Below are 72,089 nucleotides of genomic sequence, written 5' to 3' on the forward strand. Positions count from 1 at the left end.
ACCACTGGACACGTTTCTGACTTTATAAAAGTACACCCCGCTTTTTAAAAAAGAGTTGGAATAAATTAAAGATGAAAGTGTTGATTCTCACTGGTTGGTCCTTCAGGAGGGTGGGGGAGGGTGGCCGCCATTTACCTGCAAGGACGATTGAGGGAGCGCGAGCAGCTCCAGCTCAAGGTGTTGCGCTCTGCCACCTGCCACAGGCGGTGGGCGTCACGTGCTCTCCTCCCGCTGACGTGGAGGCGGGTGACGTCACTCACGGCGCCCGGCTGGCTGGCGGCTCAGGGCTGATTTACCAGTTTGTGGCGCTGCCCATCCTCTCGTCATGGACGCCCCGAATCAAGGTACGGTCGCCCTCACCCTTCCGCGCCCCTTGTTCCCCCCCCCACCCTTGGCGCACCGTGGCGGATTTCGGGGCATTGCTGTTTTCGGGCGCGCTTGGGGTTCGAGCCGGAAATTAAGGAGGGATTCGGGCCTGAATCACAGGAAGAGGGTTAGGCCAAGGCTAAACACTGGAAGACCAGCCAAGCTCATGGTGTTCCAAAACTTTCGTTGACGTTGGCAACTAATGATTTACCATCACTTTTTTGGGTCATTCTGGATGAACCACTTGGTTTTGAAGTTTTTTTTGGGGGGGGGAGGTTGAAGTTTTGGGGGGGAGGTTGAAGTTTTGGGGGGGAGGTTGAAGTTTTGGGGGGGGAGGTTGAAGTTTTGGGGGGGGAGGTTGAAGTTTTGGGGGGGGAGGTTGAAGTTTTGGGGGGGAGGTTGAAGTTTTGGAGGGGAGGTTGAAGTTTTGGAGGGGAGGTTGAAGTTTTGGAGGGGAGGTTGAAGTTTTGGAGGGGAGGTTGAAGTTTTGGGGGGGGAGGTTGAAGTTTTGGGGGGGGAGGTTGAAGTTTTGGGGGGAGGTTGAAGTTTTGGGGGGGGTTGAGGTTTTTTTGGAGGGGGGGTTGAGGTTTTTTTGGGGGGGGTTGAGGTTTTTTTGGGGGGGGTTGAGGTTTTTTTTGGGGGGGGTTGAGGTTTTTTTGGGGGGGGGTTGAGGTTTTTTTTGGGGGGGTTGAGGATTTTTTGGGGGGGGTTGAGGATTTTTTGGGGGGGGTTGAGGATTTTTTGGGGGGGGTTGAGGTTTTTTTGGGGGGGGGTTGAGGTTTTTTTGGGGGGGGGTTGAGGTTTTTTTGGGGGGGGGTTGAGGTTTTTTGGGGGGGGTTGAAGTTTTTTGGGGGGGTGGGTTGAAGTTTTTTTGGGAGGGGGTTGAATTTTTTTTTCCCCCTTCAGACCTGGTTGGGTCTGCCTGTATTAGTTTGGCTACCTTACAGAGTTTTGTCCTTTATTTGTATTATTTTGGTAGGTGAGAGTGTTTTATTTGCCCAAGAAGTAAAACTGAAAGTTACACACCTAAAGCAAACAGTTTAAAGTGGATGTTGTTTACATGCACTTTTTAAAAAAAAATTACACAAACAGCACGGTGACGGGCCATTTTGATCCAGCAGCCCGTACTGCCTAATTTGCATCCCATTAACCTGCACCACCCCCCCCCCCATACATTTTGGAGGAAACTGGAGCCCCCAGGGACAACCTACGGGGAGAAATTACAAACTCCTAATAAGACAGTGCGGGATTCGAAGTCTGTTACTGACGTTGCACTCAATTAGTATTGTGTGATCTCACAGTACAATATCATCTAAAATTCAATCTATGCTTGTCTCTTACAAAAGTTTTGAAAATGGCTTTACACAGAAATCTTTTTGCAAAATGGATATGGTTAATTGCTTTACTTGCCAAAGTTATTAATCATCTGAGAATATAGTAAATTCCTAATTTTTTTTCACGACAGTTTTATGTTATAGATACAGTATTTGGAGTATTTATGTTGGGTGTTGATTAAATGTTTGCGTCCATTTGCAGTTGAAAAATAGTGGCTGGGATCATACATTCACTGTAATTGTTTGGACAAGATATTATGTAGCTTTAAGATTGGCCACTAACGTTAGATTTGTGTGCTTGTATCTGCTTGAATGCTATATTGTGGACTTTTTAAAAGGAGAGAAAATTATTTTGACATTTGAGTTGTGGGTGTGGTTGGTAATTGGTGAGGTGGTGGTGAGCCATCAATTTCACAATATTACTGGGTCAGGAGTTGATTGATTTTAACCGAATAGTAATGAAGGAATGGTGATATTATGAAGTTGGGATGCCATTGATAGACTTGTTTTTCAAAAACCTTAATGGAATCTAAAATGTGATGACATTACTGTATTAAAATTTCATTTCGGCATTTTAACATATCATCTTCTCACAGTTTGGTTCATCAGCTGTAGTAATGTTCAAATAGCAGTGATTTTATTTTTGTATAACCAAAAAGCTGTGACAACACTGAATATTATTTACACTTTAAGCTGTGAAAAGGAAATTCCCCGATTGGAAGCAATGTAATGTCGTTCTTGGAAATAGTGTTTCTAATTCAGTGCAGTGACTGAAAACACTTTCATATTTTTCCCATATTTGTACTTTTCTGCTGCATTTTGCTGGGATTTATGACCTTCTAATCTCTTGTCATTGTTCAGATGGTATTCTGGCCAATCAGCGGAAGCAGAATTGCTTGACCTTAATGAGTTTCATTTGAGCTCATTTTTTTTGACATTCGTGCACCTGTTTTCTGTGTAGATTAATGATGGATTTAGGATGTGAAAACCTTATGTCTGATTTTTGTCTTTTCTGGACCAAGGTTGTTGGTGCAAGTTGAAGAAGTCCAATGTTTATACTTGGGGCTTTTGGTTTTATGGCTCAATTCAGCCTAGGTGATTGTTAATTCATTTTGAGTTGTGCAAATAAACCTTGTGAACCAAGTGTGATGCTCAACTGTTGTAGTAAAATCTGTAGAAATGTCTATATTTGTTTAAGGTTCTTAAAGTTGGAATAACTCTGGGAATACATAAAATATGAAATTTCAATTTTTTTTGCATTAAATGCACTGGAAGATCATTCTTGTGTGTCCTATTCATGCATGAAAAATAATGTGCAAACTCATTTCATTATCATTGATGGGGAAGCTTTTGCTCTTGATTTAGCTTTTTTTTATTGGATATTATTAAATCCTTTAAAACACAACATTGCTGCAACAGGCCCCTCTTCTCCTCCCACCGGCTATTCAATATGATCATTGCTTTGTCCCATACTTCAACCCTTTTGTGTGTCATTCAACACATCAGAAACCCTTTTTTCTCTTTCAAAAGTCTACCTGCACCTCCTTAAATATTTTCAATCATCTGGTCTTCACAGTCCACTGTAATACAGAATTTGAGAGATTCACCACTCTGTTGTAGGAATTTTTATGCAATGTGATTGAAAATAACTGTTCCCTTGCAACTATCTCCCCACATTCAACCTCTCTCGCAGTAATTGAATCGTCTTGACATTTACCAGGTTGTGCCTCTTTTGGAACTTGGATGTTTCAAACCCTTTTTCTTCTAAACTTCAAATAGTAAAGGACTTTTTTTTCAATTGTTAGTGAGAGGCAACAGTCCCACCCAGGGGTTTGCCTAGTGAATGTCTTCTGAACCTTGCCCAATGCTTGTATATCTCCTTTCTTGAATAAGAGAATTTTAAAAACTGTTCAAAGTACTCCAAATGCAGTCTCACCAATGCTCTGTACAATCTTACAAGTATTTCTCTCCTTCCAATAAAGGCCTCTAAGCAATTTGCCTTAATTATCTGCTGCACATTAATGATAACTTTGTTTCATAATGAGCATTTGTCCAATAATAATAATTAATAATTAAAAATTCTTATTTGGGAGGAATACAATCTTTTCTCTCAGTTTGTATTTAGTCTTTCACTCAGAACCCATGCTATTTACATCTTTGCAGGATTATCTCTTGATAAACATTTTGTTACCAGCTTCTCTCTCATGTTTGTACCAAGCTGCTCTCAAGCTCTTTACACCATTTGTGCTTGGGTTCACAGTTAGTCTTAGTGTTGGTTGTTTACTCGTTTGTTTGTTTGATTACCTGTGACAGATATCAACCTTAACTCTCCCAACAAAGGTCTGCCTGAAAACATGACTGATGTACCTGTGGATACTCCTGCAGGTGGGGATGGAGTTGGTGTACTATCTGAAGTCGAAGCAGAGGAGCTCAAAAATGATCTCAGCAAGGTAAAGTTTGAATGTTGGAGAAAATTCCATGTTGTGGTGTAGCATAAGCTGGAATGCCCAGGTGTAATATTGAGCAGCTTTCGTGCTGAGATTTATAAATTAATTTGCTATGTTTTGGTAAGTAGAGTACAACTCCAATTCTCTGAAATCCTCTTTATTCAAAATTTTTAAAAAATTTTGGATAAATGAGGATATCTAAAACAAATAGAAATCCTCTTTTTTTAAAAAAAAAGGCTGAATTGACCTCAGAGCTTGGGGGAAAAAAATTTACTGGACACGAAATTAGAATGACAATTGTCCTTGTTTCAGGTGACTCCCCTCTCACATTCTATTTCTTTCTTATCTTCCCCTATTGACTTTTTTGTCCAACACTCCCTCTCAAGCTGTGTGCCACTGTCTCCCAGCTGCAAAAGGTTATAAAAATCCCTTGTCCAGGTGTCAAGGAGAGCAGCCTCCTGGGCAGGAGGGAGACCTTGGGCTCAGTTGCATTCTCTTACTCCTTGGCACAGCAGAGCTCCCCAACGCAGACTCCAAACCTGCCTCTTGGCCTACTCCTGGACACTGAGCTCTCTAGTGTGTGGTCAGCCAAGCAGAGGAGGATTTGGAGTCTGGGGTCGGGTGCTCCAGTGACCTGGGTGATAGCACCATGCCAACTTGCCTGTGAATGTTCCACTAGCCTGAGAAGCCTCCTCAGGGATCAACGGCAGCAGTTGGGAGGTCTCTGTGATCAGTGGTGGCCAGCATTTTTTTGGTGAGAATTAAATTAAACATTATTTTAATGCTTAAAAGGCGTACCCTTGTTGGTTGATGTCTAAACATCGAATCAAGTGATTTGCTGTTGTTACGGGGCTGTTTTTTTTAAAAAAAATTATAGTTTTCCAAAAAAATTATTTATCTGACATAGTCCTGTGGTCCCAACCATTTTGGATAATCAGAGTTGGACTGTCGCTAAATATGAAAAGAATTAAATCACACAGATATAGTCACTCACTAATTTAACCCTTAATCTTTCAATAATGTTCACTGTAGTTAAATTACAATTCTCCAAAGCGTTTCAAAATATTAAATGCTTTCTAAAGCATTCTGCTAAAGAAAATATTTTGTTCTATTTCTTTTTGTTGAATGAAAAAATAGGTTATTTTTGTTATTAATAGGTCATAGTGCTACAATGTCTTGCAATGGAATTTTGAATTGGGAAAATTGCGTAGTTGTAAATGAGTTTCCCACATCACCCCACCCAACCCAGTGGAATTTCTTCATCTTGGAAACCTAGCAGCTTTTTTTGTTTGCCTTCCTTAATGACTTCAAAGTTGAAGTCGAAATTTGTTTTGCACAATTACGAAAATAGAATGTGCGACAGTTTTGTTTCTAATCTCCAGTTGCTAACAATTCAGCAATTTTTTTTCTCCCAAATAAATGACAATAGTATCACTTGTATTTCTCTCTTTTTAGTGCAGCGTCTTGGATTCAGTTACAATGAGCTTAAAGAGAACAATGTTTACAACTGTGGAATGTCAGAGCAACACCCTCACAAATTTTAAGTTCAATAAACTTGTTTCACAGTATCAACGAATCTGAGTCATGGACTTGCACAAGAGAGGTTATCTGTGAAAACAAAATTGGAGGAAAATATAGTTTTAAATTGAGTGCGTGACCCCTGTTTGATGGTCATGCAGTTAAATGGAGTTCACCCTAACAAAAATTAAAAATCACTACCTAGAAATATGAGATACTGAATAAAATGCCAAATTTGTAAATATCTTAAAAAGTGTCTATAAGAAAGACACTATTAAAATTTTCTTTTTTTCCTTTATTATTAAAACTGTTAAGTAAAGGGGGGTTTAAACTGCAGATTATGATCATATCACAGAATAACATGATCATATCAGAAATATAAAATGTCTTATATAAGGGAATTTTACAGGTATTTATATAACTTTTGTATTCAATATTGGTTTTGGACAAAGTACAAGTTATTTAATAATAATTAATGGAATTTGTTGTCCTGAATGAAATAAATTGTGTAATAATTATGGCTATGCTTCTAATTTAAAATTGATGTGGTATTTATATGATTTGTTATCATCAGTATACCTTGTGTAAAGGGTTTTAAACTCAATAAAAATATTTTAAAAAGCAAGAAATTTGAGATATGGAAGAAAATACATTTTGAAATTTAATTTAGACATCCAACATGATAACAGGCCATGAGCCTGTGCCACCCAAATACCCCAACCTCCTTACGTTTTGATGGTTGGAGGAAATAGGAGCGCACAGAAGAAACTCATGCAGACTCGAGGAAAACACACAAATTCCTTGCAGACAGCACTGGATTCTAATCAGAGACACTGGGACTGAAACTGGATTGTCTTAGCTGTGCAGCCCCACTCTTGTAAATTGTAGGAAAAAATTAATACAAAATTAATTTTTCTCATCTTGCATTTCTTGATGTTTGCAGATGAGATGGCTTTGTGTTCCTGAAAATTATGATTAAAGACTATTTTCTAGGAATGCATCTTCTTCCCATAACAGAGTTATAATATTTCAGAATGCTTTGAATGTTTTCTTTTAAGCAACCTTCAAGTTATGCATAAATAGAAATATTTGAATGGTTAAATTGCTATTTAGGGCAACTATATTTTAAATGACCAATGGCTTTACATGGGACTGGGCTGAGGAAGCATTGGTTAAAACTTTTCCAATTGGTTTAACTTGTTTTTCTACACCTTGTTAAGAGCAGCTACCATACATTTTGGTATATAAGACCTAAAAACCATGCCAAAAGCTGGTAGTCTTATCGGCCAGATACAAAAATGTGACTTAATTCCACTTAATTCAATTGGTTCCATAAACCCACTCAGGCCCAACCCTACAACAAATTTTTAAGCTACTGGTATATTAGAAATAATTTTTTATTGTAAGAAAAACTCATCTAAAATCCTTCAAAATCACCATCTGAGGAAAAGAACTTGGCAAGCACATCCGGAATCTCACTGTTTACACATACGGGTCCCAGTCTGAATCTGATGTATTTTTCTTAAAACATTTTCATTCTTTCTCCACTCTCACCATCTTCTCAGTTATGTCAAATGACCTCGCTGCACCACAGTTGGTAGATTCCTTGGCTACTTCAGTTACTTAAAACTTGCTTCATACTTCATTTATTTTGCTGCTGGCTTCATGGTGATACCCACTCTAGGGCGCGTCGAAAGAACCAAAGATTTGTTGATCCAAACCAAGGCTTTTTTTAACTAAAAGACTGGAGGATATCACAAGTAGGTCGACCAGTCCAGAATGACCTGCCAGTAGGTGTGGCTACACTCTCAGCCAATCACAGTCATCCTACACTACAATGTGTACATGTGATAGAATCTATACTATCACACCCATCTTCTAGCCATGCCCAACAGCTCAGTCAACACTTTTTTGGAGGGGAAGAGTTATCTTGTATTCCCGATTATATGATAAAACCATGAAATTCAGACTGAAATTGGGGACCCATCTTACCTGAAGGTCATCTTGTATGCCGAAATATTCGGTATTTGCTGTACAGGAGATGAAAATTAGCAAGTGATTTATTGCTGGCAGAATGGTGTGGTTGCAATGAGATGGCAAGGGGAGATTTTTGATCATTTGGTTTATTTTTCTGTTCCACTTCCTAAATATTTGAAATACATTTGTTTCTTTTTAAAATGTAAAGACCTGTAAAGCTTAAAAATCACTCTGCTTTTAATAACAAAACTTCAGAATGGGTGTTGCTGGCTGTTTAAAGCTTTGAGGGATGGGTCTTTGCATGCATGTTTCTGTATTTTCCATTAATACTGCTACAATGCCAGTAGCTCCAATACAAGATCAAATTTAAGTGCAGATATGAGATTTTGTCCTAATTTAGTGAAAATATCCAAGGATCTTTGCCATGACATATGCAAGGTCTTGGATGATTAGTGTTTTTGTGCAATACATAAATAAAACTTTCTGGGACTTGTGAAATGACATGAATCTTTTTACACTGGGGATGGCTTATGCATGTACTTCAGAACCACAGGATGCATGTTAATTTTAATGTGTGGTGATTTTTGTTCCTAATTCAAATGGTGGTGTCAATTGATTTATAAAAAAAATGCCCTCTGATACTCGCTGCATTTTGTAAATCAGTGAGGGTGACCTTTCCATTGATCTTGAGTGCATGCTTCAGGGAGGAGAATAATTCTGAGTTCAAGTCCTGGTTTTTACCAATTGATCATCCAAGCATGCCTGGTGTGACCAAAGCTTGTATGTTTGTCAAGAATCCACCTCCATCAGAAAATCATCTTCCATTAACTGTTCAAGTCAGTACATGAAGGAAATGCATAGTTGTTTGTGCCTTGTGAATGTAGTTACAACTTGATAGGGTGGAGACAGGAAGGAACATAATGCGAAACAGTTTCCTTGGTTAGTGACAGGATGGATGTAGAACAGCAGTTATTTTTTTTTCTTCTGTTTTGATCCCCTGGGTTATTCCACTAAATCACTGTAGAAAAACTGCAGATTAATTTTTACTGGGGAGGATTGTGAATTGAGTTTTTATCCTAATTAATGATTTCTTTCTAATAAACTTTCCACAAATGGGGTTATGTGTGCTCTTGGGAATGGGATTTTCAGAATGAAAACCTTCTGTAGATGTTTGAGGCAGTAACATTTGTTGTAAGTTTGCTTGAGAAAATGTCTTTTGAAGTCCATCGTCAGTTTTTAATATGTTGATGGACTAGTTGTATTTTATTATTTGATGATTGACTTGTAAGCGAGAATCTTCGGTAAAAGTGTCTGCACTGTACAGATTTGTGTCGTGTTTGGGTGTTGATTTCTGTCAAAAAATGTGCATGTCCTGCATTTCTTTAATTTTGAATACTATTTTAATTTTGTTGTCAAACATGTATCAAAAAAAATTACCTAAATACATAAATTGAAATGAGAAAAATCAATGGTACATTGGAGATGTGTATTTTTTCAAAAATATTTTCTAAAAAAAAATATTTTATTGGAAATTCTTTTTAATATTGGAATTGCTTTAAGTTATTTCCAAAACTACCTCTGTAAATTCCCTTCAGTGAATGGAATTGCACCAAGTGTTGCATCCTGTTCTAAGTTGTGTAATGATATGTGGGGGGGGCGGGGGGGAAACATTAAATGGGCATTTTCCTTGTTGGCAAGATGTAGCAAGTAATGTGCCACAGTGTTTGGTGTTGGATTTCAATCTTTTGTATGATTTGTGTAGTCCATTTGGATGAAGTTAACATTGGAATGGGTGTTATGTTTTTTGATAATAAGTTGTGAACAGCACATCAAAGGTTATAAATTGATGCATGTAACTGATTGACAAAGATCTGGCAAATGAAGCACATTGTGGGAAACTATGAAATTGTCTTTGGAAGAAAAAGTCAGACATATTATCTAAACACAGATTGTAGAACTCGAGGTTGCAGAGGGATTGGAGTGTTTTGGAACCTGATTGACAAAACATCAGTGTGTATCTACTGCAGCTAATCAGGAAAGCTTGTAGCACTTGATCATTTATTGAGAAGCAAATTGAAAACAAAACTAGGGAGGGTATGCCTCGGTTAGAAGGGGCACTGATGATACCACATCTGGAGTATTATGTACAGTAATGGACTGCTTATTTAAAAGATGTTAGTCTTGGAAGCAGTTCACATTGTTTCTGGAATGATTAGTCTGCGTTAAGAGGTAAGGTTGGGCAAGTTAGAATAATTGCTGGAGTTCATTAAACTAAGAGGACTTGACAAACATGAAATCCTGAAGGATCTTAAGGGGTGTTGGTTCGGTGCGGACTAGAAGGGCGTAATGGCCTGTTTCCGTGCTGTAATTGTTACGTGATGTTGAATGCAGAAAGGAAGTTTCATCTTGTGGGTGAACATTGAGCTGTGGAAAATGGCACATCTAAATTGGTCACCCATTTAAGATGGAGCTGCAGCAACTTTTGTGTTTAAGATCACTTTCTAGTGGAAGCAAAGTATGTGACTAATTTTCTGAGATTCTTGATGAGCAATGGGGTGGTTAGTGTGGGTATCAATGTTGATTTGGAGTTGAGGGGAACACAATGTATTCCTTACTTCAATCAGAAACTCCCAAGCGGGAGTTATATAAATCAAAACAGATGGGATTGGAGTTGAATTTTTTATTGGTGATTTTAAAAACTGGTCCATTTTATGTCCGAACAGCATGACCAATGCAATCTAAGATCTAGATTGGTGCAATATAACTTCTTGCATCAGCTAAAGCTTACCCACAGAAATTACATAAATTCTATTATTGGATATGTGTCTTAGGGAATGAAGAAATGGAAACCTTTTTACGTTCCACCTAGTCATGCTCTAAAGTGAAACCTTTTTGGGAAAATTTAAGAATTTTATTAAACAAGGTTATTGGGAAACAATTGCCACAAAGTCCAGAATTGTTTCTCCTAGGAAATATTGTGGGCATAAGACTTAAAATAAGGCTGTCCAACTACCAATTAGAATTTTTTTAAATTGCTTTGGCAGTGACCAGGAAATGTATTGAGGTTACTTGGAAGTCTGATTCCCCTCTGGATATATCCCGATGGAATGCAGAAATGCATAGTTGTGTTCCCCTGGAGAAAATTACATAATCTAAAGAAGTACAACATGTTTTTATACTTGTAGAACGCAGAGTTGAATATATAGGGATACTTGTTCACTTCCTGAATTCTATGTCCTTGCTCTTTTCCCTATTTGAGATCTTGGCAAGAAAAGGAATTGGATCCTCTGAAGGGGATCCTGGATCCTGACAGTTCTTCCTCTTTCCCACTTTTCTGCTAATTCATCTTTTTTCTTTTTTCTATTTCAGGGTTTTGTTTGGAGGGAGAGGGATGAAATTGTACAAGGCATTGGTGAGGCCAAATTTGGAGTACTGTGTACAGTTTTGGTCACCAAATTATAGGAAAGATATAAACAAAATCGAGAGTGCAGAGAAGGTTCACGAGAATGTTGACAGGATTTCAAGGTTTGAGTTACAGGGAAAGGTTGTGCAGACTGGGGCTTTTTTCTCTGGAGCGTAGAAGATTGAGAGGGGACTTGATAGAGGAGTTTAAGATTTTAAAAGGGACAGACAGAGTAAACGTGGATAGGCTTTTTCAATTAAGAGTGGGGGAGATTCAAACTAGAGGGCATGGTTTAAGATTGAAGGGGGAAAATTATAAGGGGAACATGAGGGGAAATTTTACGCAAAGGGTGGTAGGGATGTGGAATGAGCTTCCGGCAGACGTGGTCGAGGCAGGATCATTGGTTACATTTAAGGAAAGACTGGATAGTTACTTGGATAGGAGAAGACTGGAGGGGTATGGACCGGGTGCTGGTCAGTGAGACTAGGAGGGTGGGGATTTGTTACGGCATGGACTAGTAGGTCCGAACTGTTCTGTGCTGTGTGGTTATATGGTTTATATGGATGGGGCTGTTTGGAGATATGGACAACTTGTACCATTGATTTTTCTCATTTCAATTTATGTATATAGGTAATGTTTATTTTTTGATACAAGTTTGACCACAAAATTAAAATAAAGTGTTCAAAATTAAAGAAATGCAGGACATGCACATATTTTGACAGAAATCAACACCCAAACACTACAAAGACATTACAGACTTAAAAATTACTTGATTTTAATAAATGTAAAGTTGTAGCGGGCTGAGCTATCGATGTTGTGAACCATCGCTGGTGCAGCTCAGCAGCGAACGTGTGGAGCCATGGGCACTTACCTGAGTAATGGACCGTGTACGCACGGTATTGTGTGCCAAGTAACGGCACATCGGATTGATATGCCTCTTGGAGGGAGTAGGCCTCCACTGTGTACTTTAAACCCGCCAGCCCTGTGGATTGGCGGAAAACACTTAGTGACATCACCACCCCGTCACGTGGAGCCCATGATGGGAGGGATATGAAAGAAGCATGGCAAACTCAAACTTATGACTAGCCCTGTGTTTGCGTATTGATTTAGTAGCTCTACTGAAATAGTCGCTACAAAGTTTTAACATTTTTAAAAAACGTTGATTTGGAGTTCTCCGATCAGCTATGATCTTATTAAATGGAACAACAGATTCATGGGGCAGTGACCAAATCCTGCTCCTAATTTGTGTGCTGAATTTGTTTTGTCACCAGTTTTTCATGTTTAAGTTCAAGTAAAGTTTATTCAATAAACTTGTCATTGCACAATAGGACATGAATTGTTTCAATACATTTTCCAGCAGATGGCAACAATAATGTGAATTTTTGTGGGCATTTGTTGCACAGGTTGAAGATGAAATAGCAACACTTCGACAGGTTCTTGCCGCCAAGGAAAAGCATGCTTCAGAGATCAAAAGAAAGTTAGGGTTGACTCCTTTCAATGAACTCAAGCAGAATCTCACGAAAAGCTGGCAAGATGTGCAAGCATCCAATGCGTAAGTTTTTAGAACATTAGAATTTTTCCCTCCCTCATTATTGGGCATGTACTGAAAATTATTTTGTTAACAGAATAACTATGAATTTACCATGTATATCATAACTTGGCAGTTACTTTAAGATCAAATGTTTTTGGGACACTTAGCATTTATTACATGCTAAATAATGTAAGGTTTGAGAAAATAAGGCAGCAAAGAATTTTAGTTTTGTCAGTGATTTGACCTTGGTTGCAGTTGATATTTGACTATCCGATCCATTTTTCTAGAGTGAGATTTTAGAACATTTTCCTAGAGTGAGATTTGGGGGCACTCTTCTCGGGCGAGATTTGGGGGCACTCTTCTCGGGCGAGATTTGGGGGCACTCTTCTCGGGCGAGATTTGGGGGCACTCTTCTCGGGCGAGATTTGGGGGCACTCTTCTCGGGCGAGATTTGGGGGCACTCTTCTCGGGCGAGATTTGGGGGCACTCTTCTCGGGCGAGATTTGGGGGCACTCTTCTCGGGCGAGATTTGGGGGCACTCTTCTCGGGCGAGATTTGGGGGCACTCTTCTCGGGCGAGATTTGGGGGCACTCTTCTCGGGCGAGATTTGGGGGCACTCTTCTCGGGCGAGATTTGGGGGCACTCTTCTCGGGCGAGATTTGGGGGCACTCTTCTCGGGCGAGATTTGGGGGCACTCTTCTCGGGCGAGATTTGGGGGCACTCTTCTCGGGCGAGATTTGGGGGCACTCTTCTCGGGCGAGATTTGGGGGCACTCTTCTCGGGCGAGATTTGGGGGCACTCTTCTCGGGCGAGATTTGGGGGCACTCTTCTCGGGCGAGATTTGGGGGCACTCTTCTCGGGCGAGATTTGGGGGCACTCTTCTCGGGCGAGATTTGGGGGCACTCTTCTCGGGCGAGATTTGGGGGCACTCTTCTCGGGCGAGATTTGGGGGCACTCTTCTCGGGCGAGATTTGGGGGCACTCTTCTCGGGCGAGATTTGGGGGCACTCTTCTCGGGCGAGATTTGGGGGCACTCTTCTCGGGCGAGATTTGGGGGCACTCTTCTCGGGCGAGATTTGGGGGCACTCTTCTCGGGCGAGATTTGGGGGCACTCTTCTCGGGCGAGATTTGGGGGCACTCTTCTCGGGCGAGATTTGGGGGCACTCTTCTCGGGCGAGATTTGGGGGCACTCTTCTCGGGCGAGATTTGGGGGCACTCTTCTCGGCCGAGATTTGGGGGCACTCTTCTCGGGCGAGATTTGGGGGCACTCTTCTCGGGCGAGATTTGGGGGCACTCTTCTCGGGCGAGATTTGGGGGCACTCTTCTCGGGCGAGATTTGGGGGCACTCTTCTCGGGCGAGATTTGGGGGCACTCTTCTCGGGCGAGATTTGGGGGCACTCTTCTCGGGCGAGATTTGGGGGCACTCTTCTCGGGCGAGATTTGGGGGCACTCTTCTCGGGCGAGATTTGGGGGCACTCTTCTCGGGCGAGATTTGGGGGCACTCTTCTCGGGCGAGATTTGGGGGCACTCTTCTCGGGCGAGATTTGGGGGCACTCTTCTCGGGCGAGATTTGGGGGCACTCTTCTCGGGCGAGATTTGGGGGCACTCTTCTCGGGCGAGATTTGGGGGCACTCTTCTCGGGCGAGATTTGGGGGCACTCTTCTCGGGCGAGATTTGGGGGCACTCTTCTCGGGCGAGATTTGGGGGCACTCTTCTCGGGCGAGATTTGGGGGCACTCTTCTCGGGCGAGATTTGGGGGCACTCTTCTCGGGCGAGATTTGGGGGCACTCTTCTCGGGCGAGATTTGGGGGCACTCTTCTCGGGCGAGATTTGGGGGCACTCTTCTCGGGCGAGATTTGGGGGCACTCTTCTCGGGCGAGATTTGGGGGCACTCTTCTCGGGCGAGATTTGGGGGCACTCTTCTCGGGCGAGATTTGGGGGCACTCTTCTCGGGCGAGATTTGGGGGCACTCTTCTCGGGCGAGATTTGGGGGCACTCTTCTCGGGCGAGATTTGGGGGCACTCTTCTCGGGCGAGATTTGGGGGCACTCTTCTCGGGCGAGATTTGGGGGCACTCTTCTCGGGCGAGATTTGGGGGCACTCTTCTCGGGCGAGATTTGGGGGCACTCTTCTCGGGCGAGATTTGGGGGCACTCTTCTCGGGCGAGATTTGGGGGCACTCTTCTCGGGCGAGATTTGGGGGCACTCTTCTCGGGCGAGATTTGGGGGCACTCTTCTCGGGCGAGATTTGGGGGCACTCTTCTCGGGCGAGATTTGGGGGCACTCTTCTCGGGCGAGATTTGGGGGCACTCTTCTCGGGCGAGATTTGGGGGCACTCTTCTCGGGCGAGATTTGGGGGCACTCTTCTCGGAATTCAGAGGAAAATAACAAAGTTAAGATGTAGTTAAAAAGATATCTGACAACAGCTACTGAAATTTGTGTGCAGGTGAAGAAGCTTAATGTGAATCCCGCACTTACAGCAGCCAAGGTGTGCAGATTATTCATCTTGCTCTCGACAATAGTTGCTTTAAAGATAAACTATTGTCATTGTTTCTTATTTTTTTTAAAATCAAAGCAAATTGTTATGGTTTGCCAAATTAGTTGTGGGTACGTTTTCAAAGCACTGCAATACTATTCTTTTCTGCTTAACAATTTCAGGTTCTTAAGTGACTGTGAATTGTGTCCTTTTTTTAAATTGTGCTTTTAAAATTATTCTTGATCTTTGTTTTTTCCCAGTTGCTTTGGATTTTAAAAATTTACTTTGAGTGTTGTTCAGCATAATTTGCTGCTTAGCCACCCTTAATATAGTTATTAAAAACCAGAAATCTTTTGAACAGATTGCAGTCATAGTCATGGAGCCATACGACACAGAACAGCATCTTTTGAAGATCATAATTGTACCTACTTTGATAGCTTGTTCGAGGGGGTGGGGAAGAAGTGAGCCCTTCTGGTACTTCTATCTCCTCTGCCCTCTATTTCAAAAACCATCTTCTCTGGAAAAGATTGTTTGCATTCTCTTTAGCCATGATTTTCTCCACATTAATGAATATTTTTTTTTAAAAACTCTCCTACCTCCTGTGGCTCCACACAAAAATGAGACCAATTTCTCTGACTTTCCACCCATTTACTCTCAATATAGCTGAAGAATATTTGGGAATTTTCTTGCCTATTGCCTGCCAGATCCATCTCATAATAGCCTATTTCTGCATTTAGATTTTCAGCCTATAAAGGCAGCCCTGCCATTTAATCACGAGCTGATCCATTTTCCCTCTCGGCCCCACTGCCCAGTCTTCTCTCCATAACCTTTGATGCTCTGGCTAATTAAGAACCTATCAATCTCTGCTTTAAATACACCCAATGACCTGGCTTTCACAACCACCTATGGCAACAAATTCCACAGATTTTCCATCCTCTGGCTGAAAGAATTTCCTCTGCCATTCTTTTCTAAGAGATCTTTCAATTCTGAAGTTACGCTCTCTTGTCTAAGATTCTCCTACCAAAGGAACCAACCTTTCTACATCTACTCTGTCCATGCCTTTTCAACATTCTAAATGTTTTGATGAGTGCCCCTCCTCTTCTTCCCCCCCCCCCAACAAATTGCAATGAGCTGTCAAATGCTCTTCATGTGATAACCCTTTCATTCCTAGCATCATCTTTGTGAACCTCTTCTGAACTCTCTTGTTACATCAGTACATCCTTTTTTTAATTTAAATTTTGAGTAAAGTTCCCCAAACCTGGGTAAATTACAAGTTATAAAACATAAGCTTATCCATAAAATAGAAACAAATATGGCATCAAAAATATCAATATAACAACCTTGCGCTTATTTAGACCTCTAATAACAGAAAAAAGACTGTCATTCATTAATATGCTTCACCACAACATCCACCACTATTTTCCCCCAGAAACCTAGATATTTGCCCCATTTTTGTGTACAGATGTCCAATTTATCCATCTTTTTTAGACCTGCGTTCAAATACTGCCACTTTTGCCATATTTGAGGCCCACTCCTTCCCCCTCAAAAAAAATTCTTCCAACCTCTAAGTATAATTTGTCTTCCTACCATTATACTTGTCTGAATCCAATTTTGAAAGTATTTATCCCCAAATAACCCAAGTATGTCTCCCAAGATAAAGTCTGAAGCAAAAAGGAATTTGAACATCTGAAACTTCAATATACTTATGTATCATAGTACAGAATTCTTGAATTCTCGGACAAGACCAAAGCGCATGTACTAAGTCCCCTTTATCCACCTCACAGCACCAGCATTCAGGGTTATCTTTCAACCCTTATCTCTATAACCTTGCTGGAGTCCAATAAAAAACTGTGCAGAATCTTCAACTGAATTGGGCGCACTCTCTGGTCTCTTGATATTATTTTGATATTTTTAAAATTTTATCCCATTCCAGCACATTTAATGAAGAGTCCAAAGTTGCTCACAATACTCTTAGTGAGGTCTCACCAGAGCCTTGTAAAGTGTCAACATCACATCCCAGCTCATGTACTCTATTCCTCTTGAAATGAATGCCATCACTGCATTTCATCACCATTGATTCAACATACACGTTTAGCTTCTGGGAATCCTGCATGAGGACTGCCAGATCCCTTTGTATCTGGCCATTTTCAATTATCTCCTCATTTAAAAAAAAAAAATTGTCACCTTGTTTTTATTTTTTCTACTCAAGTGTATGAATATACACTTTCTGACATAATTGCTATTTCTCTGCCCACTTTCTGAATCTAAGTTCTTCTGCAACCTTCCTGTTTCCTCAGCACTACCTGCTCTTCCACCTACCCTTGTATAATTTGCAAACTTTGCCACAAACCATTCTTCCCATAATCTAAATCGTTAATGCACAACCTAAAAGCAGTCCCAATACTGCCCCCTGTGGAGCAGCCTGAGCAACTGGCAGCCAACCAGAATATGATCCATGTATTCAGGCTCTCTGCTTCCTGCGCCAGTCAGCCAAATCTCTCTGCATGCTAGTAATTTTCTTGTAGAAGTAAAACAGGAAATTTGACAAACACCATGGTTGAAGTAAAAACACAATGCTAGAGAAACTCAGCAGGTCAAACTGTCTTGTATAGCAAAAATAAAAAAAAATACAGGTTACTGACGTTTTGGGCTTGAGCCCTTCAAGGTATGAAAAAATGTCAGCAGGTGTCTGAATGAAAAGGTTAATGGGGAGGAGCATGGCAGTAAAAGCAGGAGGTAATGGGTGGAGAAGGGAGGATATAGCAGTAAGCAAGGAGAGGAGGAATGGCTAGGTGAATAGAGAGAAGGGGATGGAGAGCTGAGGGAAAGAAGACAGGGGGAAGTGAGAGCAGGTTAGCAGAAATCAGAAAAGTTGATGTTAATTCCTTAGGCTGGAGAGTTCCCAGGAGGAGAAAATCGGGTGTTTTTCCTTTAATTTATGGGTGGTCTTGGTGGGATGATACAAGACCATTGATAGATAAGGGAGTGGAACACAGACTGAAATAGGTGGCCACTGGGAGGTCTCTGTCTCTGGTACAGAGCGAAGGTACTTAGTGAAGTTATCTCCTGATCTACACCCAGTCTTTATGATGTAGAGAAAGCCACAAAGGGAGAACTGGATGCAGTCAATCAATCTGGCATATACACAAGTGAAATCCCACTCCCGTACAAGCTGAGCACTTTCACTCTGTCTGCATCAGGGACCTTCCAGTGGCTAACCATTTCAGTTCTACGTCCCACTTCCATAATCAGATGTCAGTCCTTGGTCTCGTGTGCCATCCCGTCAAACCACTCATAAATTGGAGGAACAAAACATGATTTTTTTCCAATGCTATTTCTACTGGGCTGTTTTTTTAAAAAAAGACTGGTTCTCCGAGAAAGCAGTTTATCTAAAATGGGACCAGTCTCAATCATTTTGGATAATCGGAGTTGTACTGTACTTGACAATCAAATTGAACATCTTAACCATTGATGTCAAGCTAATTTAAAAAAAAAAGTCCTTTCTGCTTCCCCTCTCCATTCTTGAATAGTGGGGTGACATTTGCTATCTTCCAGTCCTCAAAGACAATACCAGAATCTAATGATGACCAATGCTTCCACAATCTGTCATTCCTCTTTGGAAACTGAGGGTGCAATCCATCTGGTCTGGGAGACTGATTTTCCCCCTTCAACCATTCAGTGGACTGATTGCCTTTGATATCTGGCACACTGTTAATGTTCTCTTTTTGGCATTCTGATTTTTCTCCACTACTTCTGCACCTCTTGTACTCACCAAGGGATTTGCTGGACTGCAAAAGTCTGACATGCACCTTTTTCCGGTCAAGAGCTTCATGCTGGCATTCATTTAAGACCATTGTAATTATAAATGCTTGCAGTTTCTTTCATGTTAATGAGCAGTTTGCATTTAAGGTTTGAGTGCAAGTTTTGTCCAAACTTAGTTTACATTTAAAGAAACTGTCCACACAATATTTGTGGAATATTTGAATTGTTGATTTTTTAACTTGGATTTTATTTGTGTGCAGTGCTTTTTGAATGCTTTTGCTTCTGCAATATTGGAAGAAATTTCTGTAGAACTTGAGATCTTTTAGTGTGTGAATATAATGGAGAAATTATTAGTACTTGATGTCTGCAAAAAAATTTTTAAAAATGCGCTGTTCATTATTTTTGAAGAAACCATTGTAATGGTGAAAGGATTAATTAAATTCAGTCACTCTTCCTTTCCCTCTGTTGCTTCTGCATCCCTTAAGTATTCAAGCAAGAACAATTTTGAACCATTTAAGACAAATTGCATCTTCAAAATGCTGAAATTACCCATTTCATTATTTCCTCTAATTTGTTTCTCTTATTTTGAAGTGCTAGTGGGTTAATTTGGTCACAATAATTGAAACCGTATGATATGGTCAAATTTTTATGTTGTTCCAAAATCTATTCTGTTCGATTATTCAAGAAACTACAGCATTACATCAATGTTTGCTACAGAAATTCTACTGAATTATTTTGTTTTGAATCCCACCAAAAATGAAGATGGGAACTCTGAATAAAAGGCTCTGAACCCTAAAGTTAATTATACTAATCTTCCTTCACCTGTTTATTTCATGGTTAAATTGCATTCGCTGAACAAAGAATTTGTTAAGAACAAGAGCTCTATTTGCTTTTAGGATAAATTTATTGAATTATTTGGAAGCAGGATTGGACAAGCAATTTAGCATTCTGAAGTTGGCACTTGAATTTATGGCAATAATGCTTTAATTTTGGGATAATTTTCACAAAAAGCACTTAAATCTGAAGAATTCTGCTTAGCATTGGTATTTGGTTCAAATTGCAAATTTATAGAATTAGTATTGATGAGACATTAATTTTGACAGATTTTTTGAATTACAATGTTGCTGCAGTTCAGTTTTATTTTCACTAACGAAGCATTCTGTAATTTTCCCAAATAAAAACTGAAGAGAAAATTGAAGCAGCAGCAGGCTTAAATTAGTGAATCACACTCATTTTCTCAGACCATTTTTGAAGAAACTTGTCATCATGCTTGGTTGGTGTGTAAATAGAATTGCACCTGCCCTGGAAAAATACTATGGAAGCTTTTTGCATTCCCAGTAGAATTTTCAATCTTTATTGAAACGTGTGCAGGCAATGAGCTCAACAAAGGCATCAGTTGTTTGTTGCTTTCTCTGCTTTGCCCTAAATTATCGGCCAAGTCATTTATTGCCACAGCATTGTTCTACAATAGTGTACTCAATGCTGAATGTATGCATGATTTTCCTTTGTATTTTTCATGTACATTCACAATATTTGCAAATTTTGCATCTTGTTGCCCAATTCTCTTGGGGCTGATTCGAGACCTTGGCATATATGTACAATATATTGACAATAAATGATGTAACAGGAAAGTGGCCTTGAGGCAATAGTGTTAAGACAGTCATTGAATTGTGCTGAACAGAAGTAGATTCTTAGGACTGCCATGCCCATGCAAACCATCTTTGCTCATCTTCTCTTTGTCCATTTTCCTACATTAGGACCTTCTAAGTATTAACTGTTTAAGTGCCCATCCAAATGTTTGTTAAACTTGTTTGATTCCACTTGCCTTTTGGCAGTGCATTCCAGATTCAAACCACACTTGATTTAAAAAAAAAATTTCTCCGGGGCCCTTTAAAACATTTGTTTCATCTTCAATATCAAACTTGTTTTTGATGCTCCTACCAAAGATAAAAATTTTGGCCATATCCCCTATTTATACCTTGCCAAGGTTTAATTGTATAATTGTATATTCTTCATCACATCTGCCCCCCCACACCTCCTTGGCTCCAAGAAAAACAAGGTAACTTATCCATTTTTTCACCATAATAAAGGCCTGCCAATCAAGAACACAAGAGGGTGAATGTCTTGTACTCTGTCTAAGTGTGGCCTAACAAGTTTCACTAAGTTGTAACATCGAATCCAAGCTTTTGTCTTCACACTTGTAACCTCTATGTTGTAAGCCTCTTTACAACACTAACCTGAGTTGCCACTTTAATGAAAGCAAGTTCATTAACTTTGTACTGTACCATTTATAGCCTCCTATTTGTCTTCCCAGAATGCATTGTACAGCAAAATCCCTGGTATCCAGTACCTAAGGGTGTTGCAGTTGCTGAATAGGTGTATGTTCTTGTTTTCTTAAGACACACTTGCAATGTCTAACTTGTACAACAACACAAAGAATAAATGGTTTAAAAGTCAGAGCAAAATGTAATTTGAAAAAAAATTACTGTACTCCTTAATTATGTAAAGTTCACTTTAATCAGGTAATTCCAATATCTTACAAAATTTAAATTTGAGACCTGATCGGTGATTCAGAACCAGCATTGCATGCACCGTGCCGCCATCATCATTTTCTTCCCCCCCCCCCCCCAAATTTACAGATAAAACCTTACTATTACACTGAATATGAAAATAAAGATAGACTTGCTAGCTAGGGAGGTCTTTCAGAGAGATGCCCCAATAGCGAGCAGCATCTGCTAGCTCTTCATCCTGGGCCATGCCATTTTATTCCAACCCAACTTTATTCAAATTGAGCCCCACCCACAGCAGCTATCAAGATGCTCCACTGGCTGAATGTTTATTCCCATCTTTACCCCCAAGGGGTTATGTATTGCCTTGGAGAACATTTATTTTTATAATTTTAAACTTTTATTTATTATTAATTGTAAAATATATTTAATTATTTCCTTTTTGTTGCTTCAATTCTGGATAGCTAAGATTTTGCTGTATTTTAATTTGGATTCAATTCCATCTGCCAACACTATGATCAATTTTCTAGTTTATCTACCATATATATTCATGTAATCGTCTATCCCTTGTAAATGTAGAAGTGGGCCCATCCTATTTTTGGCTCAGCAACCCCCCCCCTTCCCCTACCCCTGCACCCATCTGAGCTCCCAACACTCTAACCATGAACCCTCTCCCTGACTGCCGACTCCTGACACCCCAACTGCAGATCCTCACCTTGGCTGCTTGCCCATTGGAGCTCACGATGCCCCAAACATGGACTGACCACCTGGTCCTGGCCATCCAAGCTCCTGACGCCTTGAACAACACGGGTACCTTCACCATGATCAAAAATAGTATTCATGAAAAAGTTGACCCTTCCCTAAATTTGACCTGAAAATTTTGTCCTCAAAGCTACTATTACACATTTATATGGTGCATTCAGCTGTTGTCTTAAAAGAACATCTTTGCTATCCACAATGCCAATTTTTGTCATCCACCAACTTGCTTATCATACTTCCCACATTCACTTGCAAGCCATTAAAATGCATCACAAACACTGATCCTAGTACTAATCCCAATCGTGTATGCATCCTACCACTACCCATAAGCAAATTTTTGGATTCATTTAGCCAGTTCACCTTGTGCCTTGACATTTTCAACCAGCCATTTGAAGAACCTTGTAGTAGAATTTTATTTTTATTGCCCTGTTGCTAACTTGATTGTCAGTAAAGCCCCCAGACTGAAACCAACAGCAAATTATTTCTTCAGTTTTTTTTTTCTCTCCAAGTGCTTTGATTCTTAATTGTCAAATAAAATTGAATTTATTTTGAAATGGTTGGCATATCCATGAATGTAATTAATGTATTGATCTGGGCATCTTGTTTTCACTAAGCCAGATTGTCTGAAATGATATTTGTATAATACTTGAGGTGTTGCATGTAATTGTTCCAATTTAAAGATGTAACTTTATGAATCTCATGGGAGGTAATTAACAAAGCAGTTTGTATTTGGACTTTTTTTGATGTAGAACATCACAACAAGTGAACTATTTTGGCAGGCTGTTCTGCTCTCAGTTCCAAACAGCAGTGCATCAAATCATTTTTTTGTACAGTTAGGTACTCATTGTTTTTATGTGACCAAACTAAATCACCAGTTTGACTTGGAAAAGTTAAGTTTGTAAATTAATATGCATCAGGTACAAAATTGATTATAATTCTGAAATTTGAACAAAGGCAATAAGAGTAAGATCCTGATGTGAACTTGTCTGTCAAACTGGTAATGACAAAGTGTTCATATTGAAGTTTATTGAACTTTAGTATGGAGTAAGAATAAAACTTGTATCTGATATGATTTAAAGAGCATCTCGGAGGATAGATAGCAAGTTTAGTAAGATGATTACAGAACCTTGGGATTTGCTTTGAGATGATGCATCATACCAAGGTTTTTAACAACCTTGTTCAAGGTCAAACAATTGCATGGTGAAGGCTGGAGATTAGTTGGAGATGTCTGCTCTTTTGGTACTGGGTATTGAACAAACTAATGTATGAAAGAGGCTAGAGGGAACAGAAGAAGTAATGAGGTACATTGTTGCAAAGTGGTACACATGGAAACTTGATTTTCTTGGAATGATGTAGACCTCGTACAGAAAAGCGCAGGAGAAACTTAGCGGGTTGGTCACCATTCCCCATCAATGTTACAAATCAAGCAGGTGCTTGAATTAAAAGGGAGGGGGAGGGACACGGGCTGAGAAGTGGGGAGGGAGAGCAAAGGGCTAAGAAGGATATTTTGTTAATAGAGCGTGAGGGCAAGGGAAAGACTGGAGGAGGATTAAATGAAAAATGGAGAAATTAATATTGATGCTGATTAGATGGAAACTGAAGAGACGATACAAGGTGATGTTCTTCCAATTTTGCAGGTAGTCTCAACTTGACAGCACACGAGGCCATGGACCAACATGTCAGTGTTGCAATGGTGTGTGGAATTGGTGGTTGGCAATGAGAAGGTTCTTGCTGTTGCAGCAGACAGACCAAAACTGCTCAATGAAATAATCTCCCAGTCTGCATCCAGTCTTCCCGATGTAGAACATGCTGAATCGGAAGCACTGGATGCAAACTCTACAAGTGAAGTGTTGATTTTCTTGGAAGGACTGTTTGGGGCTTTAAATAGTGGTGAGGGAGGAGGTTTAAGTACATCACTTCTTGCAGCCATAAGGGGGAAATTGGGAAGGGAATGAGAGTTCTAGAAGTGGGGAGAGGAAGAGGTCTTGTGGTGAGGTCCTGTTGTAGGTGGTGGCAATTGTAGAAAATATTATGTTGGATGTGGAGGCTGGTGGCATAGGACAAGGTGAGCCCTGTCCTTGTGGCATCTGGGGAAGGGGTTAGGGCCAGTGTGTGGGAAGTAGAGATGTGAGTGAGGGTTGAATTAATGGCAGTAGAGGGGAAGCCACTTTTAATCCTGAAGGAGGAGGGCATCCAACTTTTGGATATATGGAGGAAACAACACCCAAAGGAAAAGGAATATTCATATTATTCGGGTAGACACAAAACATACTCAAGGATAGACCTATTCCTGTTTTCAGCCCACATTCAAGGGAGAGTTAGGAAAATGGAATATAAAGCTAGACTATTATCGGATCACTCACCCCTGTTATTGGCAATAGAGCTAGAGGACATCCCACCAAGAATGTATAGATGGAGATTAACTCCATGCTACTTAAAAGACAGGATTTTAGAGAATTAATTGAACGACAAATTAAAATGTACTTTGAAATAAATACGGAATCAATGAAAGATAAGTTTATACTATGGGATGCAATGAAAGCGTTCATCAGAGGGCAAATAATAAGCTATGTAACTAAGATGAAGAAGGACTACAATCGGGAAACAGAGCAGTTGGGAAGGGAATTAACAAATACAGAAAAAGAATTAGCAATAAAGGAAGATACAACTAAAAGAAGAGAATTGGCAGACAAAAAAATAAAATATGAAACACTACAAACATATAAGGTGGAGAAGAACATAATGAAGACAAAACAAATATTATGAACTAGGAGAAGAAACGCACAAAATTCTAGCGTGGCAGCTTAAGAAGAACAAACTAAAAGAGCGGTATTGGCATTAAGGAAAAAGGACAAACAAATTACATATAATCCAACAGAGATCAATGAAAACTTCAGGGAATTCTACGAGCAACTATATCAAACTGAAAATGAAGGGAAAGAAGACAAAATAGATGAATTTCTAACTAAAACTGAACTACCAAAATTACAGAGGATCAAAATAAATTAATAAAACTATTTGAAATAAAAGAATTACAGGACATATTAAAAAAACTACCGAACAACAAAACACCAGGCGAGGATGGATTCCCAATAGAATTCTATAAAACATTTAAAGACTTATTAAATCCTCCCCTCCTGGAAGTAATCAGCCAGATTGATAAAACACAAAACATACCAGATTCATGCAAAACAGCAATAATTACAGTAATACCAAAGACAGGGAAAGATCCACTAGCACCAGCATCATATAGACCAATATCTCTACTTAACACAGATTATAAGATAATAGCTAAACTATTAGCAAACATATTGGCCGACTATGTATCAAAAATAGTAAATCTAGACCAAACTGTATTTATTTTTAAAAAAATGAACAATGGACAATATCTGTAAATTTATTAACTTAATTCATGCAGTAGAAGGAAATAAAACTCCAACAGTAACGGTTGCTTTAGATGCAGAGAAGGCCTTTGACAGAGTAGAATGGAATTATTTATTCAAAGTACTACAAAAATTCAGCCCACCAGAGAAATATATTAATTGGATTAAAGCATTATATAAGGGGCCATTGGCGAAAGTGACAGTAAATGGATATATATCAAAACAATTTAACTTAAGCAGATCAACAAGGCAGGGATGTCCACTATCTCCCTCACTGTTCGCGTTAGCTATAGAACCACTAGCAGAACTGATAAGAACAGAAAACAAAATAAAAGAGAAGGAATATAAAATCAGTCTATTTGCAGATGACGTTATAATATACTTAACCAGAAATATCAATAAAAGAATTACATAGGAAATTGAGGGAATATGGAGAAGTGTCGGGGTACAAGATCAACGCAAATAAAAGTGAAGCAATGCCAATGAATAATGCGGATTTCACAAAGTTTAAGAAAGAATCACCATTTAGATGGCAAACACAAGCAATGCGATACCTAGGTATACAACTAAATAAAAATCTCGGCCATCTATATAAACTAAATTATCATCCATTAATGAAAAAATTACAAGATGACTTAGAGCATTGGAAAGACTTACCACTAACACTGATAGGAAGGATAAACTGTATTAAAATGTACATTTTCCCAAGGATACAATACCTATTTCAGTCATTACCAATTCACCTAACAGAAATTCTTCAAGGAGCTAAAAATAATAATGAAATTCTTATGGAAATGGGGGAAACAGAGGATAGCACTAAATAAATTAACAGAATGGTACAAACAAGAAGGCTTACAACTACCAAACTTTAAGAATTATTATAGAGCCGCACAATTAAGATACCTATCAGATTTTTATTAAACAAGGGAAAAACCAGATTGGACCAGATTAGAATTAGATAAAATAGGGGAGAAGATACCTGAACATATACTATATAAATGGGATGAAAAATTGGTGCAACGTAGGAATTCACCGGTATTGCATCATCTGCTCAACATTTGGAAGAAGATTCACGTAGAAAGGAATAAAACAAATTACCAACTACCAAAACTAATATTGACACAAAATCAACTAATCCCTTTCACAATAGATAACCTTTCCTTCAGAGAATGGGAGAGAAAAGGGATCAAAAGAATAGAAAATTGTTTTTTGGGAAATAAATGATTATCCTTTGAACAAATGAAGGATAAATATAATATAACTCACGATACAATGTTTGCATACCACCAACTGAAAACCTACTTGAAGGACAAATTGGGAAACAGTCTGAGGTTACCAGAAGGAAGCAATTTTGAATATGTGATTACAGACACAATGATAATTAAAAAATTTATAACAAACTTGTACATCAAACTGCAAGAAAAGGAGAACGAGGAAACAAACGGTAAACCTAAATAAAAATGGGAACAAGATCTAAACATAAAGATAAAGAATGAAACATGGGAGAAGCTATGCTCCGGAACTATGAGAAATACAATAAACACGAGGTTATGCATGATACAATATAACTGGATACACAGGCGATACATCACACCTCAAAAACTGTAAAAAGCAAATTCATGCAATTTGGACATGTGAGAAAGTGAAAAAATTTTGGGAAGATCTAAACCAGATATTAAATAAAATCACAAAAAGCAATATACTAAAAAACCCAGAGATCTTCCTCCTCAGTAATATAAGAAATAAAGAATTTGGACTTGATTTGGATGGAGCACAAAAAAGATTTGTTAGGATAGCCCTAGCTGTAGTAAAAAAATGTATTATGTCAACCTGGAAATTAGAAGACAACTTGAGAATACAACAATGGTACATAGAAATGAATAAATGTATTCCATTAGAAAAAATAACATCACAATATTCGAACAAATATGGGAGCCAATCATGAAATACAATAGAGAAATCCTACCATGGACTTCCACCACCTAAAATGACAGAAGGAGAAGATAACGAAAAGAACTGACTCAGTAAAATTTCTTGTTTATTTTTATTAAGTGACAACATTGTTTAACGGGTTTAATGTATCTTATAGATTGAACTTCAAATAAATGGGAAAGGGGGTGAGGGAGGGGGGAAAAGGGGGAGAAAATGACACTATATATTCAAGAGAAAATGTACCATGTATCTTGGTCAATATGGTTTATAGTGTGAAAAATAAAAAATTTAAAAAAAAAAGGAGGAGGGCATCTTGGATGTCCTGAAATAGAAGGCAAATCTGCAGATAATTTGTCTCCTGAAATGGAGATTGAGAGATTGAGAAAGGGGAGATGGTTGACAAACCTGGACCAAGTGAATTTGAGGTCAGAGTGGAAATGAGCAGCAAAGTGGATTAAATTGATGAGCTATCATGAGTTCAGAAGGCAGCACCAATGTGTCATCAATGTAATGGAAATCAGACCTGGCATCAAAGAAAGGCAGTCTGGAGGTTACATCAGGGTTCTGTCATTGAGACTCTCCATAAGGTGATTGCTCAGTGTCAGAAATGTCTGTTTTCTATGTACAATGCTCTTTGTACTTGCTATAACTTCATTTCCTTGAACAGTTGATGTAATGCTGCCTACATTTTAATGGCATGTATACTGTATCTAGTCAACAATGAAATAACACCATGTTAAAAGGAGAGACTGGATAGCCAAAGGACTTTTTTTTTCCCTGGAGCAAAGGAAGCTGAGTGTCCTTGCATAAAAATTGAGGGGCATAGTTAAGATGAATTGTTGATCTTTTTCAGGGTAGATAAACTGAGGGCATAAGTTTAAGGTGAGAAGATAAAAGATTGAAAAGGGAGCTGAGGAGCAGCTTTTTCCACAGATGGTACTTGTATGAAATGAGCTACATGGAAGTTGTCAAGATGAGTATAATTATGGCATTTAAAAGACATAGACATCTCTGCATAGAGAAAGTTTTTGGTGCCGTATGAAGGCAAATGGGTCCAGCTCATTTGGAAAACCTGGTTGGCGTAGATGAATTGTGCTGAAGGATATATTTTTGTGCTCTATGTTTGAATGACTTTGTGCATTTATGTACGATCAGGTTCAATCTTGACATTGGGTCTTGTGTTTGAGTCAACAAATTCCTCCAGTGACTATGTGGGTTTTTGTCTGCATTCCAAAGATGTGTAGGTTGGCAAGTTAAATGGCTGATACAACTTTCCCTTAGTAGAAAAGTTTCCGAATCTGGAGAAGCGTTGATTAGAATGAAGGAGAATAAAATGAGTCAGCCTAAGATTGGTATATAAATGGTTGATGATCATAGACTCAATAGGATGAAGGATGTGCTTGCTCTCTCTGATTCCATAAAAATTATTATCACCAGCTTGGAAAATGCTTTCAAGTGTATGGGAGAATTTGTGTAAAGTCAGATTACTGGAAGATGGGTCACTTTGTAACCGAGGAGCACCTGTCATTAAATTTGTTGTCAACCATAACTTTTCAAGCCTCTACCCTTTGCTCTGAAGTGGAATGGAGGATTGTTCTGGTGAATAGATAAGATTGAACCCAGATCACTGGAACTGAGACAGCAGGTCTACAAACTGCCACTTGCTGCTCAGTGCTGGAACACTAAACAATTAGACAATCTATCACAGCCCTTGGGGATGTGTGGGTAGGGAGATTTTTTTCCCCCTGAGTTGAAATTTTATGTTCAAAGGATTTTTAGTTAAAATTAATTTGATAGTCAATGCTTCCCTGACCTGGTTGGACGGGGTGGTGGGCTGAGGAGAAATAAACAGCAATCTCATTCACCTCATTTCCTTATTTCCACATTTTGCCTGTGAATAAGTTCATGATTTTGGAGATAGCTTTGAAATACTATATTTTTACAGGAACAATCTTGTTCTGATCATGAAGTAGAGGAGTAGTAAAATTTGTCGATGATTAACTTCACTGACACCTGATGGTGAGCATCCCAGATATTTACAGCATGTATGTTGTGTGTGGCAACACTACCTTGTTACTTGTAGTGTATCTGCAGTATTTGCTTTTGTGTTTTAATGATTACTGAATAAATTCTCTTTATCTTTGTAGCTATAAAGGAGCATCTGAGAAAGTTGAAGATTTGAATATGACAATCACTCAGTCTGAAGTGTGAGTGATCTTTCAATGGCTAAGAATTTGGTGCAGTTAAGATGAGATCTAATCTTTAAAGTATTTGTGGAGTGAAACACTAAAGCCTGCAGACACTGTGGCTGTAGTTAAAACAGATGCAGGAACTCGGCCTGTTTCACAGCGTCCATAAAGGTAAAAATATATTACCAACATTTTGGGCCTGAGCCCTTAAATGTACAATCAAAAAGCAGACAGATATCTAAAAGACTGGGGAGAAAAAGGGGGAAGAGTGGGAGAGGAGGAATCCAGACTAATAGACAAAGGGTGTTGATTGGCTATAATAAGAGGAAAGAAAGGTGAGATTTGATTTTTGGCTCTGAAGAGATAGAGGGAAAAGGGACGAGAGAACAAGAGGAAAGGAGACGGAATGAATGGGGATGTGGCGGGGAGGGGAAGAAAGATTTCAAACAGAAACTGAAGAAATCTATGTTAATTGCCAGACTGAATACAGGGTATTGTTCCCCAATTTGTGGGTGGTCTCAGTCTGGCAGTTCAGGAGACCATGGACTGACATTTCAGAAAGGGGATGGGGAATTGAAATGGGCGACGACTCGGAGATCCATGCTATTGTGGCAGACAGAACAGAGCTGCTCAATCAGTGCTCCTGTGTGGTCTTGATATCAGAGACTGAGTGCACACCGGGAGATCCCTTCATTGAGCACTTCTGATTTGGCCACAGTAATAGCGTGGATCTCCTCATAGCCACCCATTTCAATTCCCCATCCCATTCCTTTGCTGACATGTGTGCCCATGGTCTCGTGCACTGCCAGAATGAGACCACTTGCAAATTGGCGAACAGTCTGGGCACCCTCCAATCTTCTCTGGTTTCCATTTGAATCCCCTCATGCATGTTTGCTCCTCTACCTCCTTTCCTCTAGTTCTCTCTCCCCTTTTTCCTCTCAGAGACAGTCAAATTTCACATTTTCTCTTATTATATCCAATTAATACCTTTGCATCTGTTGGTTTGGATTCGACCTCTTCCATTCTTTCCTTCCCTTTCTCTCCCTAGTCTTTATTTCAGTCACATGCCTGCTTTTTGCTTTTACCTTGAACTCGTCAGACCCAAAATATTGGTAATATATCTTCCTGAGAATGTTGTGATACGGAGTTCTGTCAGCACTTGTGTGTTTATACTTTAAACTTTTTGCGTTTAGAGAACTTCTGTTGCCAAATTGTCAAGTTCTGCATACAGATGTGTATAAGAGTTTCTTTTGCCCTGTGGTGGCACAGTGGCTAGAGCAGTTGCCTCTCTGCTGCAATGACATGGGTTCAATCTGGACTTCTCGTGTTGTCTGTATGAAGTGTGCATGTTTTCCTGCGACTGTGAGTATTCCCAATTTGTTTTGGTTGCCTGCCGCATCTGAAGGAGATACTGGTAGTTTATTAGGCTGCTGTCATTTGCCCTGAGTGTAGAGATGAGTGGTTGAATCTAGGGGGAATTGATGGAAAGAATAAAATAGGAGCAGTGTAGAATTGGTGTAAATGGATGCTCAGTGATTAGTGTGAACTCAATGGGCTGAAGGGCATTTCACTACTCAAATCCACATTAAATAATTGTAATTACTGTGGATTGAGTTAAACAAGTAAAAATCTTATTCTGTTCTTGTAACTATATTAAATTAGTCGATTTTATCTTGGCCACTTATGGAATGGTAAATTCAGATTATTTAATTTGTATTGTTCGAAACTTTTCAGATTTGCATAAATTTCATCTCCCTGTTGATAAAAATTGCCCATTAAACACCACAAATTTAAACTTGAGAATTAACAACTATCCTTTTTATAAATTGACTATTAATTGAATTCTTCTGGCAGCATACGAACACTTTTTTCCTCAATCCTGCATGTAAATTCTCTCCCTCTCCCTAGATGTATTTTAAAAAAAACACAAAAAAACTGGCAACTGCAAAGTAATGAGCGAGTTGGCTAAGGTGGATTAGAATTTAATTAAAAGAATTGGCGAATTCAGGACAGTTAACCAGCATGGACGTGGCTCCAGTCTATTGTGAATAAAGCCTGTCAGTTTTACATAACTTCCAGTCTTTTGGAGTTATTGATGGTGCATCAATCTCTGTGTGGGGGGGGGGGGGGGGGGGAAACGAATTGGCAATGGATAGGCAATAGGTAATGGAACCAATCACTGCAATATTTTATAACCTACTCAGATGGGAAAAGTAAATCACTCACAGCTAACAAAAGTAATTTAGGCAATAGCTCACGAGCAGTTGTATTTTGTTAGAAAAAAACTTGAGGGTTGGGAGCAGTTTAGAATTCAACAAAAAATGAATCAAGATTTAAAGAACTTAAAGCAAAAATAAGACTAAACTGACAAGGAGCATAAAATGGCTGCGAAAGGTTTTACAAAGATGTAAAACGACAAGATTCAGGAAGTTGAAATTAAATCACTTGATGTCAAAACAAATGGGAAACAAAAACATGGCAGAGTAACTAAACAAGTAGTTCAGTTTTGTTTTCGTGTTAGAGGACAAAAATCAAGTCCAGAATATTTGGGAACCAAGAGTGTAATAAGTGGTTGAAGAAAATTAATGCATAATTTTTAAATTAATACTAACTGGAGCAATTAATGACAGTGGAAGATGATCAATTCGGAGAGGCTCATCGACATCCCAGAATACTAGAAGAGATACTCATTTGGGTTATGGAATAATTACTGGAGAAGTGATCAGAAAAAAAAACCAAAACTACAGATGATTTGGTCTAATGTGAATAGTCGATCAGAAATCAGACACTATTTTAAAAGATGTCATAACAAGATGTCTAGAAAATATAAACAGGGATCAATTTATCCTAATGATTCTTGAGGATATGACTGATGAAACTCAGCAAAAAGCAAGTGGATGTGATATTTGGAAGGCCTTTCTTCCTGTTGCATGTTTCTTGAGTTCTGCACGTTTCTTTAGTTTTGCACATTAACTTGTGTAGTATTGCCATGTGATGACATAAATTTAAATTTGGTTGACAGATATAAAATTTGAAGTTTTTTTTTGGAAATGCAATCTGTGTTTGTCGTTGGGACCATACTATTCATAATATGTATTAATTATTTGGAAGACAGAACCAACTATAGCTTTTTGGGTTTTACAGTGAATGAAACTCGGTGTTGTTTTTGAGAATCCAAAAATCTTCAATGTGATTTATACTCACATTGAATAAATGGGGAAATAGATTGTCCCGTCCTCTGCATAATTGTTACAATATCTTGGTAGGAAAAGCAAAGGCTGGATGGTGATTGAGAAAAGGATCTGAGTGTCTTTATTCACACTAAGTATTGGCATTGGTGTAATTGTGTTTGGTATTGATGGCATAGGGAGCAAGCCACATCTACTAAATTTGTGAACGGCATAAAATTTGGTAGTATTAAGAGGTGTGAAGGGTACTGGAAAATGAAATGTGTAAGAAAGAGGAGAAACACTATCAAAGGATACTTTTCAGAAAGAGGAGACGACTTGGGGCATGTGTGCACAAAACCATTCAAAGTGTCAGAGCAGGATGTGAAGGCAGCGAAAAGGGCATGATGTATAAATTGGCACTTCTGCCAAAGAACCACATGATTTAAAAAGTTGTTCTAAATCTTGATAAAATGCTGATCAGTCCTTGACTGATGTGCTGCTAATTCTGTTGGCTGGGTTTTACGAGGGACGAGAAGATGAGAGGATCCAGAAAAATTTGACAGAATGGTGTCTGAGATAAAGGACTTTAGTTGCAGTGTAGATGAGATGGCTCAGAGTGTTTTCTTGGAAAAGGGAAAGTAGAAGGATTTGATAAAATCCTAGAAAAGGGTGAGGGTTCTGATCAGGGAAAATGGTAGGAAGTTGGTCCCTTGAGTGGGAGGAGGGGTTGAGGATCAAAAGTCACAAGAATAAAACAGAAGTAAGGAGATGATGGCAACATAACTTTTTTAATGCATCATACAGTTTGAATCTGGAATACATCACCTGTTGATGCTCTGGAAGGAGATCCTATTGTATCAAATGGGAATTGTATAAATAAGGTGAAAACATATTTGCAAGCTAAGATGGGAGCATGCAGGTGGAACATAGCCAGGATTGACGAAGTATCACTGTTGTAAACGTTCTGTGATACCCACATCATGAGATTGTGATCTTGGATTCTAAATGTGCCATCAGAAATGGTATCCTCACTGCATCTAACATATTAATCTTTACACTTCAAAGTGAATTTCCCCCAATTAAAAAAAAAACTGACAAAAACAGGCCTGGTTAATTGGTGATTTATTATTCCCTTGGCACACCATTCTTGGAATTTTTCTGCTAATGCTTTATCACATTGGCTCTATGTTAATTTTATTCTTTCTAGCAAAGGAGTATGGTGGAAGTCCTGGAAATACTGAAAATAATATAAAAACAGGAAATATCTTCATTTTCTTGTTATTTGGATGGTTCTTAATCTTTGTAATTTGGAAACTTTCAGTTAGTAGAAACATCACCAAGTTGTGGTGCAATGTACATCTTTTATTGAGATGGTGAATTTCTCTTTTGTGCTGAGGAAATTCTTCAAATTGGACTGCCATGTGATATCATCTTCTCTCCTGTCCTCCAAGACATTAGGAAATTTTCTAATTTAGAGGCCTTGCTTTGGGGATACAAAATTGGCTTACCCATAGAAGGCAAAGGATGGTTGTGGAGATCAGTGACCATTGATGTTCCACAAGGATCTGCTCTGGGACTTGTTTTGTGATTTAAAAAAAAAAAAATGACATGGATGAGGAAGTGGATGGGTGAGTAAGTATGTGGATGATGCAAAGGTTTGTGGTGTGGAGGGTTGACAGAAGTTGGAGGGACATTGATAGGATGCTGAACTGGGCTGGGAATTGGCAGATGGAAAAGCCTGATTAGCAAACATGCATGAGGTAGGGTTGAGTGAGGTTGGTTGCTTCTCTTGGAGCAGGGGTTCCCAACCTTTTTGTTCCTCTGTACCCCTTGGGTATTTTTTTAGGTTCCCGAGTACCCCTAAAAATTAAGGATTTTAAAAAAATCATTGTGCAATCTGACTGCAGATTACAACACCATGTATTGTACAGTAGTGGTTATTCTCTCAGACCCAATGTACCCCCTGAAAAGTGCAAATATACCACTGGGGGTATATGCATCCCAGATTGGGAAACCCTATCTTGGAGTGACAGACAATGAGGGGTGACCTGATGGAAGTAATGAGAGGTATTGATTATGTTGATGTCCAGAGGCTTTCTTCCCCAGAGCTGAAATGGCTAACACAAGGGGATATAGTTTCAAAGTGCTTGGGAGTAAGTACAGGAGGAATGCAAGAGCAGTTTTTCAGGATCATTGGTGAATGGAATGCTCTACCAGCAACAGTGCTGGAGGCAGGAAGGATAGGATCTTTTGAGAGACTATTAGATAGGTATGTGGAACTAAGAAAAATGGAGGTAAATTCTAGATGCAGTTCACTTAGCTCCTGTTAGAATCTTGCTGTTGTGGTTCTGTCCTTCCTTGGATCACAAGACCAGACTTGTGCACAATTATGACTGTATTTGTGCCAGAATCCAATATAATGGCAGTAATTTATTTTTTAGACATGCAGCATGGTAACAGGCCATTTCAGCCCTTCTGTCATGCTGCCCAATTTGCACCAAATTGACCTATGCTTCTGGTACATTTTGAACAGTGGAGGAAACTTGAGCCCCCGGGGGGAACCCACACAGACTCAGGGAGAAGGTACCAAGTCCTTACAGACAATGGGGGACTTGAACCTTGGTGCTGATCACTGGCGCTATAAAGGCATTGTGCTAACTGCTATGCCAACTGTGCTACCCCTAAATGTGTTTGCTTCTGTACTCAAACCCACTTGCAGGTAGGTCCAAAGTAGTAACTTTTTTAAAATACTTACTGTACTGAAAGGTAATTTAAAGTGGTTCATGTACAAGGATAGTCACATCTCAGTGTCTGCCAATGTGTACCTTTTTTCAAAAACTTCTCAGTATGCTATGATCTTTAGGTAAATGTTAAACTATAATTCATATGTGGTATATAATTCTATCTCTCTCTCGCTCGCTCTGTCTCTCTCTCGCTCGCTCTGTCTCTCTCGCGCTCGCTCTCTGTCTCTCTCGCGCTCACTCTCTCTCTCTCATTCTCTGTCTCTCTCTCGCTCTCTCTGTCTCTCTCGCTCGCTCTGTCTCTCTCGCTCGCTCTGTCTCTCTCGCTCGCTCTGTCTCTCTCGCTCGCTCTGTCTCTCTCGCTTGCTGTCTGTCTCTCTCGCTCGCTCTCGGTCTCTCGCTCGCTCTCTATCTCTCTCTCGCTCGCTCTCTGTCTCTCTCTCGCTCGCGCTCTGTCTCTCTCTCGCTCGTGCTCTGTCTCTCGCTCGCGCTCGGGCTCGCACTCAGGCTTGCCCGCCCTCGAGAATCCTTTTGGTCTCAGATTGCACAGGTAGATAAAAACTACCTGTTCAAACTTGTTTTCGTTGTTCAAGTAAATCTGCTGTTCCTCTGTCACTTTCAAACAAGTGTTCTCAATTTGGTGACAGTGGTGTATGACTTACTTCCCATATGTATTAAGAGCAAAACAGCTATTTGTATTAATTAATGAAATTAATTATTCCATGTAAATAATGGAAGATTCAGATAAAAGCCAAATTAATTGTTAAATTATCTATTTTGGTCCATTGAAATGATTATGCACATTCTGGATGAAAGACTTGCTGTATTTTCATGCATTTAACATACACACATAAAATGAAGAAAATCATAAATTGTATTTTTATATTTTAAAAAAATTGTATAACATGCATGTGCATGTGCTGCACCAGTGTGGTATTCTAAATTTTGACAAATCAATTTGCATTTAAATGGAACATGAGATGAGGCACATACCAATATATGCCACAGTTATTCTCCTGCAATTAACACCCAATCAACTTTGCCCAGAGATGTCAATTGCCCATTATATAGATGATATCCTGCTGCGACACATTAACAAGCTTTGGAGAGGAAACAATTAAATAGATTGAAGACAGGCTTCAGAGTTATGTATGCCATTAATATTTATAGTCATATCATTCATCATGGCCATCTCATATTCTGTTTACACCTCATTTTCACTTCCTCACCAGCACTTTTCCCCGTTTTCATCTCTGTTTTTCTGTTTTCCCTTTTTGAACTCAATGTATGACAACACATTTAAAACATAAAATACTTCAACAACTCCCACATCTAAAATTCCCTTAACCCCAAATGTTTCTCTCCCCCCCCCCCCCCATTCTCTGAGTTGCCCCTTGTCCCTTGCCGGACAACCACAACTCCCCCCTCCATTTGGATTGCGAACCCGCTCGCTAGTGTCAACTGATTTCGCAGTGACTGTTATTCTCTCCCAACCAACCCCCTCCAGAAAAGACTTTTATCTTCACATATAACAAAGCTCACCCTCTTTTTTTCCCCCTTACTTCCTTTCTTCACTTTTCTTTCCCTTCTTTAGTTTTTACTTATTATTTTTACATCTTTATATGTAGTTTGTCGTCGTTCTTGTTACATCTTGTCATCTCTCCTTCTGTCCTGCAGGCGTTTTAAAAATTCTCGTGCTTTCTCAGGATCCTAGAACAGTCTGTTTTGCTCCCCCGGGATAAATATTTTAAGCACAGCTGGATATCTTAACATAAATTTATAGCCTTTTTTCCATAGGATCGATTTTGCTGTGTTAAACTCCTTCCTCTTCTTTAGGAGTTCAAAACTTGTGTCTGGGTAAAAAGATATTTTTTGACCCTTGTATTCCAATGGTTTTTTTGTCTTCTCTGATTTTATTCCTTGCCCTCTCCAGTATATTTTCTCTTTTCGTGTATCTCAGAAATTCTACTAAAACGGATCTTGGTTTTTGTTGTGACTGTGGTTTTGGGGTTAGTGTTCTGTGTGCCCTTTCTATTTCCATTCCATCCTGTATTTCTGGCATTCCCAGGACCTTTGGGATCCATTCTTTTATAAATTCTTTCATATTTGTGCCTTCTTCATCTTCCTTAAGGGCCACTATCTTTGTTGTTTCACCTACTATAGTTTTCCATTATATCCGTCTTCTGAGCTAACATCTCTTGTGACTTTAACTTTTTAAACCTTGGTTGTGAATAATTGGTGTATTGGCAGGTACTGCTTTGAAAATTGCTCCTTTATTGCTATCGTCTCTGAAGATGCTTTGAAATGGAGCTACGGAAATTAAAATGTTCATTTACTATCTTCAGAATGTTTAAAAACACTAAAATGGTTGCTTTGCGAATGGAAAGATGTTTTCAAATTCGCATTGGACTTCGTGGAAGAATATTTGACATTACCTCCAATCACCTTAAATTCTGTTGATGTTCAATCAACCCTTATTCTTGGCCAGTGTGAACTGCAGCACTCATCCACAAAAGAGGAAAAAATGATTAACTGTGGATTTTGGGCTAGATTACTATTAAGAAATGTAATAAATATGCTTTACTGATTTTTCAGCTGTTTTGAATTTTGCATTTAACATTTTCTTGTTAATGATTTAGCTTGTATAAACTTTTTTCCATTTTGAAAATGAATGAAAAATTTATATTTGTATGTATTAGCACCATGTGCAGATGCACTGAAATACTTGTATGCTACATCAGTACATAAAATACACTGACAAACAATAAGTATAAATCACCAAAGGGGATCCTTTGTGATGTTCGCTGCCTTCTTGAGGGAGCTCTTCACATAAATGGGAAGTCTACAGTTTCAATGGTCTTGGTTAGATTTGTGACTTAATGCAGCCTTCTGTATTCCTGGTCTTTCAATTTTCAGTTTACTCATTTTTTAATTGCTCCTTCAAATCTGTCTTTGACCCTGTTTCTTTGTGGTTTAGCAACAATTTTTTATTTGATAATGCTTCTGTAAATTCTCTTGAGGTTTCCTAGTTTTGCAGGCACAGTATTGTTAGAAATTACTGAATCGTTGATTTCCTTTCACCTTGAAGGCTGGTCAAAATTTAGCCTTGATTGGTGAAATGTAAGGCTCCTTATGAAGCTCAACTATGCTTTGTGTGCAAGGGGGAGGGCAGGAAAAGTCTAGTTTTTGATGGGGATATGGCAATTTTATTATACTTCCCCATTCAGTATAAATTGTCAATATCCTGAAAGGACTACTAGTGGTGGTGAGGTGAGTTGGCATGAAGAAGACTCTGAACTGCAGTACTTGTTGGTTGTGTCGATTATAGAATTCCAGTTCTTGATGCTTCCTTACGCCACTGTAGTGAATTTCTTTGTCTCAAGGTCTGCAGTTTGTTTATTAGAAAATTGTGTTTTTCATTTGTCATGAACAAGTCAAGAAATTGTGTTTTACGGCATTCATTTCTAACAATGGTATCAGAATACACTTTTGATTTATAAATAGTTGAAATATAGAATGAAAGACAGTAATTTATTTGAGAAAGTGAAGAGATTTGTTTCTTTGTACCTTGTGATCGGTAATGGAAGCAGAGGAGCATGATATTAAGCTATTACAACAGAAACTTGAGAGCTTTGAGGTTGGAAGGCAGAGCAAATGATGACTAATAGATCAAAATTACTGTCAGTTCGTTCAATTGACTAATCTCTCTAGTTTGGTGCAATCTGATATATTGAGTAGTTTTATCGACGTACTGGGTCTACTCCCTCTACTGTCATTTGATTCCAGTATTTTTAATTATTCTATGCTTTTATTAGTAAATGCAATTTAAAATTGCTATTAGTACAATAACTTATTTCTATTCAGTTGTCTTGTACTCAACACCACATCTTTTCTGCTAAATGTTGTAGCTGTAGCGGCAGCTACACTGTTCATGAAAGAACACACACAACCAGAAGGGGTGAGCTCAGTGAGCAGACTAGTTTATTGCAGGCTGCTGGGCTGCTCTTGCTCCCAGCCCGGACCTGGCTGAGAACTGTGCTGGAGGGCGCTGACGTCACCTGCGCGTCACGTGGTCCCCCAGCGCGGGCTTCTGAGCCCTGTGCTGGGAGGAAGGGAAAACCCTCAACGGTGCCATTTTGGCCGATTGCCCCGCTGCGTGGCTTATAAGCGGGGCCGGTTTGCCTGCCTAGGGGTGAGCCGCCACACAACCCCCCCCTGAACTGGCACCAATGTCCTTTTTCGCCGGGCGGCCTTGCTGCTTGGGCTGGGCTATAACCACAGGCTTGGTGGGATCGAGGTGCGCTGGCTTCAGCCTGTCCACTGTAAACAGCTACCGCCTGCCGCCAATGTTCAGCATGAAAGTAGAGCCGGAAAGCTGTACAATCCTATACGGCCCCTCATATGGTCGCTGCAGAGGTGCCGGGGTTGTGCCCCGCCGAACGAAAACTTACTCCGCGGAAAGCAATTCGCCGGGAATGTGAGACGGGCGGGTGCCATGCCTGGGTGACGGTGGACGTTCAAACTAGTCCAAGCCTTCCCTGAGGTGAGGAAATAGTTCGTGCGGCGACCACTGGGAATGTGAGGTGCGTTGATGAACACACCAAGTTGTGCCAACGGTGCACTGTAAACCAGCTCAGCAGATGACGCCTGCAGATCTTCCTTGGGAGTGGAGCGAATGCCCAGGAGCACCCAAGGCAGTTCGTCCGCCCTGTCGGGACTGATGAGGCGGGCCATGAATGCTGACTTAAGGTGGTGGTGCAGATGTTCGACCGGTCCATTGGCCTGCAGGTGGTAGGCCGTGGTGGGGTGTAGCTGGATCCCCAACCTGTTGGCAAGCTGTGCCCAGGGCACAGATGTGAACTGGGCACCCCGATCGATGGTGAGGTGACCTGGGACGCTGAACCGAGTGACCCAACCGTGCAACAGTGCTCGGGAGCAGGAGTCGGTGGAGGCGTCTGGCATCAGGATCGCCTTGGGCCAGCGAATGGTGTGGTCCACCATCGTAAACAGGTAACAGATGACCCGGGAAACGGATAAGGGCCCGACGATGTCCACGTGAATGTGGCTGAACCGTTCCCGGACGTGCTTGAACTCCTGTACGGGGGCCCTGGTGTCCCTGTGCAGCTTGGACGTCTGGCAATAGGTGCATGTTCTGGCCCAGCCCGCGATCTGCTTCCACAGCCCATGCCATATGAATCTGTCTGCCACCATCCAGACCGTGGACCTGATGGACGGATGTGAAAGGTTGTGGATGTGATGAAAGACCTGCCTGCGCCACTGCTGGGGAACCACTGGCTGTGGGGTGCCCATGGAGATATCACACAGAATGGTGCCTTCGCTGCTTGGAGTCGGTTTCACGGCTATAGCACTGATCCCAGGCTCGCTCATGATGGGTTCAAATATGTTTGAATCAGTCGGAGTCACCAATTCCTGCAACAACTCTGCTCAGTGAGCAGACTAGTTTATTGCATGCTGCTGGGCTATACTTATGCTCCCAGGCTGAACCTGGCTGAGAACCGTGCTGTAGGGTGCTGACGTCACCCGGGCGTCACGTGGTCCCCCAGCACAGGGATTCTGAGCCCTGTGCTGGGAGGAAGGGAACACCCGTGACGGCGCCATTTTGGCCGGCTGCCCCGCCGCGTGGCTTACAAGTGGGGCTGATTCGCCTGCCGAGTGGTGAGCCGCCACAATACAATACTTGCATCTTTAATGCGGTCGCAAAACAACGATTTTACGACAATGAATTCTGATTCTGACCCCTCCCACTGCTGGGAAGTGGACTCAAATATTTTATGAAACAGAACAGGGGCGGGAATTGTGGGCAGTTTTTATTTTTGTGTGGTTCAGAAGCCCGCGCTGGGGGACCACGTGACACCCAGGTGACGTCAGCGCCCTCCAGTGCAGTTCTTAGCCAGGTCTGGGCTGGGAGTACAAGTGCAGCCCAGCAGCCTGCAATAAACAATTCTGCTCACTAAGCTCAGCCTGTCTGGTTGCGCGTAGGAGCAGAGTAGCTGCCGCTACAATTGGTGAACACGACTGGTTCAAATGTCTTTTGAACCCATCATGAGTGAGCCTGGGATCAATGCTACAGCCGTGAAACTGCCTGAATTCTGGGTTCAGGAGCCGGAGACCTGGTTCGGCCACGCGGAGCTCAGTTTCACCTCCACCAGATTTCGTCCAACACGACAAAATTCTACCATGTGGTCGCTGCCCTAGACCAGACCACTGCCAGTCGCGTGGTGGACCTCGTTCAGCACCCACCCGCTGAAGACAAATACGAAACCATCAAGCGAGTGCTTACCGGATCCCTCGGACTATCCAGACACCATCGTGCCGCTCGGATACTGCACCTCGACACCCTGGGGGACAGGTCCCCAATGGACAAGATGCTCGCGCTCATGGGTGAGAACACCAACTACCCACTCTTTAAGCGCATTTTCCTCGTCCATATGCCCGGGGTCATCTGGCCGCTGCTGGTCCAGGAGAGCTTCACCGACCCGAGGAAAGTTGCCCAGAAGGCCCAAGAGGTGCAGTATCCGAGCGGCACGATGGTGTCTGGATAGTCCGAGGGATCCGGTAAGCACTCGCTTGATGGTTTCGTATTTGTCTTCAGCGGGTGGGTGCTGAACGAGGTCCACCACGCGACTGGCAGTGGTCTGGTCTAGGGCAGCGACCACATGGTAGAATTTTGTCGTGTTGGACGAAATCTGGTGGAGGTGAAACTGAGCTCCGCGTGGCCGAACCAGGTCTCCGGCTCCTGAACCCAGAATTCAGGCAGTTTCACGGCTGTAGCATTGATCCCAGGCTCACTCATGATGGGTTCAAAGACATTTGAACCAGTCGTGTTCACCAATTGTAGCGGCAGCTACTCTGCTCCTACGCGCAACCAGACAGGCTGAGCTTAGTGAGCAGAATTGTTTATTGCAGGCTGCTGGGCTGCACTTGTACTCCCAGCCCAGACCTGGCTAAGAACTGCACTGGAGGGCGCTGACGTCACCTGGGTGTCACGTGGTCCCCCAGCGCGGGCTTCTGAGCCCCGTGTTGGGGGAAATGGAAAACCCCCGACGGCGCCATTTTGGCCGGCTGCCCCGCTGTGTGGCTTACAAATGGGGATGGTTCGCCTGCCTAGTGGTGAGCCACCACATAGCTTTATAAAATTTTTAAAACTCAAATATTATAGCTTTTTTGTGGACATACACAGATTTGGGTGCTTCACTGTTAGATTTTTTTTGTTCTGATTAATTTGATATATTTTTAGATTTTAGTGTATGCCAGCCCAACTAATCATTTTTTTGTTTAAACAGTTATAAGAAGACTCAGGCAACACTTTCAACTGCTGGAACAAAGACCTCCAGTGTCATATCGAGTGTTGGAACAGTTCTTAGTAGGACGCTGGGAGAAATTAAGTAAGTTTGCTCATGAAAGACTCTTGTACTTGGAAATTTTGCTGTGCTAACATGATGATCCTTTGAGTTGTTCCTTTATTCTTCAATTCCACCAACATATCAGAAATGAATCTTGAATTATCTCCAATGGCACTTTGTTTGGGTGGCATCTTTTCTCGTTGGCCTTGGTGAAAGCAACTTTGCTTAAAAAGTTCAAAAATTAGTCTGGCTCTTTTATTGGAATAAATAATGGAGTTACAAAAATATTCACATGGAAAGTCTTCAGCTTTGATGTTAATGTTTGATTGCTGCTCTGCAAAACTTTAAAGTTTTTAAAGTAGACAGTTATTTTATGGGAGATTTTAATATTCTAAATGCACTTATTCCTATTTTGGATCCTTTTGGTATTTGAGAATCTGTTTCATCATTCTGCTTTCTGAGTTAGAGTTTTTAAACCCATATGTACAATTTTGTATTGAATGGTGATAATCCAACTTTGATCAAGGAATTAAATGCAAGGTTTGACTTGGTCATACAATTTGCATATTTTCAGTGCAGACATTGGAGGTGTAATATGTTCAAGATTAGTGACATTTCCTTTCACTAATTGAATTAATTATACTTGAACTTTAAGTTTAAATAAACTGATGTTTTAATAGTTTAATGTTTAGAGTTGTTAAATTTTGCAAGTTCTCCACATTTCTTAATCTAACATCAGCTTCATTTTGCTATGAACTAGCTAATCAAGAAAGTAACCTACTGTGCAGTTACACTCGCTTTATTTGTATGAAACTAAACTACTGGACTAAGAAGGTACAGAATATGTTTTGTATAGTGAAATGTAAACCTTGTGTTGATAGGTAAGTATAATTCTAGTCTCTCTTCACATCAGTAGTAGGATTACAGTGTGAATATCTGGTTTAATTGCGACCAGTCAATCACAATGTGCTAAATCTAAAAGTCAAGTTGAGACTATTAGATAAAGTGAATAAGATTGACCACTTAACAGCATAATTTTTATTTACATTTTAAAATATGCTTATAGATGTTGAGCAACGTGGACTATTGTGCAATTACTAGGGCAGTATTAACAAGATTTAAACTTTACATCAATTTGGCAAATACTTAGTTTAAAAGCAAAGTTTTTATTTGCTCAGTGTTCCATTGTTGTAAGACACTGAATGCAGGATTTTTGCAGTTTTTTGTGCAATATTTCAGCATCCTTCAGGTGACATACCATTCTTTTCTTGACCTCGCTCTCACACTGAGACTATTTTGAAAGCTCTTTTTTTTTCTATTCCCACCGTAAGCCTTCCATTTCCCTAATGGTGTATGCTCGTATTGGAAGTTGAAAATGTGCAAGAATGTTTTGAGTAAAAAGTTTTAATTTATGAATCTCGGGTCCAGGGTTGATTTTTTTTAAAAAAAGTAAATTTCAGTCATGTGAACAGAGTCTAAAATTGCTTTCTAATTACCTTTCATGCTTATTGTAGTGTATTCCTTTGCATGTTAAAGAACATTTGATTTTAGATTTATTTTGAATTTTGTTTGGAAATGGATAGCTGCATGTATTTTGTGTAATGTGGATCCTCTTTTGGTTGCTAAATAATCATGTCCTTTTTGAGCACATCAAAAAATATGCTAATATGTCCCACTATTGAACCCCCAGACACTGGGCAAAAACCCAGGTCTTGTTTAAAAAGTTCTGAGAATGCAGGGCGATTTCTCAGAAATGGTCATGACAAATATTGGAAAGATGTAAAATTAACTTTTCATAAAATTTCCAATTGTAATAGAGCTTAAATTTCAAATGTTTACTATTACCTGTGAGATTGAATAAAAGAGATCTTGGAAATTTGATGCTGCGATTTTTGCAAATTGAATAAGATATGAGACAGGTGGAAATCCCTCAGCAAGAGGAGCACTTTTTTTTTCCAAAGAAGGCTTTCCAGGAAGATAAATGTCAGTGAATTAAGCAGTAAATAAAAACCATGAAGCTGACATTTGATGGAAATCACAATCTGCTGGAGGAGTACTTCAAGCAGTATCAGTGGGTGAAAAGAATTGACATTCATAGCCAAGGAACTTTTGATGTGAGCTTCTCTTCTCAATGTCACCAGTCTTGAAGAAGGTTTCGGCTTGAAAAGTGGACAATTCTTTTTCACCCCCTGCTGCTTGACCTGCTGAGTTCCTCCAGCAGATTGTGTTTGGCTTCAATTTCCAGCATCTTCATTATCCTATGTCTTCTGTTGGAAATTTCACTTTTATTTCTCCTCACTTTTCCAATTCAGGATAAAAGGACATGCAACAATAACTGTTCTCTCTCGGCCATGCGCGCTCTCTGCAGATGCGCATTTCTAAAATTCCTCATTTTTAAGTCAAAGGTGACAGTTTGCTGTGTGCCTTAGTTCTTGCAGCAACCTTGTCATAGAATTGAATTTATTTCCCTCTAATATATTTTGCCTATAGCCTGCTATTTTGTGTACTCGCCTACACTGGAGATGATTTATAGTGACCAATTAACCTATATATTTTTGGGATTTAGAGGAAATCTAAACACTTTTGGAAAGCCCACATGGGTAGATGTGAAATTTTAACAATGGAGCATGCACCAACTGCTAATTACAATGAAGCAGATGGAAGACAGATGGAAAGTATTTAGCAATCCTTGTCCTTTGCTTCAAGGTTATTAGTTTTAATCCAACATTTGTATGTCAAATTTCCAGAAGCTACAACATTTTTTCTTTTTTAAACCATTTTTTCCAAACTTTTTTGAATATTTTTTCATTTACCATTAGTAAAAAGGAACATCACACATCATTGTATGTTGCAAACATAATTTTTCCATTATCAACAATGTTTTCACCTTCATCTTACAATTGCTTTGTGTGCTATTGAAAATGCACCTAGGCTTTGCTACAAACATTTGAGCAAGACTTTTGTTTCTTGGAAATATGCCATTCAAACTTCATTTCAAATAATTCATTTTCACCTTTAAATTTTTTGTTTCTATCAAACTCTATTGCATACGGTTGGTTACCTGAGGGCATTGAAAGGACGTTACCAATGTTGTCCATAAAATCTTCTTCAATGCACTGGAAAATAACTTCACTTTCTTGTGGTATGGTAACACCCCCAGCAAAGTGGCCCCATCTAGATTTTGGCAACCTTATTGGGTAGGCCGCATTGTTGAATGCCCAACACCAGACTCCAAAAACAGCCACTTTGTTCCAAGTTCTGTTTCAGGGAAAGATTTTCAGCTGCATCAATAAAAAGGTTTTGAGGATTGCTTATATTTTCCTTGAAATGGGACTTCCAGAATTTATTGTCCTGAACAGGTCATGAAATTCGATGTTTTGCAGTAGTATCATAGTGAAAACATTCATATTATAACCATCTTACAACATTGCTATAAACAAAAAAAAAATTAAAATGTAGTGCTCAAAAAGTAAGGCAGTGTCTTTAGTTCATTGATTATTCAGGAATCTGATGGCAGCAGGGAAGAAGCTGTCCTTGTGCCGTTGAGTACACGTCTTTAGGCCCCTATACAGTTTTCCCAATTGTAGCAGAGTGAAGAGTGAATGGCCTGGGTGGTGGGGGTCTTTTGAGGTTAGAGGCTGCTTCTTTAAGATTACACCTCTTGTAGATGTCCTCAATGGAGTGAAGTCTGGAATCCTCCTGATTCCTGAGAATCTTGGGTCAATGACCCTCCAAGCAGTGGAGGAACATTCAAGCATGTGCAGAGAGCCTCAAGAATATGTATTAGAAGCAACTGTAGGATCATCTCAGTGCACCATCAGTCTTCCCTGTCAGATATTTCTTGCCTCTCTGTGGAAATGTTCTTACTAGCTAAAACCAGCTGATAGCAGATCATCCTTAATCCAAAGGTGTGCTTAAAAAGGGCCACATAGCTGGATGATGATTATTTGACTTTTCTTGATTTATTGTTTTGGAAAAGAATTTAACATTGTGTTTTACTCCACCAAGAAATACATCATCTCATATGTTCCCTCATTAAAAGGTTCAGATATGCTTTAATCCTTTGATGTGATTGTCATTTGTATTGCCAGTGTTGCTTGGTGACTGTGTTTCAGAGTGTAAAGTTTTTAATTCCAGATTTTCTTTTTGGTGAATGGTTTTTCTGGTTGACTTTTTAATGAATATCTTTTGTGTTTGAGTAAGTTTTTCAATTGCGCAGGTCATTGAGGAAAAGATTTAGTTAGAACTTCAGTCTCAAATATTTCTCCTGAAATTACCCTTGAAAACTTTCATTGGGACTACATCTTCAAAGCTATTAATTAGCCACAATTTTTTATTTTTAAAAATCATTTTACATCATCACGAGTGGTAGTCTACTTCTGCTTTTCTTCCATAACACATTAGTGGTATTATTGGCTTGAATTGTCTCTGGTCTGACTGACCTATCTTTCCTTTCTGTTATTGGCTTCTTTCAGGTCTCACCCTTTTTCTCAGTCCTTTAGGTAAGATGAAAGTGTAACCTCTTCTGGGATATGGAGCTTTTTGTGTTGTGAAATTGTTTCATTAGAGCTCCTTATTTGGCACATTAATTCAAGTTTGAGTGCATTAGCACAGTAATTGTGGCTTTTGTGAAGTGGTGTCGATAAATAAATGTGTTGCAGGTAATAAGTTAACGCGGAATTTAATTCTGCACTTGAGCTTAAAAATGTGTATAGGTCCATCAGTTATTCGGTCCAATTTTTCCCTGTTTGTAGCTGATTTGTTTCTTCCCAATATTAATGAAAAATTGTCATTCAGGAGTCTGATTACAGCAAGAAAGAAACAGACCTTAAATCTGGTGTTGCACGATTGCATGTGAATCTTCTTATTTGGAGATGAGTGAAGAAAGAGTAGTCATGATGGTGGGCATGAGGAAAATTTTGTTTTAAAATAACTTTAATTTGTTGATTCCCTGCCCAAGATGAACATCAGTTTATTATAAAATGAAATTAAAGATTTTAAAATCTTTTGGTTGTAGGTTCTTGGTTGCTTGTATACTCTTTAACATTTATTCATGAATATGCTATTTGTTGTCATGAGAAACATACTTGTCTATGCTCTTTGTTTGATACTCTCATGCCCTTTGGTCCAAGACTACTGTTTATAACTTGAGCTACTTGTTCCTTTCTTCATGCTTCCGAGTAGCAGTTACTCAATACGTCATTCAATAAGCATGCCTGCTATGAGGTAATGTATTATTACATTAATTTGATCTCAACTCTTTTGCCTTTGCGATGTTAGTAAGTTTCTGCTTGCATTTGTCACACATTTGAGAGTTTGTCATTTCATTTGGTTTGAATCCTTCAGTGTTTAGTAATGCTTGCTGGTCCTATTACCAGTTGTATGTTTGCTTAATTATGAAGCATTCAAACACTTATATTTTTAATTTCAGAGAATCGCCTACCTTCAAATCCTTTGAGGAAAGCGTTGGAAATCTAAAGGTATGATGTGAAATCAGAAATGGCAGTTGCAAATTTTTATAAACATGGCACAATAAGGGTAGCGGTTAGCGTGATGCTTCAACAACGCCTACAACCCAGGTTTGAATCCGGCACTGTCTGTAAGGAGTTTGTACGTTCTCCCCATGAGTGCATGGGCTTCCTCCAGATGCTCTGGTTTTCTCTAATCCTTCAGAACATATGCAGGTTTTAGGTTAATTTGGATATTTGGACAGCATGGGCTCATGAGCCAGAAGGCCCCGTCAAATTAAAAATTTAATGGAGAGTAAATTCAGGTGGGAGAAATAGATTAGCACACGGAGCAGTTCTCACTCTAAAAATGTTTCCCTCAATGCCAAAATGCATCAAAATTGTCGATTTTAATTGAGTATGTGGTCCTTAATGACATTTAACAAAGCTTTCAGTAAAGTATTGGATAATGTTTAAATCATTATTTTATCCACCAAAGAATCAATTGTGAAATAACCATGAGTGATTTAAATGACAAGTTATTATAATGGCTACAAGTTATATTAGAATATATCGTAGCCAGGGCCACAAATTCAGAGACCATATAAACAAAATTTAAGAATTCATAGGAATTTTTACACTATATTTAAATTTAATTTGAAATAGATTAATATGTTAACTTTTTTTGAGAGATTGTTGCCCAGTATTTTATTATCCTGTACTGTTTAAGTGAAATTTACACAATTCTGGATTTTAGTGTTCCTTTGCCAAGTAGAGGGCTTTGGTAACTATTTCTATTAAGGTGGAGACTATCCAAGTGACCTGATCAAGACTACTCTCTTGAATTGTATTGACACCATCCAAATGTTAATTTTCCATGTTACATTAAGTTTGTAAAATTTGTGCTTGTCCATTTGGGTACAACTTTCTATGGCATGCCTCGAGCAATTATCTCAGGTCCCGTTAAATGTTAGCCTGTTATACATTCATGCTTGTGTTGTTTTGCTACTGGAGCTTCATAAAATGTAAAACCATGAGAGACTATATCTGCATCTATGACATAATTAATATATTTTGCATGCTAGTTTGAACTTCCTAAAGCATTGAGCCCTTTACCCAAGATGTAGGAGCAGAATTAGGTCATTGAGCCACTTGAGCTACACTTGTCTCTTCAGCATTTCTTTCACACTCTGAGATTTTTGCTTTACCTTGCCCCTATTCAGTCGGAGGCCGCCTATGAAATAGTACTGTTGGTATCCTACTTATTTTTCTGACCAAATTTTAAGCATTTGTCTAAAGTGTTCAGTGCTGAGCTGAAACTGACTGAAGCGTGATCGTGTAAATGGAGACTAGCTCTGTGGCTAAGGATTAAAGCATGCTGGATGATTCCGAGAATGTAATTACTCTGTTCTTGATAAATGAAGAAAAATACAAATAGAATTATCTGGAATTTTTAAACACTGCATTTCATGTTTCTTCTGGCTTTGCCAACTATATGGCTCTTGATGAATATTAAGGGGGGAGGAGGTAAAACAGATTTGAGAAAGAAAACTCTTGATTTTTAATTTGCATAAAAATTATATTTGAAGTGTCCACAAAGTTTCTGTGGGCAGAAGAACATTGATTATGGTCAGAACTGTATATTCCTTTACTTAAAGAAACTGTTATTAAAGCAAGACTATCGTACTTGTGATTTTAAAGCTATTTTATGAATAGGTTTATTTAAGTTATTTCTGTTGAACTCATTCTGAATGGAAATTTTTAACTGACATTTCAATGCTAATATTTGCAATCTTAGTCTTAACAGTTGAGTTTTTGGTGTTTAGTTATTTAACATCAAAACTTAGCCAGTATTTTGACGAAAAACAGCAAAATCAAAGGGTGAGTTGAATATTCATGTTGGTTAGATCAGTCGAGGCAGAGACAAAGTATTGGTCAAAGGAAGACAATGGCTTTATGTCAGGAAATGTTTCATTCTGAACAAAGAGCTGTAAGAACATAGAAAACTTTTTTTGCATGGTTTAAAATCTTCCAGTTATGAAACAAATATTTCACACATTTGCCATTGATGCACATTTGAAATCTAAAACCAATTGAAAGGAATTTCAGTCACACCCATGAGAATATTAATGATACACTGTGATGAATTAAGTCTCCATTTCCTACTTCATAATCTCAATCATTTTTCTTCCTACCTGGTGGAATATCATAATCAAGAGCATGAATTTAAAATTCAGCTACAAAATTGTTCATTTGTATTTTGAAATCATCAGTCTCCAGATGTGTATTTTCTGGATTTTTGTATTAAGTATGGCACCATTTGTCAAATTGACCATTGGTATAACATATTGATAGTGGAGAAAGCTCTGAATTGGAAAATTGATGGGTTTTTTAAATTTGCCTTAATGTAATGTTATAATATTTCAAACCTTCCACTTTTCCTCATAGGCAACATTTTAACATGTATATGATTGCAAAAGTTCTCAGCTTAAGCAGCAACACAAAATGGCCTCCAGGCTTCAAAGCCAAACTGAACTGGTGACAAATGCTTGCTTGTATGTTGCCATCTGCTGGGCAATTTGAACTATTGTGTTTTGAGAAAAGCTTCAGTTTTTAGTGCAAATACAGGACAGTTACTGTTCGTGATTTTAAGCTGGAAATTTGGATTGATAAGTTGATGCATCTAACAGGCTTCCCAGTAATTAAACTAATTAAAGCAGTAGGCTGTTAAATCCTACAAATGACTGACGTAAGAAACTTCGATGTAGATGAGGGAAAGAACATTGCTAGGAAGTATAATACTTGGGTGTCAAATACTTTGTGTAATGTAGTAAATGTACTTGGTGTGTGGAACATGCAATTATAATGACCATATGTTAAGTGGACTCATTAATTATCTCTTATTAACAAGTTAAATTCTTGTCAAAAGGTGGCTCTTTTACATGAATTGTGAAATCAAATTGCTGTTCTCGGCTTCTCTACTTTATTCTGCTTAGTTACCTTATGGAATTAGACAGAGACAGCACTGAAGCAAGTTTCATTCTGGCCTGCCAAATCTGTGCAGACCTTGAAGCATTCGGCTTTAAACTAATCCTACTGTATCTCACCTTATCTCCCACTCTTTTCCTCCTGCGCACCGATTTTATCACTTGACTATATGGGCAATTTGCAGCACCCAGTTTACCTAACAATGAGCATCATTTTCGGATGTGGAAAGAGGACAGAAACAAAAGTCGCAAAGATGCTCCATGCATACAGCACCCAAGGTGATGAGAGTCATGAAGCCACAAATCTACCAGCTGCACTGCTGTGCTGCTCTTACCTGCTCAGTTTCGTGCTTCATTCCCTTATTGCATATTGATTATTTTGATATTGAATCTATTAGATTCTTGGGAAAGATGTCATTGACACCCCCCCCCAAATGCAAAGCCAAAGAGCACTTTGGAAACAAAGCTATCTCAATGGGTGAGGAAGTCCATTCTAATTGATCCAAAACAAATTTTTCAGCTTTCTTAAAAAAAGCCAGATGTTGACAAGTGTTTTCCAGTAACTGCTGGAATATGAACAAAGTGTAGGATGCAAATTATACGAATTGTACCTCATCACCAAAAACGTGCACATTTAGTTTTTGATTTCAGTTCCTTGTTGAGTTGTACTTGTTGTTTGGAACATGCTCATGAACTCCAATCTTATACCTTGCTAAGAGTAAAGGAGAATTAAATAGTTGCTCAATTTAAAACCGAACTTGTTGGGACCAGAAGGTAAGATGAAGACCAAAATGGTGAAAAGCAACTAGATCAGAGAAGAGCAGGAACTGTGTTAGGAGGTTAGAAAATTTGAATCAAGTGAAAAATATTTAAGGGGATGAGGAGAATAATAGCAGCACTGTATAAATGTACACCACTTCCACAATTAAGGCAAAGTAGAATTAAACAACCTAACTTTGTTCATTCTGCCGAAAGCATGCAAGTCCTTTTTTAACTTTTAATCATAATTCATCTTGGTTTCACAATAGAATTTTCTTGGGTGACTAAAGAAAGGGATCATATTAGGATAGAAATGTTTGGGTTTAATGCAGGCAAGGCAAATTTTACAATTATAAATAATACAAGGTATGTTTTATATCCGAGGACAGTCCATGACAATATTCTACACTTTTGGTGCCATTGTAAAACCATATTTTTTAAAAATTGGTTATTTTTAGTAAAAAGTATGATTGTTTTGAATCAAAGGTGTTCCTATTTCATTATTTATCTTGTTCCAAATGGTAATCAAGTGTTTAAGCAAAGATGCCTCCTTCACACCAGTTAACTTTGAATCACATTTATAATCTGTAATGTTCTTCTTCCCTAAAGTCGTTTAACATAAATACTGTAGGATCTCTGTCTGAGCTAATCCTTTGCAATCCAATTTAATATCATCTTTATAATTTTTTATGTATAATTCTTTTACATAACTATGTATTGTATCATATCTTTTATAGTGGGGGGGGGTAAGAGGGAGAGGATGGCAAACGAGAATCGTGTAATTTAAAAATTTATTTTAAGTATTGCCTATAATTATATGGATGGAAATTTTTAAATAAAATATTCAACAAAAAAAGGTAAGGACAAGTAAATGTGAATAGGAGCCCCATAATTTTGGTTTGAATTAATCCGATTTTATTGACAGGCTGCTCACTTGAAAGAATAGGCAGATGATAGAAGTAAGGTGATGCTCATATCACTGTTCTTGAAGAAATTTGTTTAAACATCTCTGAAGAATGAAACTACAGCAATCCAGAAGTATATTGTAAGGAATCATAAACTCTGCTCCAAGCTAAAATGGAAGTGCTGCAAAAGCATAAAACTATGTCAAGCAAGGAAATGTTTCTTTTTTGACTAACAGAGAAATTCGCCTGCAAACATTTTCCAACAATGGAACCCTTACAGAACCCTGAGATAGTCTATAGGCTTGTTCCAAATGTTACTTTTATTTTGCTGTTAAATTTAAAAAAAAAAGGCTACAAAATGCTCTTCACTTCAACGGTTCTGTGTTAATGTCCTGAATCTGTTGGCAAGAAGAGACCATTGAATTGATATTTATCAGGATCTTGAGATAACTTTGAAGTTATTTTTAATCTAGTCAATTAAAAGCTCCCTTTTATGAGTTTGCTAAAGGAAGTAGACAACATTAATTGGGATGCAAAGTGGAGAGAACTAACATGTAGACCGAGCAAAACATTTTGATGTTGAAGAAAATATCGAACGACAGCCTTGGTATGTGAAAGATTGTAATACAGTTTTGAACGTGCATTGCAAGGTTGTATGGTGTGGAGGTTTAGAAAGATCAAAGGTGGTGTTCTGCCCAAAAGTGCAAATTTGCTAATAGGGCAGAATGGAAGACCCAGAGAGTGAGGTAATTCTCGTGAACCAGTGGATGGTATAGTTGACTAATTGGTTGGTAAAACAAAGTGTGATAATTAAAAAAGCAAAACTAAATAAATGCTGGAATGTTAAAGCAGGAAATGATGGATAACATTGGTCGGGCACTATTTGTGAAGAGTATTAAAAAAATTTCAGAACCATGTCTTTTCATCAACTGATTGGTCATTGGAAAGAGAAGCATCATTGTTTCAGATCAGAGTTAACATTAAGTATCTCCAAGACTGAAACTGAGATTAAATTAAGCGATATAGAAAATTGTCACAGACATCAAGTTTATCTTGGTGTTCTTTCCACAATCATCATCTTCATCCATGTTTGGTCATAATGCCTAATTGTACTAATGCAGCGGTTGCATTTCCATCTGCAAAAGGAAATATTTTGAGGAAGATGTGGACATGGAAGGAAATGGGGCAGATGGTCCTCTTATGAGTAAAATGTTAGAGCACAAGATGTGCTGGATACTTTCTGCATCCAAGTTCAGAGAGCTTTGACTTATAGTTTTGACTTGGAGAAACTAAGATGAAGCTTGGTCTTTGTTTTCTGTGCTGTTGTCACTGAATTCTTTTTGGTCTTGGGCATAATTGTAGCAGCGTTTCTTTGAATTTATTTACATTTAATGTATTTTTTCAATAAATCCCAATACAGAATTATCTTTCTAATTCATTTCCATCAAGTTAGATATTAAAAACTCTGCCAGCCACAGATTTATTTTGAGGGTTCATTGCTAAGATTTGGAAAAAAATACAAATGCGAAGAAAAATAATTATTTTCCTTTACCTGTGTATTTGTTTATTTTAACCTTGAAATGGGAATGGCGTCTGCCGACTAGATCTTGTATGATGATTCGAAGTATCCACAATAGTAGAGTAAGGATAGACTGGATAGTTACATGGAGAGGAGAGGACTGGATGTGTATGGACCGGGTGCTGGTCAGTGGGACTAGGAGGGTGGGGATTTGTTACGGCATGAACTAGTAGGGCCGAACTGGCCTGTTCTGTGCTGTAAGTGGTTATATGGTTAAGGTTAAAGATTTTCATGATCTACATTCTTAATATATTTGAATCCGTGACTATGTGGCACCTTGGTACAATTAAGTGTATTTCTCTTGCATTGTTGGTTCCAGCCCCAATATGCGGTTTGTGCTTGTAATTTTGAGTAATAATGCTTGGATGTTCTGGTTGTTTATATGCAGAAGAAATGGTTTATGAACACTGGATTTCTTTCACTTTTGAAGATAATTTAAGTTGTTGAAAGCCATTGAACCAGCATCTATTCATCCACCCAGAATCAATCAATAAACGTGCCTCTTTTGGCACACATTCTGATTTTTCATAAGCACTCTTCCTCACCTTGCATTCCATCTTGGCAGTGTCCAACCAGATGGCATCATTGTCAACTTTTTCAATTTCCAAACTCTCTCTCTCAGCCCCTTCCCTTCTATCAGAGAGCTATTGTTCCTTGCCCTCTCCTAACATTTCTCAGTTCCTTTCTTCATCTATTTACCTATTACTGTTTATGAACACTGGATTTCTTTCACTTTTGAAGATAATTTAAGTTGTTGAAAGCCATTGAACCAGCATCTATTCATCCACCCAGAATCATTCATTCTTCTCCCACCCACCTCCCCTTTTTATTCCAGTGTCTGCCTGAAGTCCTCCTGTTGTGGTTTTCTCGTTCTTTTATTTTTTTAAATTTGGTGGAGGATGGGGAGATTAATAAGGTTTTCTTTTTTGTATAAATACCACATGTATTTGAATTAAGTTTGAAATGTAATCTATTTCCTTAGTGATTTTGAAATAGTTCTTTTTAATAAAAAGTTCCTAATTTTCAACATTCCTGAGGAAAAACTCAGGCCCAAAATGTTGACTGCCTTTTGGTTTCTTTGGATGCTGTGTGATTTTGTTCTGTATTTTGACTGCTTCCTCTTCAATGTCCCTATTTAGACCAGTGAAAAATTCTTAGTTGATCAATATTATTTGCTGGTTATGGTTATTCCTTCGTCCTTTCAAGTTTTGGGTAATCTAGATTTGCCATTTGCACAATCAAAATGTTTACCTTTCCAAAATCTGCTTTTCTCTTTGAGGGAAGACATAAATGGAGAAGCCTCTACTGTTTAGTACTAGTTGTTGTATCACTTTAATGCATTAGTTTTTCTCTTGCATTGAGCCCACAGACACTTTCCCTCTCCCGATTAGATCTTGAGAAATGGTATTTCCATCCTACTTTGCTCTTCCATCTTAACTGAATTTTGAAGCTTGTTTTGTTCAGCTAACTTGAACCTTTTGATGTGTAAAATTGATCAGATTGATTCTTCCCCCCCCCCCCCCCCCGCATTGCCTTCAGGATCAATAATTTGTGATCATATTATGCAGTTTATTGATGATTCAAAGTATCTATGATTTGTATCTTGAATTTTTTATTGTGATTGGTCATTGTTAACTTTGCTGATGTTTTCAAATTCTGATTTTTGGATGTTCAATTTATTTATATGGATATTAAACTTTTTGAGGTGCTTCTCTTAAACAATTGGAGACCAACAGCGTTAATTTGAACCAATTTCAGTTTACCCAGCTTCTTTGAGCTTTCAGACTTGCATTGGCTCTCAATAAAGCAATATTTTACTTTTGATTTAATGTTAAGCCTTGTTTTCAAATGTCTTAATTTTTGCCTTTCCCTTTCTCTGAAATCTCCAGACCTTTTAACCCTCCCAAATTTCCATGTTGCTGTATTTCTGGCCACTTGGTTAGCCTTGGAGTTAATTGAGAGATCATTCATAGCCTATGTATACCGGTATTCCCATATTCAATACTTATTAACATTTACATTTCAGTTTCACTTCATTGCACACTACCTTTTCTGATTTAGTTGATCTTTATAATTCATGAATTGTTGAAAATTTGACTAGTTCCTACTGCGTTTCTGAATCCATCTTATTTTAATCCAAAGTGAAATTGGTCAGTATTTTTCACAGTTCCAAATAACCACCATTTTCAATAAATATTGATTTTGTTCTTCAGACAATTCTTTGCATGATCCATTCGATGCTTTTGACACTTTAATTCAAGGCAATGAGCATTGTAAAGTTTCCACAGTCCAGTTGCACTGGACTTTGAAGTTGTTGAGATAGATGGCCAAACAGGATCATTCACTTCTGAATTACTGCTGGAGAATTATACAGATAATTTCATTATTTTTAAATTGAATTATCTAAAAGGTTGTGCAACTCTTCTATAAATCAGAGGCCAAATGTGTGCATCAGGTAGTGATTTATCAGTTACCACAGCCTTGCGTGGAATCTTGTCCTTAAATTTTGTGATTAATATTATTCTGCATTTTTAAAATCTTTTAAGGATATTATTTACACAATTGAATGAACATTTATTTTTTCCAGAAAATACACTGTTGATAATTTGCTTGTGACTGGAAAATAAAATGCCTTGTAAGATGCTTTTACCTGTGTAGAAATTGGCTGAAAGACAGAATGCAATGACAGTAAATGTGCATTTTTCAGACGAAAGGAATAGAGACGGTGGTGTTCCTTGGGACTCGGTGGTGAATCTACTGCATTATTAGATGCCTGTTAATGATTTGAATCCATCTCATTTTATCATGGGTCCTCTACCGGCATCACCTACGGCTCCTAGAATGCTTCCATCAGCGCTGTCTCCGCTCCATCCTCAACATTCATTGGAATGATTTCATCACCAACGTCGAAGTACTCGAGCTGGCAGAGTCCGCAAGCATCGAATCCATGCTGCTGAAGACCCAACTGCGCTGGGTGGGTCATGTCTCCAGAATGGAGGACCATCGCCTTCCCAAGATCGTGTTCTATGGCGAGCTCTCCACTGGCCACCGTGACAGAGGTGCACCAAAGAAGAGATACAAGGACTGCTTAAAGAAATCTCTTTGTGCCTGCCCCATTGACCACCGCCTCAAACCGTGCATCTTGGCGCCTCGCAGTTTGGCGGGCAGCAACCTCCTTTGAAGAAGACCGCAGAGCTCACCTCACTGACAAAGGAGGAAAAACCCAACACCCAACCCCAACCAACCAATTTTGCCTTGCAACCGTGCCTGCCTTTCCCAGATCGGACTTGTCAGTCACCAACAGACGTGGACATACCTCTCCATAAATCTTCGTCCGCGAAGCCAAGCCAAAGAAGAAGAAAGAATGATTTGCAGGGTTATGTTGGTTACAATTTACCATGCACAGTAGCAGGGTAATAGATGACAAGATGACAGGCTGAATGCCAAGTGACAAAAGAAATTTGGCACAAGTATGATGTGATGCCCTCGCAGAAAGAATGAGCCATTATCGACTAAATGGCAGGAACATAATCTAGATTCTAAATCCTTAAGAGTTGTAGCATGTTGAGACCATGATTTGCAAGACCTGTAGGATCCTTGGAATAAAATAGGGAGTACAAAAGAACACATCATTTTTGAACTACTGTCAGAAAGTGGTTTGGCAACAGCTTGAATATTGTGTCCAGTTCTAATCCAGTAATTTGAAGGTTGAGGTGAAAAAAAGTGCAGAAAATATTAACATGATTCCAGGGGCAAGGAATTTCAGATGTAATGTCTCTGCATCAGCTGGGATCAAGGAATGTTTAGAGTTGATGTATAGTTTTTCATGGCTGGTGTAGATAATCAATGGAAAGAAGCAGTTGTCATTTGTGGATGAGCCAAGGGCCAGATTTCTTAATTTGACTGAAAGGTAGAAGAGGATGTGAAGGGAAAAGATTTTCAGAGTTGTTGGTCTGTCTGCACAAGTGGAGGAAACAATAATTAGGATCTTTTCAACGGAATTTGAATAGACAATGATTGAAGAGCAAAAGGAAAAAGGTTACAGAATTGAAATTGACGGGATTCAGGGTTGGGGTCTTGGGCGGCATTTGTGGGCCATGCCCCTCAAATAAGTTATTGTGTCCCCACGCCCCAGTCCGACCCTGCCGCCACCAAAAAAAAATCAGACCCTCCATCTAACCCCCCCCCCTTCCCCCCCGTAGTTACCCAAATGCCCCTTGGTTAGATTTGACCGACGCAGACTCCGATGGGATTGCTTTAGAGGCTTAAGCAATAGGCTTTTCTGCCAAAACAATTCCTTGATTCCAAGTCAAACTTCTAATGCGTTGAAACCATATTAGCTTTGTTTTCTCATTTTGTTTTTGTTTCAGGCTAAAGTTATTAAAAATGAAAACCATGCCAAAGATGACTATCATACTCCAACTGCTCCAAGTCCAAGTACAGAAGAAAAGCCACCACAGGACAATGCACCTTTCTGAACAAGAGCTCTTTTCAATATCTGTGTCCCTGATCTCCAGCTTGCCTGTTGAATTAATTGCAGATATAAAGTGAATGTACATATGGTTATTTGATGCCCACTTTTGGAAAAGTGCATTACTGTTCTGGAAATCTGATATAACTGTTTTGTAATAGATAAAATGGAGGGGAAAAAATTCTAAGCTGACAAATGCTCTTCACCTTATCTTTACAAAGCTATTGCCACAAATAAAATTTGGCTTTTGAGTACCTTTAAAGCCTCACTTTCAACAGTTTCAAGCACACTATTAACTATGATTCGTATCATAATACCCTTATCCTGTGCTTTAATTACTTTTATAATTATGGGAGAGAATTTCCAGTACCATGTAACCTCCTTTAGAATGATTGGAACAGCTGACATTAAGGAGTACTTATTTGGTCAGGGATTATTTTGGCTTTTTATTGTTTGTCCAGCAGCTTTAAATATGTTTATTACATTTATGTTGGTGACTGAAGCATGCTGACGTTTTGTTTTCTTTTTCAGAAGAAATGGCAGCCAAAAATACCAGCTGGATATGTGCATCCAGTGGGTTATAAGGGATATAAATATGAAATCTCATTAGGTTTAATGGATGAAATGCAATTTAGAATGTTTTGATACATAATGGGTGGTTGTTTTACTGTTTGCAAACGGGTTGGTCTATTACTAGATGTATACTCTGGTTTAAATTGTATATTTCCTTTTATCACTAACTAGTATGCTCACAATTAAATATTGGTTATGAAAGCAAGCTCAAAGAGCAAGGTTTTTTTTCTTCTGTTTCTTTTATCTTCACTGGATTACTGGATTCTGCAAGGCTTGCATCATGCACTGAATAGCTCTGTGGGTAGTACTTCCAGTATGTTAAATTTGATTATTTTCTCATAGAAATACTTGATAACTGAAGGCTCAATTCTGTTTGTCTACAATGTGGGGGTGGAATGCCATTGGATCACTTGTCCTTTTCCATGTAATCAAGTCATGATTGCAGGATTTGCCCCCCAATGCAGTAATAATGGAAGTGTATTGATTCCCGCCTACTTATTTCCTACATGGATATGATTGACATTCCACTGGGCAGTTGTATACCCAATACTTTTTGTGGTTACTTCCCAATGACATTCTTTATTCTGTAATAGGACAAAATTAAGAGCATGCCATAACCATAAAGTAGCATAATAATTATTCATCTTTTTTTAAACTAAATTATGTGGGTCTGAGATGCTTGTGTCCTTTGACATTTAGAAAAGACAAAAAGGAAATGATTTCTATAAATGTTGCCTTATTTGAAAATCTTTAAAATGCAGTTTCTCTTAATTTTATGAAGATGATTCTGTGAAAACAAAACTGCATATTCTGGTCATTTAAAAAAATATTCAGAAATGTGGGGGATAGCAGACTAAATGATGCCTATGGAAAGGGAACTATTTTTGTACTGGAATATTTTCTTTCTATAGGTACTCCCTGAGCTGTTGCGTATTTCTAAACTTTTCTACTTTTGAATATATTCCACACTTATTCAAGACTTGATATTCCACTCTACGAATACAGTAAAAGTATCCTTCTGTGATGCAACTATTAATGAATAAACTGTTATTACATGTATAGGATAGCTGGAATTAATCAAAAACCAACTTTAATTGCTTTTATATTACAACCTGTTTTATTTTGCAGTAGAAATCTAGTAATGCACTCTAAATATTCAAAAATCTTGATCTTTGGCACCCCTTTTGTTTCCTAGACTCTTAAAATTCACTGGGATTCATGTTTCATTGAATCATCAAGCCCTGTTTCTTGTAGTTCCTTTAGCTCAGTTCATTGGACAATTCATGTTGTATCTTGAAGTGTCTAAGTTTTAATAGGAGCATCATCCAATGGTCAGGAAAATATGGTACCATGGAAGTCTTGAGGATGGTAGATGATCAATTTTACTCCATGACCAATTCTTTCTGGGGTGGAAGGTAAATGAATAATGTACTTGTCACACTTCTCCTTTCATTGTCTAAGCAGTTTGTTTTAATTTTAATTTTTTTTAAATTTAGACATACAGCATGGTAACAGGCCATTTTGGCCCACAAGTCGATGCCAGGGGTGAAGGTTAATAGAAATGGCCTGTTACCGTGCTGGATCTCTAAATTAAAAATTGGAAATAAAAAGGTTGGCCACCCCCTGGTCTAAAGAGACTTTTAAGATTTTTTTTAAACTGAAATCCTGAAGACTGGGAATTAAGTCTGTTTTGGTCGTTTACATAGGACCAAACAAAGCTGGGATAATGCTGGGTCAGTGTGTCTTCACACAGCAAGCAGTCATTCCAGGAGCAAAAGAAGCAGGACATATAACTCAGCAGCATCGGTGTCTAGTGCCATGTATAAAAAAATAGCTCAAAAATATTCCTTACAGCAATATCACGGGATTTCTGATAGGATACACATGATTGTACAATGTCTAAGAAAATATGGGGGGGGATATTTTTATCTAATATTGACTCGCAAGGCTTGTGTGTGATTGGTTAATTCTTGAAAAGCTTTTCTGAGCCAGGAAAACTATATTCTGTAAAGATCTTCTTAAAACATGCCACTTTTAGCAAAATAATATTCTTTTTACATAGGTTTTAGAAAAAAAGGTAATATGACTACCACGTTACTGATATAGCAATGCGAAAAATGTCTGTGCTCTAGTTATAATGATAAATCTGCTTTCATAGATCTAAGCTGTGAAATTGCTTCCCTGTCTTGCCATCTAATTGGCCTCTAAGTTGACCCCAATATGTAGAATTTGAAGTGTGGTGGAAGGTGGTGAGTTAATTGGAATGCAAGGAAAATAAGTTTAACATTTAAAAATAAATGTTTGATTTAATGAGCCAAAGGACATAGAAATGACAACAGGGTTACAATTCAAATGCCTTTGTCAATATATTGTCCTGTTTATTTTCAATTGTCTTACATATTCACTGAAATAGCTGGTGGATGATCTTAATTGCTCAAAACAAAAATCTTGTCCAGAGAAATTTAATGGTGGTAATTTTTTTGTGTGTGTGTGCAGAAACATTGCCTTCATTGTGTATCTTTGTTTATCATAAGAATATAACTAAAGCAAAATGCTGTAGGTAGGGGAAATTTGAATATTAGATACACTTTGCAGGCCTGATGGTACTTCTGAAAAGGATTTAAGCAAAAAATGAGGTACAGCATACTCAGTGATACAGTACAGAAACTGGCATTTTGGCCCACTTAATCCATACTGACCCATTTCCACTAGTACCACATTATGCTTCGCACATTCCCTTAGATGTCCCCTCTGGTTCTACTCTGTCGCTGCACACTAGGGACAATTTACTGAATTGCATGGTTTTGGGATGTGGGGGTAAACTAGGATACCTACATTCGTGTTGACACAATGAGCAAACTCCACACCCAGCCGTGGAGGTCAGGATTGAACCTAGATCACTGGAGCTGGAAAGCAATGGCTCTACTATATCATTATGCTGTCCTAAGATCATGATGATTTGAATTTGGTGGTAGAGTGGTGCATCTTGTGAAACAACATGGAACTGGTAGACCACATCTTGCATATTGTGTACAATATTAATCTTGAGAATGTTCCAGCTCACAGAATTTACTGTGGTAGCACTGCCATTAAAATAAATGACAGGCCAGGTGTGTATTCGTACTGATTATTGGGCTGTGGCGAACGAGATGGCAGTGTGGATGCCTTGCTGGACGAGATCCACAATCACCCACTATGGGGTCAGCAGCACTGGAAGTACATCTGGGAGCAGGTTGGGCAGAGGATGCTCATGGTCCACCACGTGGAAGCCCACACCAACAGGGCTACAGCGGAGGTCACCAACAATGCTGCTGTGGACCACGCAGCTCAAATCTGCACAGCCTCCACCCACTCCAATGAGGTAGACTCCAGAGACCTGGCAACATGGGGCTACAGAAAGAGCAGTCATCTGGGGTCCAAAGGAAAGCGATGGAGGGCAGAGGTCTTAGGGGTGTCTCTAACCCAGGATCAGACATGGACGACCATAGATAATTATCCTATATGCCAGCAGGTCAAACTGCGGGGCTGGCTGACAGAGTCAACGGGGCACAATCGGTGTTGCAAGGGAACAGGTTAGGTCTGGGAAGTAGACTACGTAGGCCCTCTTCAACTCAAAATAGAAAAGCATAGTGACAATGGTGGATGCCAATTCTGGCATCCTGGTGGTGGTTCCCTGTGAGAGGGCTAACCAGGACAATACCATTTGGGGGCTGAAATTCCTCTCTTCCATTTATGGAACACCATGGGAGGTACAGTCTGATCAGGGCTTACACTTCATGGGGGCTAAGGTACAAAACCGGGCGACAAAGGCTATTACACATCCCCTATTACCCACAAGCATCAGGTTTAATAGAGCACATGAATGGTTTCCTCATGCAAAAGACACCCGACAACACACTCAAGAGGTGTCTCAGCATGGTGCAAGAAGCAGTGGACCAATTCATGCTGCACTGCACATGGTTGGGGAGGGGGAAGGGGTCCCTCTTTCCAGACATTTTGTCACGTTGGCAGATCGAAAATTGGATGAGGTTGACCTTCATGACCCTGAGGAGTCCGGTAAGGTATGGGTGCAGCAGCCACAAGTTCTGCCCAGAAAAAGAGAGGGGAGGTATTTGCTCTGGGACTGGTAAGCACTCAGTGGGTTGCATTCCCAGGATAAACTGCACTAATAGCATGATAGCATAACAAACCTTCCAAGGGGGAGTGAAAAGATTCCACACGTCCATCCACCCTGCAGCACCACTTGAGTGCCGCTTACAGCTGCAACTCCTCACACTGACTTCAAAAGACTTCAATCCCATCACTGATTTCAGCCAGCACCTTTACCGCAACCAGCAAGCACAGTTTGTCACGTACTATGCCAAGAACTCTCCACAAGACAGGCAAGAGCAGTTGCCACAGAAACCTAAACCTCAACATTGGACATTCGACTACATCCTTTGCTATGTAACTTCCAAGTCCAGCCTTTGCAAAGGTCCTATTTCTTTTTTGCACATGAGCTGTGTTATCTACTCTGCACAATGTCTCTCAGCACACTCAGGAAATTGTCGTTTCAGCTTTAGATCGTAATTGTGAAATTACAGATCACACACAAGCAGGAAATAATGTAAATATTTTGTAACCACTCAACAATGACAGCATCCCCACCAGTCCTTCTATTCACAGAAACATGGGGAGGGGGCTTAAGGAGCTTTTATTTAAAATCACAAATTGGCTAACTTTTAGTCCCAATTCTCCCTGGCTCTCATTACAGGGATCCAACACAAGCACTTGTGGCACCCGTTTAAAGAGAATGCGAGCAGGAATGGCATCCTGGTGTCCAACGACAGCCCAGAAAAATGAAGTGCTCCAGATACACCCTGGATGTATGCCTGCCGACCGCATTCCAGTTTCAACCTGGACAACTCTACCTTCCGACCCTCTGCAACGTCTCCAAAATTCCCCTTCCAACCCACTAATCCGCTTCTCTAACCCAAGACTCCGATTCAACCGATTCCCTTCCATCCTAGAAGTATAACTAATTATCTGTCCTCTCAAATAAGCTTCCACAGCACCCCATACTACAAACTTTCCCCCAACAGAATCAGAAACTTCTTTCAAAAAGAAATCAATTTGTTCTTTCAAAAAATCAACAAATTCCATATTTTTAACAACATTACATCAAACCTCCAACGACAAGCCACCTGAACCCTCTCAGAAGTTATACGTGTAAAGTATAACAGAGAATGATCTGAAATCACCCCACCTCCATACTCCGCCCGCTGCACTTTCCCCTGTAAACGCGCCGACACCAAAAAAGAATCAATCCCCGAAAACGAACCACGTCTAGCCGAATAAAAGGAGAAATCCTTCTCCGTCGGACTAAGACACCTCCAAACATTCTCCAAACTGAGATCCCTCATCAATGCTTGAACCTGAACCGCCATCCTAGATTTCTCAACTCTCCTCGGGGACCCATCCAATAAAGGTTCCAAAACACAACCAAAATCACCACCAACCAAAAGACCCTCATCAGCCTGACCCAGACACAAAAATGCATCAGAAACAAATGTCTCATCATCTTCATTTGGGGCACAAATATCAAGCAAAGTCCAAAACTCACCAAAAATCTCACAATTCAATCTAAGAATACATCCCGCCCTTTCCTCCACTGACTGCAATTCAAAAGACAAATTCCTATGTATCAAAATTGCCACACAGCCAGCCCCGGAGTTAAATGAAGAAGAATACACATGCCCCACCCAATTCCTCTTCAACTCCACACTCTCCCTGACATCCAGATGTGTTTCTTGTAAAAAAGCGACATCAATTTTCATTTTCTTAATATACGCCAAAATACATTTACACTTAATCGTACTGTTTAAACCTCGAACAGCAAACCTCAATTTTGACATATCTACTAATATTACTAAAAACTAATAATATCAATATATAAAGACTCAAATCAACATAAATAGGCCCTCCAATAGGAGAAAAGGAAACCACAAATTAAAGACTAAATAAAATGAAAATAAAATAAAGTTAAAGTAAATAAATAAACCCCAAAAAAACTACCAAAAGGTAGTAATCCCTAAACCAAACTTGGGTGTGGATCACCCACCAGTGGCTGATGACTAATAGAACATAGAGCAAATCTCTCCCTACCTTCTGGCAAACCAACAATCATCACATTGTTCCTTCTACTTTGATTCTCCAAATAATCTACTTTCCTCTCTAACTCCTTCTCACGTTCTCGCAATTCTTTAACGGATTTTTCCACCTCCAACACTTTTTCTGTATTAGAAGCCACTTGTTGTTGACATTCCAAAAAAGCAGCCTGAAATTTTAAAAAATCTTCACAAGATGCTTCCACATGTATTTTAACTGATTTCAGTTCTAAACTGAGCCTTTGTGTCATTTAATTCAACATAGGCTGGATGATAGCGTTTAACTGTTTGCATTGTAAGTCAGAAAAGCTCAGCCCTGCTTTCTCTTGTGTAGTGGCAGGACCAGGTAACTCCAGCTCCTGCTGCATCTCAACAACAGGCAGTTTTACAGTTTTACTGCGGGTCTGGACTCCCAGCAACGGCACCCTGACTTCCTCAGGGGGTCGACGCTGGTCTCCCCCCGCAACCCGTTGTTGTTTCAAAAACTCACGGAAGAGATCAAGATATTCAGATTGGAGTACTTCCTGAGACATTTCAAGCAATGGAGTCGTCTTCTTGCGTGCTCCCTCCGTTAAAGTCGGCAGGCTGCCAGAATCGGGGTCCACTTCGGGGGCACACCTTCCTCCTGAGAACGGGTAATTCCAGCGACGTCCTTCTCCTGGTGAGTAGTAGTCATTTTTTCAGCTCCCACAGGCAATCTTTGTGGTTTAGGCACGGAAGAAAGTAAACCTGAGGCTGTAGCAGGCTGTTTAGGCCCTAAATCTTCAACACTCCGAAAATGTAGTTTCTTCTGCACTTGAGGTTTAAATCTTTTTACCATTAATGGCCAGAACAGTTCCTTAATACTTTAAACTAAGTTTTAAAAAGTTTAAACTTGAAAACAAAGAGTTAAAAACGGGTTTTTAAAAGTCTGGCCAGAGAGGTCGAGATTACACATCTAGACTCTATGCCATCTTGCCCCCCGGTACAAGTAAATTATATGGAAATAAAGTTTCTTTACTTTTTTCAGGCCCCATTTCCATTGTCAATGGAAACTTTACTCCATGTGATTTTCCCCATGATCATCCAGAGAATTCTTACGGAACAATATGGTAAATGCATATTTTCCTCCAGATCTGCTCAAATCTTTAGGCATGAGGGAATAATATAACCATTGTTATCAGTCCTGACTAGGTGCTAAACCATAAAGGAAAATGCTACTAACTCAGGTAGGCAACTTAGCTGGCATGAAATAGTTGGGCCAAGGCATTCGGCACATCATTGGACACTCGATTGTACTTCTACAGGTGCTCTGTGGAAAGAATACTGACTGTTTAGTCACAGCCTGGTTTCAGGTGCCGAGGAAAGCAGACGGTTGCAGAAAGTAGCAAAGCTTGCCAGGTCCATTGTGGGTACCAAACATAGATGATACCCATGTATAAGGCGCTGCTTCAAGAAGGCATACACCATCATAAAGGATCTCAATCACTTGGTCACAATCTCTTCTCACTGCTACCTTCAGGTAAAAGACAGAAAAGCCTGAAGTTCAGCAGCACTAGTCTCAATGCCAGTTTGTTTTTCCGAAAAGCTATCTGCTTCTTGAATCTTCCAATACAACCTTACACATGAATGCCAGAAGGGCCACCAAAACATCTGTCTGCATGATTAAAAGATCACATTTTTTTTCTTCATTTACTGCATCTGTGAATACAGTAAAACTCCGGCTGCTATGGGGATTGGTAGAAGTTGGATAAGTGAATTTTCTAGTCACTACAGAGTGACGTGTGGCAATTTTAAACATCTGTATTTAATACCTATTTATTTTTCATTTTTTTTCTGGTTGCTTGAGGTTGTCGGTTGCTTGAATTTTGGATAAAAAGGGGTTTTCTGTATTTATTCATCCTTGTAAATATATTATCCCTTTTCTGCGATAGTAATTTATGCTAATATTGTTGGTGCATAGCTGTGTGACAGCAACATTCAAGAGTTTCTATAGGAATTATAGTCACCAAAAACCACAAACATTTATTTAAGGAAAATATTTTCAGTTTATTAAAACAATTTAAGCCATCATTTTCCAGATGGTCCCCTTTCTCTATTTCATTAGTTGGTCATATTAAATACTAAAATGGTTATTTTACCCAAATTTGTATACCCTTATGATACAATTCCAGTCTTCATCCCCAAGTCGTTTTTTGATTCCCTTGACTCTATTCTATCTTCCTAAAACAAACAGCCTCGGCTGAATAAGCTTCATTTGCAGCGATATAGATAGAATGGAGGCTTGGCATTGCCGAATGTTAGATACTATTACTGGGAAATCAATATACGTTTTATCTTGTTTTGGATTCAATATTTTAATAGATTGGATGGCCCAGTTTGGGTCTCTTTGGAATTGAGGTCGGCTGAGAAGGTTTCTGTCTTATCCTTTTTAGGAGTAGCATTTCCTTTTTCTTTAGCTGAAGTTAACAGAATGGTCTACAGCCCTGTAGTAAACATTCCTTGTATACCTGGTTTCAATTCAGGACATTTTTGATTTAAAATGTTTTCCTTATCAAGTTTTGTATCATCTAATTATGTATTTTCTGCTTCTTCATTTGATTTGACATTTATCAGTTGGTATGATAATAGTATTCAGTGTTTTCGAGACTTCCTTGTTGACAGTTGTCTCATGTCTTTTGAAGAGTTATCACTGAAGTTTAATTTACCAAATTCATTTTTTTCGATACTTGCAGATCAGAATTTTTTTACAGGTTCAGTGATCACATTTTCCCATGACTTGTGAATCGAACATGCTGGATGTAATTTTAAAATTACAACTCTCCCAGAAGGGTTTAATAATCTTTATATACATGATGTGCTTTCAAAATCGCATCAGATTTCCCTCGATAATTTTAAAAGAGCATGGGAACATAATCTATGGTTTTCTATCTCAGACAAAAATTAGGATTTGATTCTTAAATTAGTTACCATTTTTTTCACCATTTGCTCGACGTTCTCTTATTCAGTTCAAGGTTGTACATCAGACTTGTATGTCTAAAGACAAATGATCCTGTCTATTTCCTGATCTAAATCCCTGATGTGACAGTTGTAACAGCAGGGAATCAACCTTGATACACATGTTCTGGTCTAGTCAAGCTCTTGAAACTTATGGAGCTAGATTTTTCATGTTTTGTCAATAATATTGTATTAATCTTGAACCTAATCCTTTAATGGCTTTGTTTGGAGTGTTAGATGATATTAACAAGTTATTTTCTTCTTCTGATCATAAAGACATACTATTTACAACTCTTATGGCACAAAGATCATAAGATGGAAAGCTCTTTGACATTGGGTTGTCATGTCATGTCTTGCCCTAATTTAGAAAAGATCAGGTGTTCCGCACTGTATGCTAACACTAATTTTCATAAAATTTGGAGTCCTTTTATGGACTATTTTGGTGCTCATTAAATCTGTTTGTCTTGATCATTGAATGTGTTTATTTATGTATGTGATTTTTCCTTCATTTAGTCTTGTTTTATAGATACAGCAGAACTGTACGACCTTTAAATTTATGTCAAAGCATCCCAAGTTTTTTGGTAGGGGGTTAGAGTTCTTTTCTTTTTTTTTTCTTTCTTTTTTGTCATTCTGACAAGATTATATGGTAACCTTGAATACTCTATAGAATGTGTGCTTGTTCTACAAAACTTAATAAAAAGATTAAAAATTAAAAGAGCATGCAAGAGTTTCAGTACATGATAATAAACTCTCATATCATATATTATTGCAGCTTCTTCCCCATTCGTCATTATTTTCGCAATGACTTCCAAACCTGCTGAGGCCACAGTACATTTCCACTTTAAGGAGCGCAAGCTGGCTCTAAGTGGTACTGGTTTCTCACAGTTTGGTGTCTCCTGTAGGGCACGCAGCCACACAACAGCACGTAGAGCTGGCGGCATGCTGCAAAATCAATTCAATGAACAGGCCACATGAAGTCGGCATGCTGCCTGCACTGGGAAAATGGGAACAAGTTAATTCCACATCACAATCCTTAGGCTATTTGCCCATGTCAAAGGCAGTGCAATTTTTTACTTTAAAAAAATTAATTCTAGGGTCATAATTATATGCAAAGAATATCTCAACTGATAAACTAAACTCATTTGGGGAATTTAAAAATGTTCAGCAAAGTATAAATGCTCATAACACTGTGATCCTTTTATGTCACAGTTAACAAGTTGAAACATGCTTGTATTGTGTTAACAACAGAGGCCAGAGACTGAAACAAGGAAATTATATCCCTCAGCAGGCAAATTCACTTAATGTTAGGGATGAAAATAGAAATCTGCTATTACTTGTCTCAACAAGACAAGCCCACAGCTGTATTGATACAGCAAATCTGTGCACAAAGCCTGTGTAATGATAGTCAGAACAGCAGTGTTGGTTTCAGACGAGGTCAGCAGTCACACGGCGATTGAATTTCAGTCGTTTCTGCCTTGTTGTGGGAAAATATTTCCACTACCTCTGGCATTTCTGCAGGGAGGCCAGTCTCCCTAAACTGCAGTTTTGGAGACGCTGCTGAGCAGATTTCAATTATGTTGACAATCAAGCAGCTTTTCATTCTGCTCTGATTAAGCTTTCTTGGCTAATGATTGCCAGGCACTGAACCCTCAACCTCACCCCAAATAACTTGACCTATTATGATGTTCTACGCTGAAGATCTTTGCACATGATGTCAGCAAAAAAGCCAAGAAAAGGTCATGCTGCGATTCAAAGACGCAATTACAATTAATTCAAATTTCATGATCAATGTTTGATGGTTTTCTGACTAAATTGTTTTATTTAGAGCAAACTTTTTTTCTCTCTACTTCTACTTCATATCTCTCTGATGCATATAATTGGAAAACATCGTACTAAACATTGTTCTGCTGTAAGATGCATTTGTGCATTTTCAGGGACAAATAAATGCAAAACAAGAGGTTATTTGCAACTTTACTGCTTTTAGATCTTGTAGACTTTCTTCTGCTGAGTACCATTTGCCATCTATTGCACCCTCGTAAGAGGTCAGAAGAAACCTATGGCTATGTCTCTTTTTTTCAGATACTCTAAATACTGTTTGGGTCTTTACATTTGTGTAAAATTGTGACATTTACAGTGTATGAAATTCACAGCCAAACATTTATAAATGTTCGTTACAATATTCACAGTGGTGTAGGCAGAAACATGATTAGGATATTTGGCTGTTAACTTGCCCTCTTTACATAATGATATTATTATTTTATGACCGTTTTGAGTTTTGTGTGCCCGATGGAGATGTGGGGGGGCTGGTAGTCATGGTGGGGAGCTGGCTGATGGAGGACATCATCAGATGCAAGGATCGACAATGAGATAGACAACAGACTCGCCAAGGCAAATAGCGCCTTTGGAAGACTACACAAAAGAGTCTGGAAAAACAACCAACTGAAAAACCTCACAAAGATAAGCGTATACAGAGCCGTTGTCATACCCACACTCCTGTTCGGCTCCGAATCATGGGTCCTCTACCGGCACCACCTACGGCTCCTAGAACGCTTCCACCAGCGTTGTCTCCGCTCCATCCTCAACATCCATTGGAGCGCTTTCATCCCTAACGTCGAAGTACTCGAGATGGCAGAGGTTGACAGCATCGAGTCCACGCTGCTGAAGATCCAGCTGCGCTGGATGGGTCACGTCTCCAGAATGGAGGACCATCGCCTTCCCAAGATCGTGTTATATAGCGAGCTCTCCACTGACCACCGTGACAGAGGTGCACCAAAGAAAAGGTACAAGGACTGCCTAAAGAAATCTCTTGGTGCCTGCCACATTGACCACCGCCAGTGGGCTGATAACGCCTCAAACCGTGCATCTTGGCACCTCACAGTTTGGCGGGCAGCAACCTCCTTTGAAGAAGAGTGCAGAGCCCACCTCACTGACAAAAGGCAAAGGAGGAAAAACCCAACACCCAACCCCAACCAACCAATTTTCCCCTGCAACCGCTGCAACCGTGTCTGCCTGTCCCGCATCGGACTTGTCAGCCACAAACGAGCCTGCAGCTGACGCGGACTTTTTACCCCCTCCATAAATCTTCGTCCGCGAAGCCAAGCCAAAGAAGATTATTATTTTATACTGGATATTATTGCAGCGGATATACTTTGTGAGGAATTTGAGGGAGTTCAATACGTCATCCAAGACTCTCAAAAACTTCTACAGGTGTACTATGGAGAGCATTCTGGCTGGTTGCATCACTGCCTGGTATGGAGGTGCCAACTCTCAGGACAAGAAAAAGCTCCAGAGGGTTGTTAACTCAGCCTGCATCAGTGTTCACTCCATCTCTGAAGAAAGCAGCCTCTATCCTCAAGGACCCCCACCACCACCCAGGCCACGGCCTCTTCA

At 39.3% G+C, this 72,089-nt stretch overlaps 1 protein-coding gene across 6 annotated transcripts; it reads left to right on the forward strand.

The window, feature by feature from the left end:
- The first annotated feature begins 230 nt into the window (after positions 1-230).
- tpd52l2b (tpd52 like 2b) lies at positions 231-59,782 on the forward strand. Of its 6 annotated transcripts, none has more exons than XM_069883879.1 (9): positions 231-344; positions 4,086-4,150; positions 12,449-12,597; positions 29,540-29,599; positions 42,797-42,898; positions 47,332-47,358; positions 48,041-48,082; positions 48,288-48,336; positions 58,904-59,782. In XM_069883879.1, exons 1-9 carry the CDS (start codon positions 326-328, stop codon positions 59,009-59,011), a joined length of 621 nt encoding a protein of 206 aa, XP_069739980.1. In that variant the 5' UTR covers positions 231-325; the 3' UTR covers positions 59,012-59,782. The 6 variants fall into 6 exon arrangements, with proteins under 6 accessions (XP_069739980.1, XP_069739975.1, XP_069739976.1 ...); XM_069883874.1 differs by having other exon boundaries at positions 232-344; positions 4,014-4,150; XM_069883875.1 differs by having other exon boundaries at positions 232-344; positions 4,041-4,150.
- The last annotated feature ends 12,307 nt before the right edge of the window (positions 59,783-72,089 follow it).

Source organism: Narcine bancroftii, chromosome 6, assembly GCF_036971445.1.
Source record: "Narcine bancroftii isolate sNarBan1 chromosome 6, sNarBan1.hap1, whole genome shotgun sequence".
Taxonomy (NCBI): Eukaryota; Metazoa; Chordata; class Chondrichthyes; order Torpediniformes; family Narcinidae; genus Narcine; species Narcine bancroftii.

Excerpts from the sequence above, each read along its gene's own strand:
- tpd52l2b (XM_069883874.1), top strand. Across the intron at positions 4,151-12,448 it reads TCAAAAATGATCTCAGCAAG|GTTGAAGATGAAATAGCAAC; the intron begins GTAAAGTTTGAA and ends TTTGTTGCACAG. Across the intron at positions 47,359-48,040 it reads CCTTTTTCTCAGTCCTTTAG|CAGTTACTCAATACGTCATT; the intron begins GTAAGATGAAAG and ends GCTTCCGAGTAG.